We start from the raw sequence: 62387 nt of genomic DNA on the forward strand, positions 1-62387 counted from the left end.
CCAAGGAACTCAAAATGTAAGAACATAAAATAATTGTTTACAAGACTTCGAATCATCACGATTAGATTTTTTTTCTTTTACATGATCAAAACTCCTTATACCTTCATTTACATTGATTCAAACTCCTTTCCTGAACAACCACCAATTTATTTTGAAGGCCCAAAAATGAAACCCAAAAATGAAATTTCATTCAACCACCACTTAATCACAACTTTTCTCTTTTCTTTCACCAATTGTGTGATATATATATATATTTTTTTTCTTTCGAAATGTAACACCCATTCCCTATGAGTTCCTTAGAAAGGTAAATATTTGTTTTTCGGGCTAAGGCGAGGAAATATAATTGGTAAATGAAAGAAAAGGTTTACATGTAGGCTCAAAATGGTTAACAATGGAAAATCATGCTTAAGCATGCATAAGGTTAGCTTGAAAGGCACAAACGATCCAAAGAGGGCCTTAATATCACTTCTTAAATGTCGTGAAGTCAAATTGCATAAGAATAAATGACTTTTAAGTGTTCAACCAAATCAATGAATAATGAGATCAAACAACAACTTAGATGACAAGAAATTAAGAGTATGTGTATAACACTCATGAATTGAAGTACAAGGCTCAAAAGCTCACTTTATATGGTTGGTTATATAAGTCTAATTTATGCTTCATACAATTCTTTAGATCATGCAAATCCTTTAATTGGAAAATTATGAAACAAATGGCAAGTGTAAAGAAGGTTTCAAGCATATCATGCTAGAACAATGCCAATTTTTTATTTTTTTTTAATTATTTATTTATATGAAATCCAATTTTCATTTAAGTCATGCAAACATTTATCACAATCTCATCAAATGTGTTCGGAAAGTGACTAAACAAAACAAGATTCAAAACAAGAAAGAAATTTAAATTTTTTTTTTTTAATTTTTAATTTTAAGAAAAACCAAGTTTACTTGCTAAACTCCAATACCCCCAAACCTAGAAATGAGCATTGTCCTCAATGTTTAAAAATTAGCCACAAACAATGTCATAACAAGAAATGAAAGGTACTAAAGTAAATATAAATCACAAAACACACTTGAATTAAAATACACAAATAAAATAAAATAAAATAAATAAAAATAAAAATTACAAAACAAACAAACAAACAAATAAATAAATAACGAAACAGTAAAACACTCAAAACAGTAAGCCCTAAACAGACAGTCTTACGCAAACTAAAACCCAAACGTTTGAAAGCCCAACCCCAAAGAAAGTTAACTCACTTTGAAACCAAAACAATGGTGAAAACCCGACCCACAATGAAATCCAAAGGCCACACGTTTTAATTTTAATTTTTTCTTAAAAAGATAAAACGTGAATTATGAGCGCAAAGCGGGATTTCTAAAAAGAGGGAATGTGGTCCCTGATGTCGTCTCATGGATAGTCATGGGCAGACTGAGCGAGACACGTGTTGACAGATAGAAGCGCCGCAGATTTCACAAGCAGAAATTACGGGCTCATGGAAAGGCGCGAAGGCTTTACTGAACGCGTCCGTTCAGAAAAGACATGTCGTGATAAATGAGTTGGGTATGGTTGGAAAGTGAGAAGGTTGTGGGACTCGAGGAATGCTGGAGATTCAGAAATGCTTAGACGCTGCAATGGCTAGGGTTTGTCAAAGACTATGTATATAAGAAGGAAAAAGATGGGGATAAAAACAAAACCACAAACTCAGAAACACAAAAGAGAAAAGAAGAAAAAAAAAATCAGAAATCAAATGGCCTCATCCTACCCATTTTCGTTGGATCTCAACCTAGCTCCACCGACTCAGACATTGGGCCAAGCAGCGGCACCAGTATGGATGCCCTACTTTGGCTCCTCCCGGGGGCCTGTGTCTGTCAATGACTCAATACTCCTAGACAACGATGTTGCTATTGGAGTTGGCAGAAATTTAGTGACTCCCAAAGATATACGTGTGTTCGGGACAAGGGATGACAACCGGGTCACGAGTGATGCCCTGGCACTGAGCGTGCAGAGTACAGCATGTGTCGCAAGTTTGGGTCATCGCCTACTTGCGAAGTCCCATGAGGTGGAGGTGCTCAAAGCTCAGTTGGCGGCGGAGCGAAGTATGGTTGAAGATTGTCAGAGTGCTATAAAAAGCTTGAAAAGGGAAAGGTCAAGGATAGTGGAGGTGAATCGACACCAGCTAGAAGTATTGCGGGACGAGAATAAAAACCTATCAAAGATGGTAGAGTTGTATTCTCGCGACATGCGAAAGCAGCTGGAGGACCTAGACCGACCGGGTAAACGCAAGAAAGCAGATCACGAGAGTAGTTACGCTCAAGCTAAGATTGCGATCTTTGGGAGCTCAAGTGATGAGCCCCAAGAGGCTGTGCGTGAAGACCCAGAAGTGGACATCCAGACGGCCAAACTAAAAGCTCCTATGGTCGAGACACCGAGCGCCAAGAAGAAATGATTTCAGTTTTTATTTATTTATTTATTTTTAAAGTTTTTTATTTTATTTTATTTTATTTATATATAAAAATGTTATGCTATCTCAAAGAGACGATTGACCCTAAATTTAAAGAATGACAATCAAACAAAAACACGAAAACCCAAACATGAAATTTTTATTAGTTAAGTAAACACACAAATAGCTGCTTCTTCTTTTAAGAGAAAAACTTAAGGATGACCAGTTAAGGGCCTCAGAAAACACAGCCAGGGGTTCCGGGAAGGTTGGAGGGGTCACAATGGTCCCGCTTAAAACCCGAACTTCTTAGACACCGAAGGTGCCGCCTAAAGAACTCCTAGACACTGTATAGACTGCGGTTGCTCACTGGAGTTACCAAAAATTTAGCTCCTTCAAAGAATATCCTATGAGTTTTAAATTATAAAACCTAATAAAAACAAAATAAATAAATAAATAAATAAAAACTGAAATAAACACGCAATTCAAACAAGAATTTAAAAGAAGAGATGGGATTCTTGCACCAGGTGTCCAAGACGCATCTTTAATTTTGTCTCTTCTTCCAACTAAATTCTTGAGAAACCTGACAAACAAGAAGAAAACAATTGAAAAAAAATAAAATAAAATAACAATTGAAAAAAGCAAAAACACAAACATCAGAAAACAGGGAGGCAAAAGTAAGTGAAAGTGTAAGCATGCTCCCTTTTAAAAAAAAAAACGTGCTCGCAATTTGCGCCGGAAATGAAGGGATCCGAGAGAAAAGAGCACAGGATAGCACCCTCGAGATCCGAAGTGCTTTCGGCTCCCTCGTCTGTATAAGTCTATTTAAACTCATCTCGGTGAAGTAGAAGAGCACCCCGCATTTCTTCCTGCAAATTCAGAGAAAAACATCAAAAAATCCAAAAACAAAGCAATGGCATCCTCATGCACTCACCTTGATGATCTTAACCTTGAATTGTCCCTTGCGCCACCGAATGCGCAGATAAGGGTTCCTCCAAACCATGTCTTCCCAAACTCCACATATCATCACGGTACGGCCTCAAACTTTGCTGAGATAATACCGAACTTTTCTGAGGCAATGCCGAACAGAGCAGCGCTGCTGGGAGGCATGATTGGTAACAAGCTCACACCGACAGATCATCTGCATGTGGCACAGAGGTCTGACAAGGCAGCGGTGGAGGAGTCCCAGAATTTAACTGTACTCCACGCGGTCTCGGCTACCAATTTGGGCATGCGATTGCTGGCGAGAACACGGGAGTGTGCCGCGATGAGCGAGGAAATAGCTTCCTTGAAGGCTATGGTGGCGGACTTGCAGAAGCGGCTCTATTGTGCCAATCAGCACATGGAAGCACTGCAGAGAAAAAATGAGGACCATGTGGAGCTGCTGCAGATTCTGCAAGTAAGAGAAAACGGAGGCATGCCATGAAGATGAAGATGAAGATGAAGAAGTTGTTTTTATTTTTAATTTACTTGAATGTTTTTTTATTTTTTTGTTTTAAACTTTTTATCTTTTTGAATGCAATGTTTGAATAAAAATGTGTTTTTAACACTCAGAAATAAACTAACTAACCACACCACGTAAATAAATAAACTAACCTAATAAAACAAAAAAAACATAAAAGAAAACCAAGAAGTTCCAAATTGAATTTTTTTAAATTTTTGTTTTTGTTTTTTGTTTTTTTGTTATTATTATTTACAACTAACTGACCACACAAAGAAAAAAAACAACAAAGAAGTTCCAAATTGCAATTTACAAGGAAAAATAAAAACCCAAATTTCAAATTTCAAATTTTTATTTTATTTTATATTTATTATTATTGTTTTTAAAACACACAAATATACAAGCAACTCACGGATGACCAGTTAAGGGCCTCAGAAAACACAGCCAGGGGATCCGGGAAGGTTGGAGGGGTCACAATGGTCCCGCTTAAAACCCAAACTTCTTAGACACCGAAGGTGTCGCCTAAAGAACTCCTAGACACTGTATTAACGGAAGTGCTCACTGGGGTTACCATAAGTCGGCTCATATGAAAAATCTTTTTTTTTTATTTTAAAATTTTTAAGATAAGAAATAAAAACAAATTAAGATAAAATGAAACAACAAACTAAGTACTGTAAACAAATTCAAACAACAACATAAATTGTTGTACTAAAAGAAACAAACCAAGAAACCAAAGAAAAAAAAAAAAACAAACAGCACTTTCTATCACCCGTTTATCACCATTTGGACAGATTCGTTTCTATGTTTTTCAGCTTCGACCTCTGTTCAGTTTTTAGGCTATAACTTTCCAACCGTAAGTCCAAATTTTACGTTCTTTATATGGTTGGATTCAGCATAGAAAAACAAAGAACTCAAAGCGGACCAAAAGGCAAAAACAACTACGAAAATAAACAGAATTCAAAGAAGAGAAAGGATTGAAATGCTCCCCCTTGAAGCGATTAGGTCGAGCATGGATGCACTTGGAGGTCGCGACTTCTCCCACTACTCCACACTTCCTATCTTTGAAGTTGCCATCTCTCTCCATTTTTATTGAGCTATTTACATTGCTAAAACAAACACATACAAAAACTTGAAACGGAATTAAAGGATTACGAAATATATATAAAAAAACTAAAAATGAAAGGGAAAATCAACACAAGTCCAATTCCATGCTTCAAAGCAACAAGCACCAATGGGTTGTGTAAGCTGGGACTTAAACCCAATTCTCTTGCTTGTTGGGCAATTGTCCTTTTCTGTTGGACTACAAACACAACTTGTCCATTAACGTCATTAACTTTAAAACTTGAAATTGTCTAGTTAAGAAAAAAAAAAAATAAAGTAGGAAAGCCAAATAGAATCAAACAATGTTACCGATCCCCGGCAACGGCGCCAAAAACTTGTTGTGTGGATTTCAGCTGCACCAAAATGGATTCAGTTGCATCCTCAACTTGTGATACTCGCAAGTGCACGAGCCGTTCGGTAGTATAGCGTATGTAAGTGCGAGGTCGATCCCACGAGGATTGGTGATTGAATGATCCAATTCAGTTTCCCTACACAAAATAGAAATGAAAAAGAAAGGAAATAAATAAAACAAGGAAGAAAGAAAATAACTAACTCAAGCAGATAAGTTCCCAAGTTCAATTAGATTAACGGATTGATTCTAGCTAATGTATGATTAAGCCATGGTGTGTGGTCATAACCTTGTGTTCCTAATTCCCTAATTTGATCATTTGTTGTCTAACCTAAAATTAAGCATTAGGAACCCATTAAGCATAGAAGAACAATTTAAACAACCAAGCATGTATCTAATCCCTGTTGTCGAATGTCCATACATACTCTTCCTATTCATAGTTCAATTCGAATTAAAGCATGGTGTCTACTCTTAATTCAAACCAAGATAGCTAACATGCAAGCCTAAATGGTGATCAATCATTCAAACTAGCATATTAACTTATAAGCATAATGAATAAGAACATGAACCATAATTGAAACTTGGAAACTAATCAAACTTGAAAAACTAAAGAAAAGAATTTACATAATGAAAAGTAAAGTGGAACTAAGAAAAACTTAAGGAGAATTTCAGCACAAATATTTCATTACAATAATTGAAAACTAGAAAATGAAACTAAGAGAATTTGAGGGAGAGAAGGGAAGGGAGCTCTAGAGAAGTGTTTGAGAGCTCCCCCCCCTTGGGGTGTGTTTACAAGCTTGGGAAACCTCACTATATATAGGCCTAAAGAAGTTGAAAATCTGAATTAAGTATGGCTAATGCATACAACACTTGTTTTATAAAATCTGAAATGGTTGATGCACTTCACTAATGCATACAACACTTCCATTATAAAATCTGAAATGGTTGATGCACTTCACTAATAAATCCCACCAGCAGCCCTAGCTCATCTTCATGTCACCATGACCAAGCTTCCAACCAGAAATAATAGCTCATCCTGAGGTCAGCATGACCAGAAACTTCAAGGGCTTACGAATTGGGCTTCCCTTAAGCAAATTAAGACTTTAAGCACTCAAACTTGAAGTTCAGAATGTCTTCTTTCCAGCCATATATCATTTGGGCCAATCCAAGGTCGGAGGAGGAAGTTAAGGCCAAAACAAATTGCTAACTCATTTTGCGCGCTGATAAAATCCATCCTGAGCATGGCTCTGTGTTTGCTAGGTAACAGACTCCATATTTATCCAATGGGGCTGAATTTTGGATATGTTATATTACACACCCATTGGAACAACTTTCATGAAGAATGTGGCCTCATCCGAGCTATGTAGGTTGCTGAAACAAAGCTTGCAATATGACCTACGAAACTGGGCTGGCAGGGGACTGTAGCCAAAATTGAGTTTGTCTTTAAGCTCTTCATCCATTCATCCAAATTAGGCCCTAACATGCATGGATTGCATCATTTACTATCCAAAGCCCTCATTATTACCTAAAACTCAATGAACTGAAAGATAAACACAAAAAGGATTAAAAGCACAAGTTTAACTCAAAAACATAACCAAATCATAAGCTAGAAGGGTACAAAATGATATGTAAATATGCACCGATCAGCTATGCATGCATTATGCTTGTTAATGGATGATTTGATTCATAAGTGCTGCAGCAGGAAGAATAGAGATTGAGAAATAGCATTGGGGGTTAGGTATTTGAGTTAAAAAGATATTAGTGGGTTGTTGTTGTTGAGTATGTTGGCCTATAAATAGAGAAGTTCCCCAACCTTTCAAATACAACCACATTTGGGGGGGGGGGGGGGGGGGGGGGGGGGGGACGTGGAGGTGAGTAGGGAGAGCATGGTTGGAGGTGTTTTTCCAACTCATCCCTAAAATTTGTGTACTCATTTACCCGAGTTTTTGTTTGCTTTGGGATATTCACACTCAGGAGATTCTTGGTCGTGGTACTAAGAGAGGTGGGCCCTATTATGTAGATGACTTCAGTCCCGACATAGCTAACAGTGTGACGTATGTTGGAATTTGTGTAAGTATTTCAAAATACAAACAATTATTTTATTACTTATTTTATGTTGAACTTATATTTCCAGATTTTTGAGTGGTTTGATTACTTCTTTAAAACTGCAATTATTTTCTATATTTATAAAATCTATGACCTGATACTTTTATATTAATTGTTAGCGTTGTCGGTTTTGATATCTCCTCTTTGGTTTTAATTGAGTTATTACCGTTACTTTTTATATCAATTTATTTTATCATTTAAATAAGTTAAATGTATTTGGTTTACAATAGTTGGTGAAGGTTTTTTATTCCAATCTTTATTGCGTGAGTTAATTGCTTAGTTGGGATCAAATTTTGTTCTTAACGTGCAAGTGTTTTATGTGGTTTAATTGCTTGGTTAAAAACCCAACGTTCACTTGGAGTTGGTAATCTCCTATATAATAAACCATTCGAGCTATGTGTTAAAAAAAAAAAAAAAGAGAGAAATCAGATTGACATATTTCTTCATTATTTTCTTCTCTGCGTTCTTGAGTTTGTGTTCCAATTTGTTTTCTTTTATCAAGGGAAAGATTCAAGTGTTCATCTGACCCAAGTATTGTGAGTGTACGCTTATGAGAGTCATAGGTTGTTGTATCCTGGAGTGTAGAGCGTCATACAACCTTGCTACACCGAGACATTGTCTCCGAGGGGCGAAATCTACTCTTAAGGACAGTGACTACACGCCTCAACCTAAAACTATTAAGTATCAATGGAGACCAACTTCTACATCCCAAAAGATAAGTATTTTACTGTAATTTTCATTGATTTTATTTAATCTACTCTATCAATGTAAATTACAATTTTCTAATAATTATTTCATATAATGTTTTGCAGGAAAAGTAGCATCCATAAACCAAACTTTCCAACAACGTATCCCTTTGATAGCAAACAAAAGCAAATTTGGTTATGGCACCGTCGATTGGGACATCCGTCTTTTAGCTATTTTAAGCATCTTATACCGGATTTATTCTCAGGTTTCAAAGACTCCAACTTCCAATGTGATACTTGTATTTTGGCCAAGAGTCACCATGTGCTCTATCTGTTGAGTAAGAGCAAGTGTACTACTCCGTCTATGTTAATTCACTCTGATGTCTGGGGACCTTCACCTATCACTATTTATTCTGGCGTTCAGTGGTTTGTAACATTCATAGATGATTGTATACGGATGACATGGCTTTATTTGCTGAAGAATAAAAACGAAGTGTTTTCCCGTTTTCAGTTCTTTCACAAACATATGAAAACTCAGTTCAATGCTCACATACAGATTCTTCGCTCAAATAATGGTGGAGAATTTTGTCAATCATGACTTTCAGGTTTACTTCCAACAACATGGAATTATCCATGAAACGACCTGTCCTCAGACACCAACAAAATGACGTTGTTGAACAAAAGAATCGACATCTTCTTGATCAACTGCATGCCTTCTGGTGTATTGAACTTTAAAACTCTTTTACAAGTACTTGCGCATCACTGGCCCCTACCCTCTGTTTTGGTATTCACACCTCGAATCTTTGGATGTGTGGCCTTCATTCATCTCCACAAAAATCAACTTAGCAAACTTGATCCATGTGCGCTTTGTTGTGTTTTGGTGGGTTATGCCACTCATAAAAAAGGCTAATGCTGTTATCACCCTCCCACCCAATGTACTTATGTCACTTTGGATGTGACCTTTCTAGAATATGAGATGTTTTCCCATGACCCAGTCTCCAGCTCTATGCTTCATGGAGAGATACGAAGTGAAGAGCAAAATTAGAGCAACTTGGAAAACAAAGAAATTTGCCTATGTACAGAAACGATCGATCGTCCTACCTCTGACGATCGTTCGCCCCGAGGTCTGGAGCACGAAATTGCTCTCGGCCAAGAAATGATCAATCGTCCAACCTGACGATCGATCATCCCGAGTTTGGAGCACGAGATTGCTCTCTATCAAAAAGCAATCAATCGCCCATGCAATCGATTGCCTGACTCGCCTGATCCCTGCGAAGATATTTCTGATCTGAGTCTCATGCCTACAGATAATAGAGAACAACGAGATGAAGACCTTTATCTAACTTAATAGTACCAACGGACCAATCTCCTAAGGATATCCTTAAGTTAAATACTCCTACTACACTTGTGAATTTAGAGGATAAATCTACTGGATATCAATTACATTTCAAGCAGAATCGTGGGAAGCCACCAAACTGTTATTCACCTGATATTGGCAAGACATCGAAGTATCCAATTGCAAATCATGTATCCATTAAGAATTTGTATGAACCACTTAAGGGCTATGTACATCAATTGTCTGCTATTCATATCCCAACCAAAGTTGCTAAAGCATTGAAAGATCCTTGTTGAGGCCCAAAAAATCCAAAGCTATGCCCAAATATATTTTTAGCATAATACAACACTTAATCGGGAAAGAAGCCTGACTGGGGTATGCAAGAATTTGTCGTATGTGCTTGCAGAAGTTATGGGCCACATGTTGCACCAAGTGAACATGCAACCCGCCACGTAGAGAGGCTGAAACAAGCTCGTAAAACGTATTGGATCTATGAACCAGCGCTTACTGTCCTGTTAAGCGCCACTTGGCCCAACCATAGCCCATTACAATACGACTAGGTTCAAGCACAAACATGCCAAGAAAACATGCAACGCCAAGCGAAAAGTCTTTATTTTTGCACCAATCACGCTACAAGCTTAAGTGGGCCCAAGCCAAGCAAATGCCTGGGCTTGCTGAGTGGGTTGTGGTATGGATGGTCACGAGTATTCACGAGGCCCGTTGATGGACTAAGGAGTGGAAGTTCTGGGCAGCTTGGGAGCACCAAAACTCAGGCCCCATTTCTTGGGCTCAAACATATGAGTAAGCATGAGAGAGAAAACCCAATACCTTAGGAAAATATCCAATGGCCTACAACACTTGGAAATATCCCACATTAGTTAAAATATCCAGCACCTTGTCAAAACCAAAGCAAATCCATGCAGATAGGCTACTTCCAGCAGCTTGATGAAACCAAGGCAAACTTACAGGTCGCTGGAAATAAAACACCAACGACCCAACACCTTAGAAAATAGCCCTGCCCAGCACCTTATAAAATATCCAACATTGTGGAAAATATCCAGCACCCTTGAAAATATCTCAGTCAAATCAAAACCAAGTCAAAAACAAGCCATCGCAAAAACCAAAGAGAATCCATGTGTGCAGGCTACAAGAGGTGAAATACCCTTCAAACCAACGCCCCTACCCATTTTTCTTTCTTCTGCAAGCTCTAGTAGGAAAACCAGGAAGAAAAGTAAGGGGCGTCTCATCCACATGAAGGAGTCTAGCTGCGTGAAAGTCTTAGAACTCCAAAAATCTCCGCTCCTATGCGCTTGGATTAGGGAGGTTTCACTAAATAGGATTGAATGGAAGAAAGTGAAGGAAAAGGGAGAGGATGACTTAGTAAAATTAGGGGTTCTAGCGCCTATAAAAGGAGGCACCTTCTACTAGCAAAATAGCCATCTAGGAGCGCGACTAAGCTTTTGTCAAGCGGCTGGGAATTTACTCAAGCCACCCATCTGTTATTTCCATTTCTCCCTTTCTTCCCTCATCAAAATCTCCCCAAATTTCCCTTTCCCCTTGCTCTGAACCTTTGTTTTCTAAGAAATCTAAGCTCCTTCTCTATATTACTAAACTCATGAAGACTTAGTTCCCATGCCACAAGCTTCTAAAGCCAAGCCATGATACTAATCTGTCACGGTCATTTGATTTATTGGTGAAAGGAACCAAAGTGTTTTCTAAGGCTCCACGAACCCTTTGAAACACTCTTAGGGCCTAGTTCTTGAACTCAGGCATAGGGGCAACTTCATGTGTCTTCTCTTTACTGCAGCCCAAGCCCATTCGTCAAGTTGCTGGAACAACCCTTACAATCCGAAGTGGGTTCAAGCTATAAAGGAAGAGATGAAACCTCTTGAGAAGAATCACACTTTGACATTGGAAACTTTACCATAAGGAAAGACCTATGGCGAAAGGGTACATACATACTTATGGTGTATATTATGAAGAAACCTTTGCACCAGTTGAAAAATTGAACACAGTCAGAGTCTTACTTCCCATCGCATATAATTTGGACTGGCCACTACACCAGTTTGATGTAAAGAATGTTTTCCTACATGGAGAACTCACGGAGGAGGTGTATATGGACATTCCTCCTGGATATAATACTACTTAGACTAGAACAATATGCAAATTACGAAAGGCGTTGTATGGACTGAAATAGTTACCAAGTGTATGGTTTGGTTGGGCAGTTCACCATGGCAATGAAGAACAATGGTTTTAGACAGAGTAACTCAGATCATACTTTGTTATTGAAACATCAGAAAGGGAAATTAACAGCTTTAATAATCTATGTTGACGATATGATTATTACTGGGAATGATAAACATGAAATATCGCTGCTACAAGACTATTTGGCTACTAAATTTGAGATGAAGAATCTAGATGGACTCAAATATTTCTTGGGGATTGAGGTGGCCTGATCATAACAAGGCATATTTCTTTCTCAAAGGAAATATATCTTGGACTTGTTGATATACACAGGAATATTATATTGCAAACCTGTAGACACTCCTATTGTTCAGAATCATCATCTTTGAGAATACCTAGATCAAGTTTCAACTAACAAAGAAAGATACCAAATGTTAGTGGGAAGATTGATCTACTTGTCTCATACTCGACCAAACATTGCTTATGCGGTGAGCGTTGTTAATCAATTTATGCATTCTTCGATTGAAGACCACATGAATGCAAATCTTCGGATACTTAGATATTTGAAATCTGCACCCGGAAAAGGACTTATGTTCTTAAAACATGCTCATCTGAATATTGATGGTCATTCATATGCAGATTGGGCAGGCAATCTAATAGATAGAAGCTCCACATCGGGTTACTTCACATTCGTGGGAGGTAATTTGGTGACTTAGAGGAGCAAGAAACAAAAGGTGGTACATTTATTTAGTGCAGAAGCCAAGTTCAGAGGCATGACTAAAGGAATTTGCTTTGGTTAAGGAAGTTGCTTACTGAATTTGGGTATAAACCTACATCCACAATGAATCTCTTTTGTGACAACAAGGTTGCTATAGCTATTGAATAGAATCTGGTTCAACATGATCTCACTAAAATGTTGAGGTGGATCGACACTTCATCAAACAGAAGCTTGAGGCTAAGGCCATCTCCAGTCATATGGCTAAATGTAGTCCAGGGCTAAAAATTTAGCCCTTCAAAATATTAATTTTTTAAAGAATAGTGCAGAGCTAAATTTTTCCATCTCTAGCCATGCAAGGCTATATTTTAGGGTCCTTCATATTTTATTATTTTGAGAAAAACTATGGTACAACACTCATACATTCCACAACTATATATTGTTTAATTTAATTAAACTACTATTTAGAGACAATATTCCATACATGACAAGTATACGTTGATAAGAACAAGATTTTTATAATTTTTTTTTAAACAACACTTGAAAACATTTGAAAAGGTGACCACATTTATAAAAAAGAAAAAGAAAAAAAAAAGGGATGGGTTTCAATGGTCTGACCTCTAACGGTCATGACCAATAATTTTTTCTTAAATAACATGAATTGAAAACATTTAAAAAAGTGACCACATTTAAAAAAAAAAAAAAAAAAAGGATGGGTTTCAATGGTCTGACCTCCAACTGTCATGACCAATAAATTTTTATACTTTTTTCTTAAACAACACGATTTGAAACATTTAAAAAGGCTTATATATATATCCAACTGTGATGACGTCAACGTGCTTTAATGTTGACTGTTGAAAAGCACATGCATGGGGCCCACAAAAAATTTGGCCTAGGCCAAAGCTGGGCTAGATGTGGCCCGGTTGGAGGGCTAAAGGGCCAAATGCGGCCCTCCAAATTTGGCCAAATTTTTGTTTAGCCTATGGTTGGAGATGGATTTTGCATTATTTTAAGTCTATATTTGGGATAGAACCCATGGCTGGAGATAGCCTAGAGTGATTCAGTTTCTTTTCGTGAAGTCTGAGGATCAATTGGCGGATATTTTGACAAAAGCAATTTCCAGTAGAGCGTTTCACAATTGACTGAAATAGTTGAGCATTAGCAATATCTATGCACCAAGGGAGGGGGAGTGCTAGCGTGACTTGTGGACCATTGACTTTCTTTCCTTACATACCAAAGATTCCCATTATAATTGTATTTGATTTACTTTAATTTTTGATTTCCTACTATAAATAGAAATATGAATTTATTATTTACTTGGCCACTAAGGCTCTGTTGTATTATAAATATGACCTCCTACAATGAGAGGAATACACTGAAAATTTCCACAAACAAATATTCTCATATTAAATTTCATATTTTAACAGAATTTAGAAAGATACGGTGAGAAATTGTAGCTCGACAAACATTTCATGCACACATGCATGTGTATGTATGAAGAAAACGAACATAGTTTTTGTAAACTTTTTTACCAATTATGTTCTTTGTCTTGAGTCTTTTGTATAGTTGTGAAAGTCTTTCTCAGGTTTGGGTTTAATATTTCTGGTATTATGTTTTTGTTTTTTGGATTGTAATAGTACTTTGACATTTAACCTCGATGGGTCTATGCTAAATACTCATGAAAGTTTTTCTTACCTTGTATGTCAATAATGTGATGCACCCTCACCGCGCCAGTAAAAAAACTATAAATTAAAAAAGGGGCTTGTAACGCAAGTGGTTAAAAGGATTTTTTTCTCAGACTTTATATCCAAAGTTTGATACTCACCTCCCCCAATATCGCTTGTATATATATATAAAGTAAATTTAATTAACTAAGAGTTTTAAAAAGCTCTGAGTAGCCTTTCAAACTTTGACAAAAAAAAAGAAAAAAAGAAAAAGAAAAAGAAAGATAGACAGTAAATCCAAATTAAAATGACAATCTGGAGGCCAACAGGGTCTAGTCGAGTGGAAAATGACTTAGACTTGCAGACTAGAAGTTTTAGGTTCGAACTTCTGTGGCATCTTCATTGTGTGCGTGTGTGCGAGAAACACCTACCCTATAATTTAGACTATTGCTTGTACTTAAAAAAAGGGACAAGATGGAGTTGTGAAAGCTATAAGTTGAAAACCATGCACTGACAGTTTTCAAAGATGACATGATCCTTGAAATTCCATCTCGTCCAATAGGAGCTCACTATTTTTCCAAACCATGCACTCACTAACACTCCACTTTTTGTTAGTACAAGTGATAGTCTAAACTACAAGGCATGAAAGTTTCTCACACACACTCCATCACGGTGCCATGGGGGTTCGAACTTGGGACCACTAATTTGCAAGTCGAGTCCTTTTCCACTAACACTCCACTTTTAAAGATGACATGATACCCTCAATTCCATCTCTTTCGACAAGAATTTTTTTAGCCTTGCTAGGAGCCCACCACCAATTGTTGTATTAACGGGTCCAATAGGACCCCACTATTTGTCCAAACCATGTTCCGATATTGTCGGCATCTTAACCATCTAGGTCTAATACCTTGAGGCCTTATTTGGTGATATGGACTGAATTGGATAATTTCAATTAAAAGGGATATGGGTCCTAGCTATTGTTTGGTGAGCTCAAGTGTGTCTCGGACTGGATATGGGCATGGGATCCATATCCCAAATAGCTATGGCTCCAGAACCCAAGCCTAGATGTGGGTTTAGAATCCGAGTCTTTTCCAGAGAGCCAGCCCGCCTCTTCTCTCTTCTCTTGACGAGCACGCCTCTTCTCAGGCTCTTCTTTTCTCTCTCTTCTCCTCTCTCCTCTCTCTTCCTCTCTCCTCTCTCTTCCTCTCTTTGTCTTTGTGATTTTCTTCTTCTCTAATGCTCCCTCATATTTCAAGCAATCTTCTCACTTCAATCTCTCTCACTCTCTCTCTTGGAAATAGGAACAAGAAAAATAGAAGGAAAGGGTGGGTTTGAGTAGGAGGGGAAAGGAGATCTTGGACCATATTTTTATTTTTTTTCATTTTTTGGGTTTTGCACCTAAACTTGGAACAGGGGCCCTTTCCTTAAAAAGTGGAAGAACATATTTGTAGCATCATGCATGTTTACTGTTCTGTTGGATGCATTGTTTCTCTACGTTCCTATGATCAAGGATGATATCAAGTGCTTGCAATTTGACATAAACTTGAAGATATCCGCTCTTCTTTTAAGATCATTCACTGATCTTTTCTACATATTTGACTTATTTCAATTAATTGTGAGTTTTTTTTTCTTTTCATTTTCTAGGTTTTAAATTTTTTTTAAATATAAATATTGGTTCTGTAATTTGATGCATTTTTAATTAATTTTTTATGAAATTAAATAATTTAATAAACAGTAAATCAATTTTGGATTTTTTTTTAAAAAAAGAAGTCCAATGCTGTCCAGTGTGGCCTTGTACCAAACAATGGACTAGACTTAAGTCTAATCCAGTCTAGTGCTATACCAAACAACTCAATAGGACTTGAAGTCCAAGCTAGTCTAGTCCAACACTACAAGATCAATCCTAATCAGTCCAGTTCAGCCCACTAAAAGGGGCTTGAATGGAGTTAGGTTCACTGAACATCTAGGTAGATGGTTTTTAACTCCTCGGCGCATTTAATAGTACATCACCTATAATTTTTATTTAGTACAAGCGACAATTTAAACTAGAGGGGATGAGATTTCTCACACACATACAACTATGATGTTGTGGAAAGTCAAATGTCTTTTTCCACTAAGCTAGACCCTATTGACGTACACCACCTATATCAAGTTTTTTGGTTTTTTTGGGTTGGAACCACCTATATCAAGTTGAGCAGCTCAAATTAGTAAATGCAATTAGCCCAATAAAAGAAAAGGGTGAAGGTTGGGGCTATTGAGCGCGAGGTCAATTTCACATGAATGGCTGCTCTCCTCTCCCTTCAAACCATCTCCCAACTTCAAACCAACCTCTCTACTTCGAGGGTTACGGTAAAGCCCCGAGCTGCCCTCCATGGAGCTCAGAGAATGCGAGTCCCTTACGAGCTCAAGCAGGAACAGTCTCGTCTTTTCCACCAGCTCCCCTCTGGCCTCAACATGGAGGTAATTGTGCAGAAGGGAGTTGCAGAAAAAGAATCTGATGAGAAAAAGGAGAGAACAAGTGAAAATCCGCCTCTTGTTTTTGTTCATGGAAGCTACCATGCTGCTTGGTGCTGGGCTGAGCACTGGATGCCTTTCTTTTCAGCTTCTGGGTATGATTGTTATGCGATTAGCTTGTTGGGCCAGGTGGGTTCTCTCTTGCTCTCATCTGAAAATGTGCCATTTTTATGCTCGTTCTGTTGATTAATTGTGTTTTTTTTTCTTCTTCTTGTCCAATGTGGAAATGAGTTTACGATATTTATGTGGCAATATTGGTGTCTCACTATCTTGTTGTCGACTCTATATCTTCTTGAAGCTTATTTGATGAGAGCAGGGTAAGAATTTGATGTCATGGATTCTTCGTTAACTGGGTTGAAATTTATCAACAATTTTCTTATGGTATTATATTTTGGACATTAGAGCTGGCAGGTACTTTATGGGAACAGGGCAAGAAAAGAATTCGCCTCCTTTCTTCCATGTCGGAGAAGTACTTCTTCTGTCTTCTCTCTGTCTCACACAAACACATAATTAGTAAAGAAGATAGCGTTATTATAATTTAAGAATATAAAGAGAGAAAATTTCATTTCATTTCATTTTATTGCAAGTGACAATTTGGGCAGAAGGTCAGCATTTACTGCTCTTGTGCAAATGGTGAATTATGAGTCACTTGACTCTACAGTAGAATATGAGCTGAGATATTGAACGACTTGAAAACTTAAGTATGAGATGCACTTAGCTGTTGTTGTAATCTATATGTTTCCAGCAGACTAATGTTATTCATAGTTTCATTTGAGCTACAAATGAGGCGTAATCTCTCTCTCCCACTCTCTGCTTTTTCCCTTCTTTATTCCTCTCATAAAAAAATTGTACTTCACTCCGAAATGCAATCGGATATTCACTATGACTATCAGACGACGAACTTGTTGTATTAGTTTGCAGTTTGATATTTAACTCATGAAAATTGTTTCTACTAGCCTATCGGCTGATAACTGGAAGTACGGGATTATTATGGTTATGACTTATGAGTGTTAAAATGCTATTTTTAGGGAAGTGTTATTTTGTAACGCACCATTGACACATTAGCATATATCTGGAAGCTGCGTGTTCTGATTTTTCGTATCTCTTCCAATTGGTCAGGGTGAAAGTGATGTACCCAGTGCTTCTGTTGCTGGTACTCTCCAGGTATTGTAGCTGCCCACTAGTAAAGAACTTCTTTTGCAATTAACTTCACCAGCATCTGCTCTGTATTTGTTAGTTTCTGTACCTGGTAAAATGTTCTTATTCCTGTTAACTCTAAATTCTGCAGTAGACACATGCAAGTGATGTTGCTGATTTCATCTGCAAAACACTCACGTTTCCACCAGTGTTGATTGGCCACTCTTTTGGAGGTCTCATCATTCAGTACTATATTGCAAACGCTAAACCTGACCAATTTTTAGGTAACTTCTACTTCTATCATTTTAAATTTTTACTTGAAAGGGTAGACTAAAATCTTCAGATGGATGAGGAATGGGTCATAAGTTTTATGCGGTTTGGCTGAATCGTACCCACATCTAGTGCAAGAGGAGAGAAATAGCCCTGAATAAACATTGAAAGGTTAAAAGGATGAGTATTTAAACACCCAACCTTAACCTACAGCCCAAACCTTAAGTATTAGCAGGGATGTTTGCAATTTGCAAGCCGCAGGGTTTGTTTGCAACCTAAATGAAACTTGTATTGTTTAGATCTAAATATTGATTGAAAGAATAACTACTTGAAACTTTCGTACGAACTTCGTTTCTGTAAAAGTATTAAATGCAGTTTAGTTGACGTGGCTTGATATAATTAATTGAAAGATTAGTAATATGGCCTAGAGCCATGAGGGCTGTAACATGTTTTGGGTTTTGCTTTTCCTTGTGCCCAGCCAACTTACAAGTCGTATTAGTTTTCTCTTTATTTCTGTGTGGCCCAAGCCCAACAATATACTTCTTTGTTTTTATGAAAAAGGTTTGTTATGATTTCTTCTATTTTTGCTCAATTTGTTGCGAGTGAGAAATTTGCATGTATTTTGATTTTGGGTTTGGGAGAGATTCATGATTATCTTTGTGTCTCCTTTTGATTTTATAGTGAAATTGCTGTACCCCCTATGTGGGTGGATGTAGGCCTACAGGATGAGCTATGTAACTTGTTATGTTTTGTTTATTCCAAATTACTGTTTCTATTTTCTTGTTGTCTGTTTACTGTCATAGAGAAATAATGTTGTGTTCTGTCATAATAAGTTTTAATGTGAGTCTGAAACTGTGATGCACGCTCTTGATATTAAATATCAAACTTTAACTTCAAGCAAGATCAAGTTTCCTTCATGACCTGGCCTCAGGCATAGCTTCAAAAGCATCATATTTCATCTCAAGTACTATTTTTCTCAAGAGTAATTTTCTTATGTATATATTTCTGTGTTGATTGTGCTTATCGTAGACATGAAAGATTTTTTCCCTGAGCTTACGGGGGCTGCACTTGTCTGCTCTGTACCTCCTTCGGGCAATAGGTAACTAACATACTGTCTTTTGATTGTAATTAGTTTCAAACTGACATTTGCTATTTTTTTTTTCTCCAGTGGCTTAGTGTGGCGCTATCTCTTTTCCAAACCTATTGCTGCTTTTAAGGTTTCTAGTTTCACTCTTTTATATAGAATCTCATTCATAATGGAAAGTTGCTACAAGAAACTTTGGCCCATCTTCCTTTAATTTTGGTTGCATTTATCAATTAAAATGTCTTAAGTTGTGTCTTTTAATTTGTAAGTTGTACTCAGTCTGTTCAACCTATCATCCCTAACATTCTTTGGAAGGCTGTTAAACATTATTATTGCATGAATCTAATCTTAATAGAAAATGAGATACCCTTTTTCAGGAATATTTTTAGCTTCCTCATGTAAGCTTTACAGTATATATAGAAGTTAGTTCTTATGATGTTGTTCGTTGGAATTTTGAGTAGGTCACACGTAGCTTGGCAGCGAAAGGATTTCAAACTTCTCTTCCTCTTTGTAAGGAGACATTTTTTTCTGCAACAATGGAGGATCACCTAGTTTTACGGTTTGTTTCCCAGAAATTCTTTTCTAGTTCGTCAGACATTTGTTCAACTGACAGATGACATTCAACAATATATTTCAAGTTACTATTGAGCATATTGACACGCACACACGCACACACACACACACACATACACACACACACACACACACACACACACACTCTCTCTCTCTCTCTCTCTCTCTCTCTCTCTCTCTCTGCAAAAGAAAATTGAGTAATGCACTTTAAGTCAACATCTCCTGATACCACAGCTAAAATTAGATTCTGCTTGAAGTTTCCAGAGACGATGTGTCTAGACACTGAGCCTCACTGCAACAAAAACTTCCCAATTAAGAATAAGTATTTGCAGATATGTGGGATATTTCTTCACAGCATATAGTTACAAAAATCTGAAATCAACAAATATTTTTTGTATTAGTTTGCAACATATGGGGAAAATTTTGGATGTGATGTGTATGTGGTGTAGGATTTCTGGTATTGTAAAAGGTGATGGAAGGCAAACTTTAGGTGTAGAAGATAACTAAGAGACAAACTTTGTAAACTTATATGATTGCGTGAGTATTCTGAGTTCCAAAAGTTAGTTATTACCATGCATCATCTTCATTTGGTTTTATTTTGGATTGCATGTTATTTTGGTGCATGGTGGATAGGAGTAGATGAGCTAATATTTGGCATGCACACTTCTGTTTGATCAAATTGTTCTACCATAAGAAAAACTGTACTGGTTTAGTGGACAATAGATGGAATGAATTTTAAAATCTAAAATTCCTGGTCCCATATAGGGATTTGGTGGCCTTCTTCCAAATCAATTTAGGGTTCTCATACATAGAGAAAATGATTGTGAGCGTTTTCTAGGTCTGTTAAATGCACCACGACAGCATTTGTGTCAAAGATAAGTCGAAACCAAGAAAAGGTGGTTGAGTAAAAGAGGTCTAGAACTGCAAGGTGTTTGTACAAAGAAGGGCCAACACCAAAACTAGGTGATTGTGTCAAACAGGGTAGAACAATAGGGTACAAGGATAGGAAGAAGACACTAAATGGAGTGAAGAACTTGATAGTACATGGGTGTATTGGGGCACCAGATCGTGAGTTGTTGTATATCCTTATAATTGTTGGTCGATAGTGGAACTCATGGACATAGGCAAGTTTTCTGACCCATGTAAATTTGTTTGTTCTTATTATTTGTTAATTGCTTGTATACTTGTGTGGTTTGAGTATTTTTGTGGTCTTTTCACAACAATACAGATCTTTTATTCCCAAAATTTGTCCATTTGCAAAGAAAACCTTTAATTCTTTCTGTTTTCTTTCAGTTATCAAGAGCTAATGAAGAAAAGTTCAAGAATGCCATTATTTGATCTGCGGAAGCTCAATGCAGCGCTTCCAGTTCCTTCAGTGCCAAAATCGGCTATTGAACTCCTTGTCTTGGGTGCAAATGACGATTTCATCGTGGTAAACTCCGTATTCTATAATGACTCGGTTCTTTTCTCTAATGTTGCTGATGGAACATGCCATTCTCTAATTTCCGCTTCTTTGCCTTGCTGATTCTTGTTTCCACCTTTTTTCTTTCTATAAAAGGACGCTACGTAAGTTTGTAAAATTCTATGCTCAATTATATGATCCTTATTTTCAAATTGTTGTCTGTTGATTCATTTAAAGAAAAAAAAAAAAATAATAATAATTCTTGTCTTTTCATTAACAAGAAATTTGTTGACCAGGATGCTGAAGGTCTCAAAGAAACAGGCCGGTTTTATGGTGTCTCTCCGATCTGTGTTGAAGTGGTTGCCCATGACATGATGTTGGACTGTTTGTGGGATAAGGGTGCAAAAGTTATCCTATCATGGCTAAAAGATTTGAAGAAATAGGAATATTCAGTGTCATTTTGCTCGTGTTGATTTAGTTGGCACTTGTGCCTTGTAACTAGCAGGAGGAAAATTCATTTGTTCTGGCAGGGAAATTGAGAGAACTAAATTTGAATTTCACATATCATCCTGTAAACGCCTAATAGTGTGAGACAGACCACAGGAAATGAAGATCCTACGACTTTATTATTTCCAATGGTAAAAGGGCACTAGTTAATATTTCATTACAGAAGCCAGTAGTTTCTTCCTAAGAAAAAACCCCATCTAAGCATTGGAGGGTTCATTTGTTAGAGTTTTCCTTTTAATATTTTGTTTCAAATTTTAATTGAAGATGAAGAAGGAAGTAGAGAATATGAGAAGAGATGGATTGATGTAAAGGAGAAAGGAGCAAATATGTATTGAATTAATAGTTAAAAATCAAGAACTAAAACATTAAGTTCGAAGAGTTATGATACTGCCTGATATATAATAACATATAACTTGGGACGACAACTCTTCGGACTAGTGAGTGTTGTCGTCCCACTAATCCTTTTCTTATCTTTGTCTCTGCGATGATCCTTGTATGGTGACGACGAGAGGAGATTATGGGAAGCATGGCTTTTAGGCTTTGGATTTCTGTGTAGGAAATTTGGTGTTTTTGTTGTTGCAAAGCTTGAGGTTTGATCTCAGCTTCCCTGATAATGATGATGACCAATTGACCCTGTTAATGGCGTTGGAATTCGATTGTATATCTAGATAATAGGAACTAAAAGACTTGATGCAGACTTATTTTGAACGACTTGTAATGAGTCGAAGCAGTACCCTACTTCCCAAGCAACCCCATGCAAGGATAGGCACGTAGCAGTCGTATTCAAACAGAACCTTGTCGGCTGAGATTTTCATGCCACAGCAATTACAAAACCAACACTACCTTTCCATGATATATCATCAAAGAAAACTACATGGAATTGATTCTTTACATGTATTAATGTAAGGAAGCATAATTGTTCTTTTTCTCCGTCTAGCTTGCAGGTGAATGTTATTTTTCCTGTTTTTAATTTGTTTATGTAATAAACTTTTGGATGCACATTGTCACAAACACAAAGGGTTGATTCTATAGATCAATCAGACACTATTAATTTCGTTTGTGGTAGCTAGTAATTGTGAAACATATGTTTATAGAATTATTCGAAAATGAAAACAAATTTTTTCATTCCTCTTATATATAAAACTATTCACACAAACAAAAAAGTTGAAACTAGAACAGTAAAGGGAAAAATAACAAAACAATAAAACCTTTTTTTTCCCTTCGAATTTAGCTTCGTCTTTATGAACTAACTCTTAGTTTAATGGTATTTCTTTCCAATGTTAATAGCGATTCCAAGTTCCAATTCCCCTCTCCCCACTGATTTAAACAGAAAAGAAAAAGAAATACTTAGGTTCATCTTTTCCAAATTACCCATATAGTTCTTGCTAATTAAGTATCACGTTTTTCTCGTGCCAACTTATTCCCTAGTTAAGATATATACCAAAAATGTATTTGAATAATACAAGTACGTACAATGTGCATGAAGAACCCCTCATGATATGTGTGCATTGAAGAAACTGATGACATCTTCTAGGATAAGAAATAGTGTAGAAGAATATGTAGTGTAGGTGCAGCAAAGTGGATAAGTTCACCACCAAATAAAAGGTCAGAATCAAATAGATGATCTGCATTGCAATCCCATTATATATATCCAATTCCAAAACTAGTTAAAATATAATCATACATCAATACCACAAAAGCGATAACTAAAAGAGCAGATTAATGAAGCACATAACGTAATCCTTGATAAAAATATTGTGCATACGGTTTCAAACGGTCCAAAAAAGAGATATATATATATATATATATCTGACTCTTTACTAGATGATAACGCAAGTAAAGCTTTGAGCAAGTTATAGTTGTGGAACTTCAATTAATCTTGAACCTTACTAGTGGAAGTCGAACCATTCTCTATGTTAGGCAAAAAAAAAAATTGTACAAGTAATTCGTATGAACCTCCTCCCCACACAATTTCACTCTTGTCCCTGACAAACATGAGTTTTGTTTAAGTACAACCCATTCAAGACAAAGTGTCCCTTAATTACAATCTCTCATGAGTTTGTGTGTTTCTATAAGTTTGCGGCTGCACCTAGATTGCCTACTGTCACGGGATGACTTTTTCAGAGTCTTCCTTCCGTGCGGCCTTAGACTTGATCGCCTCTCGAACAAGCTAAGTCAGCCTCCCTTCCCACAATCTAATATCGAATCAAGCAAGAACATTATCGCAAGAGTAAGAACGATAAGAACACTCAAGAATGCTCAAGAGAGTTTGGGAGAATATATGCTTGTATTGCTACTCAAATGCTTTACAAGTTGTGAGGTGAGGATATACAATGAGACATCCTCCTTATATACTGTTCCTATCCCACCTACCACCACAATAGATGGCTAAGATACAATGTCACCAACCGAGACTCTACCTACCACTCTCACCAACCGACATCTACTTACTACTGTACATTGAATCTGGACATGTGGGCTAAGAGGTCTAGCGTGATCAATCCAACGGGGTGGGTCTTGAACATGCGGGCCGTGACACTACGTACCCCTTTTGAGGGATCAAACCATTCGTAGTTCATAGACATACTCTATGAAACCATAAGACTATCAGTCCCTTCCGAAAGGAATGCTTGTCGTTTAAAATAATAACAATAATAATAATGAGAGAGAGAGAGAGAGAGAGAGAGAGAGAGAGAGAGAGAGAGAGAGAGAGAGAGAGAGAGAGAGAGAGAGAGAGAGAGAGAGAGAGAGAGAGAGATTTTCGTTCAAAATATAAGCTTGACTTCTTTAGTTCTGGCCATATTAGCTAATCATGTTATTCAATTATGCAGCAGTTGACTTATATACGGATCAAACGATGATCTCTCTAGCTACCGTCTCTTTTCCATTCCAAGAAGTGAGAAGAAGAAGAAGAAGAAGAAGAAGCAGCTTAGCACAATCGAGAGACTAATGATTAGCCAAATTTAGAGATAGAAGTTTATATTGAGTGCATGGTTTTTCTTGTATTATAAGCACTCTTTTACGAAAACCTCATCATTATATATCTTGCAAAGTAAAGCATAGGGGTGTATTCAATTGAGATTTTAATAGATTGTAATTAGAGGATTTTAATGTAATGGATTTCAGCCGGATTTATAAATTTTACTTATGATTTTGATAGATTGTTTTGTAAAGTAACGCACAACAATGGCAATGCAGCAAGCACACCAAAGCATTTTTTTTCATCCTTCTAATTTTTATAGAGAGTAAATGAAATTACCTCAACAGCAGCCTTAACCCAACTTCCGCATCTAGGATGTGGTGTGGATAACTTGATGACTCATCATCAAACTTAGCAAATGCATTTATGTGAGAATCTGATTGACGAACTGTATGAATTGCGCCTGCATATTTCACCACAACCTCATCAAGGTAACCAGGTCCTAATTAAAAGAAATATAAGATATTATTAGCCAAATATTAATAGTAATTATACAGAGAGAAATAATTCTGCAAATCCCAAAGAAAATCAAAAATCATAATTAGAAAGGAAGATTAAAACCTTTTCCTCAATGCAGTGCTTCCCGTTCCTTCAGTGCCAAAATGGGCTATTGAACTCCTTGTGTTGGGGTGCAAATGACGATTTCATCATGGTAAACTCCGTATTGACCAATGTTTTCAAAGGCGAGGCGTATAGGCGAGGCGTTTTTAGTAGTGCTACGTGAGGCCTAAGCCTTGAAGCATTGAGGCGTAAGCCTTTTGAACATTAATTTATTTTAGTAAGAAAAATTTATGAATAATACAATACAATTAAATTGTACAACTAATTCTTATTGAACCATAACAATCTTTTAAATATAATTAAATATAAGTACTAATTGTCATTCAAAGCATAATAATCAATCCCAAAACATAAAATATTTGTTCAACATCAAAACAAAAACATAATTCACTCATCCCACTCCTCAACACTAATATCATTCAAACTAGCATCACTATCATATTGATCAACTGTATCAATATGAAAAGGATATTTCCCACTATCAAATGTTGAAGGATCTTTATCTATCTCATCATCTTCATCCATAAGCATCGCTCTTATGGACTTGCTTTTGACTTTCCTCTTACCTGTACATATGAACAATGAATTAAAATTATAAAATTTAGTTGTAATGAATTAAACACTAATTGTAACTTTCACTCCATAATTTACTTTCCATACTTACTTGAGGTTTCACCATCTTTTCTCTTTTTTGAAGCTAACGAGGAAAGAAGAACATCATCGTCAAGAATAAGATCATCATCAATAATAGGATCTTGAGTTCTAGAATGGATAATAGGTTCTTGAGTCCTAACATGAATATTCTCTCGCTCTTGAGTCCTAGGATCAACAATAGGCTCCACAGAAATAGGCACTCGAGTATGTAGATCAGTTTCATAATGTTCAGTGGGCATATTTCTGATGACATCAACATCATATAATTCTTGAGAATTAAGCCAAGTAAGATCAGTTGGTAGAATTGGTTCTTCAACCTCAGTTATCCATTCATCATCAGACTCAATTTCATTCACCAATATTGGATCAATCTTTGACCTCCTTCTAATACTTCTCTCTCTTAGCGCCGTATTATACTTCACATATACTAGAGCATTGAACTTTTGATGTTCAAGTCTATTTCTTTTCTTTGTATGAATCTAAAATGAATATAAACATATAAAATTAGATTTAGAAGCATCAAAATTTGAACAATAGAAGAACTTTACCTGTTCAAATGTGCTCCAATTCCTCTCACACCCAGATGCACTACAAGTAAGGCTAAGGACACGAATAGCAAACTTCGTCAACTCAGGTGTGTCCCTTCCAAAACGCTTCCACCAATTTGCTAAAAAAAAACAAAACAAATCCATCTAATTAAGTTTAACATTTATTTCAAGTGTTCATTATACTTGAATGAAAATGAAAAAGTAAAGATCATAACCTGGAGTTCGTAGTTTCCTTGAATTCACAGCAAGACGACCTCCAAACTCTCCTTTTGCCTCATCATACAAGTCCAACTGGATATCAGCAGCCATACGATCCTCAAAAGTTGTTGATGGAACATGCCATTATCTAATTTCTGCTTCTTTGCCTTGCTAATTCTTGCTTCCACCTTTGTTCTTTCTATACGAGGATGCTACATAAGTATGGAACATTCTATGCGAATTATCTTATCCTTATTTGCTGGCAAAAAAAGAAAAAGAAAAAAAAGATCCTTATTTGCAAATTGTTGTCCGTTGATTCATTTAAAGAAAAAAAAAATGTTGTCTGTTCATTGACAAGAAGTTTGTGGAGCAGGATGCTGAAGGTCTGAAAGAAACAAGCCCGTTTTATGGTGTTCCTCCTATCTGTGTAGAAGCGGTTGCCCATGACATGATGTTGGACTGTTTATGGGATAAGGGTGCAAAAGTTATCCTATCATGGTTGCCCATGACATGATTTGAAGTATTCAGTGTCATTTTGCCCGTGTCGATTCAGTGCCATCCAATGAATTGTGGAATGCTCTACTGAAAATCGCCTTTGTCAAAATATCCACCAATTGATCCTCGGATTTCACAAAAGGAAACTGAAACACTTTAGCCTCAAGCTTCTGTTTGATGGTGTCAATCCACCTCAACATGTTTAGTGATAATGTTGAACTGGATTATGTGCAATAACTATAATAGCCTTGTTGTCACAAAAGAGATTCATTGTGGATGTAGGTTTATACCCAAGTTCAGTAAACAACTTTCTTAACCAAATGAGCTCACAAATCCCTTTAGTCATGCCTCTAAACTCGGCTTTTGCACTAGATAAAGCTACTACATTCTATTTCGTGCCCGATGTGGATTTTCTATATATTACATTACCTGCTCAATCTGCATTTGAATAACCATCAATATTCAGATGGGATGCTTTGAGAACACAAGTCCTTTTCCAGTTGCAGACTTCAAATATCTAAGTATCCAAAGAACTACATTGCTTCACTTGGAGAGTGCATAAATTGACTAACAACACTCACCACATAAGCAATGTCTGGTAGAGTATGTGACAAATAGATCAACCTTCCCACTAACCTTTGGTATCTTTCTTTGTTAGTTGGAACTTGATCCGAATATTCTCCAAGATGATGATTCTGAACAATAAGAGTGTTCGCAAGTTTGCAATCTAGCATTCATGTGTCGGTCAACAAGTCCAAGACGTATTTACTTTGAGAGAGAAATATGCCTTGCTACCATCGAGCCACCTCAATCCCCAAGAAATACTTGAGTCCACCTAGATCCTTCATCTCAAACTCAGTAGCTAAATAGTTTTGTAGCTGTGATATTTCCTGTTTATCATTCTAAGTAATAATCATATCATTAACGTAGATGATTAATGTTGTTACCTTTCCTTTCTGATGTTTCAAGAACAAAGTATGATATGAGTTGCTCTGCTTGAAACTATTGTTCTTTATTGCCATGGTGAACCGTCCAAACCATGCATGTGGTGACTGTTTGAATCCATACAATGCTTTTTCGTAACCTACATATTATTCCAGTCTGAGTAGTATTATATCCAAGTGGAATGTCCATGTATATCTCCTCCGTGAGTTCGCCATGCAGAAAAGCATTATTTACATCAAACTGGTGTAGTGACCAATCCAAATTAGTTGCAAGGGGCAATAAGACTATGATAGTGTTCAACTTTGTAATTGGTACAAAGGTTTCTTCATAGTCTATACCATAGGTCTGCGTGTACCCTTTTGCCACAAGTTTTGCCTTGTATCGCTTGATAGATCCATCAATATTATGTTTTATAGTAAACACCCATCTACATCCGACAGTCTTTTTTCCTCGTGGTATAGTCTCCAGTGTCCAAGTCTGATTTTTCTCAAGAGCTTTCATCTCCTCTTTTATAACTTGAATCACTACTACAAAAAACACTTTGCGCAACGAAATAAGTTTGTTGCACAAAGTACAATTTCATCGTGCAAAACTTGCGCGACAAAATTTTGGTCACGCAAGATCCGTTGCGCAAAGCTCGTGACGAAAGGGTTTGTGCGACGAAAAATAATATTCGTCGCGCAGAGCTACTTTGCGCGACGAATCCTAACGTCGCGCAAAGTAGCTTTGCTCAACGAACTTTAACGTCTCGCAAGTATCTTTGCGCGACGAACCTTAACGTCACGCAAAGCTACTTTGCGCGACCAATACTAACATCGCACAAATATTTGAGCGATGAAATATTCAAATTTTTTTAATTTTTCTGTTTTTAATTTTTTTAATTAAAATAAACTAATTTAATAGTTTGCGCGACAAAATATTTTGTTGCGCAAAGTTTTTGACTTTTTGTTTTATTATTTCTCTTATATCAATTTAATTATATTAATTTTTTCAAATTTTTTCTTTTTTAATTTAATTTAATTGTATGATTTTATTTTTTAAAATTACTTTAATTTAAATTGACATATTCAAAATAATATTACATATGAAAAATAGTGGTCAAATTATCCAATATATATAATATTCAAAATGTACACATAAATTAACAAAGTACAATAATAAAATCCAAATACAAGCCTATTGTGGTGGTAGTGGCGGATGATATGTTTCGATAGCGTCCGGATCCTCAACTTTAGCCGTCAAAGTGTCGACGATTCCCTACAAAAAAACAAATATGGTCAAATAACAAAAAAAATAACAAAACATTGGCATAATCTCCCCTAAAATTGTTATACCCCAAATCCAACCCAAACTCCAATCCTCACCCTATACTCAACCCCAAACCCCGTGATCGGTGCATATTTATATATCATTTTGTACCCTTCTAACTTATGATTTGATTATGTTTTTGAGTTAAACTTGTGCTTTTAATAAATTTTGTGTTTGTTTCAGTGTAATAAGCTTGAGACTCATTAAATGCATTTTGGAGACAAGTTAGAAACGGTGTCTGCAGATCAATCAACTTCACGAATTGGACTGTACTTGCTCAAGATGAACCAGATGATGAGCCATATATCATTGGAAAGATACGGAAGTCTAGTTTCTGGAGCATTTTACGGTTCATGATTCTGAGTCTCCTAGAGGAAGTTATGCAAGTTTTGGCAGCTTAAGGTCAAATTCGGCAGCATCTGCGTTACTGGGCCAAAAATGACATTTGAAGGTCTTTCCGATTTTATGTTGAGTTGGGCTGCATATGCTTGGAAAGATAATTCAAAGGGTTTGAAGATCCAGATTTTTCCAGATTTTTTAGGAGGGAAGATCAGGCCCAAAAAGAAAGGAAAGGAAAGATATGACCCAATTCTTCTACTCTGTAGCAGTTTTCGTTGGCTTAGGCAATGGCCGATCTGAGTTAGTGTTATTGGCTTAGGGAAGATAATACTTACATATGTTGTGAAGCACTTCCAATACGGTCTGCCCATATTCCTTTCAGATTTGGAAATTAGCATAACCATCTCAGCATTGCAGTGCCGACACCTCTTTCCTTGAGTGTTTGTTGAAGAATTCGACATGGCTTTGCCCAGAAGGGAAAATGAAGATAACAGAAGATGACAACCCTGCCAAAAATTTGCTCAAAACCCCCAATTAATTTTCCTTAAAATCTGAAAAGGAATTGTAATTTATTTTTTGGGGAGAACTAATATGGAGTTTCAAGTTTGAATTGTCCTGTTTCGGTCGTAACAATCCGTGTCTGTGAGCGGCAAATTCAAAATTTGCAGGAATGTTTTTTTTTTTTGTTAACCCTAACCCATGAGCGGGAAAGAAAAGCATTGGTTTAATATTTTTTAACCCTAAGCACTCGACAGTAAACCCTAAACCGTAGGCGGCAAACCCCTACACCCTTGAAGTCTTTTAAAAATCGAATATTTCAGTACAAACGATCACAAAATAGTAAAACTGGTGAGTGGCGGCATGGGAATGCGCCGTGTGGCGGTCATGCATGCAGCTCCCCACTCCAGCGCCTCCACTTGGCATTTCTTGTATATTTTATTCAGTTTTTTTTCACAAAAATCATTAAAAATGCATGAAAATTATGGAAAAAATTGGAAAATTTCCTAACTCTGTGTGGGGATGAATACTTCGTTAGGAGTTTTGGGTTAATAGTTGGCAAAATGTTTTTTGTGGAAATTGATATGTAATTCTTGATGTTAGTGAATAGGGAGTTCCGTACTATGTGATTCAATATTTTTTTTGTTTGGTGCAGAAATCCTAAAATTTGCTAGACAAATCCGAAAATAATGGGGAAATGTCGTAGATGGTTATAATCAAAATTGGGAAAAACCATCCACTTAATTCGTAGATCCACATTGCGATATTTAAATAATTATGTTAGTGAAAAGGGATTACCGGATGACTTAATTACACTTCTGTTTTGTTGCAAATATAGTTTCAAATGCAGGACAAATCAGGAAATTAGGGGGATTTTTTTGGGGTATTTATGGGATCATCAGAGTATCTTAGAAAATCAAGGATGTGTCAGACATCCACTTGTCAACGAAGTGACTCAAAGGATAATCCCTTTTCGGGTTGACAACACGCAACCTCCTTGCCATATGCCTGTATGTCATCTTTAACGAATGACTGTTTGGGGGATATGAACTAGCAATTCCACATGTGAGACCACTTACTGAAACGATATAGGACCCAAAACCATAAACAGACTTCAAATAAAAACAATACAAAGTTCACACAGTTTCACCTTTACATAAAAACACTAAAAACCAAAACAACAATTTATTAATAAAACACCTATCATACCATGTACATAGACTTATATATCAAACGCGGTCATCAAATAGAGTTCGCGCTGGATGCAGAACAGCTCCCTCTTCCATTTGCAGGGTTCACAACAGTTCCAAGCATCTACGTTGCCCCAGTCTTCGGCACTGCGGTCCCCGAACTGATACCACTCCCGATTACCCTTACAGTCAATGCAGTCTTGAAAAAAATCTTCTTCTGCAGTAAACTTTTCAAGCAGAGGAGGAATTTTGGTGCCAGACATTGTATACCGACCCAGTCGCAAGCTTATTGAATCCCTTCAAGCTTGCATGTTCAGTTTCTTCGTTTTGTTGAGATGGCACAAAAACTCCATCGCATTCTCCTTGCCCTCGCTGGGGTTCAACAGCCCTAGCAAGCCAACAAGGTAGGAGGCTTCCTCATGCCCTGCCATAGCCGCCACCCGCAGGTTCTTCATGCCCTCATTATCTTTCAATAGGAAGAAGTCATGAATAGCTTCTTTGTAAATCATTACTGGATTGTTATGTTCTTTGCACTTTTGCAAGAACTCAACAATTTTGCCTTCCTCACTTGGGTACCAGTCCTGATGCCACTGGTACTTATCCACTGACACCGTTGTCCAAACCTCAGGATCGTTGAGTATTTGTTTAAATAACTTGCAGGTTGCCGCCATGTTGTACAGATCTTCAGAGGACTGCTTTGCAACCACGAGCAGCACCTTAAACCATGCCAAATGTGGAATATCCATCTTGGTTGTTGGAGAAGAGGGATTGAAAAGGGTCTGTGGAGAAGAGGACTGAAAAGGGTCTGTGCAGAAGAGGGACTAAAAAGGGTCTGTGGAGGTTTTAATAATCAAGGTGTCGTTTGGGGACGAAGAAGGAAGTGCCGCATATAAACCCAACCGGCGTGACCCACTTGACAACGGACGAAGACAAGGGTTTAGATCAGTTTAAATTATATTATTCGTTTCCCAAGCGGTGTGACTGAAACGACAATTGACAGTTATCGCTGAAGCTGGAGGAACTCAATTGGTTTCGCGCGCTCCCATATTGAGAGCATTTATGATACCACTTGTCACCGGCAGCAGTCACAAAATTATAAATGCTTTTCGTCATAATTATTATGCTAAAATCACATCACCACTTATGAAGCAAATGACTTAGTTACATTTGAACATGACCAAGTAATCAGTTTCATTTTGCCAACCTTGAAACTAAATATCAACGCACCATTAACAGTAAAGTAAATGATCACAGTGTATATGATACTAATAATGCAAAAATGACATCAGAACGAGTGAAGGTAACTTGCATTTTAACATTAACAACAAAGTAGTTGCTTCTTGCCAAATATGGAACTAAATATGAACGCGTATCACCAGTACATAAAAAGAAAACTGTGTTTATGATACTGATAATGCAAATATGACAGCACACGTTCTCAAGGTAACTTACATTTCAACCGCGCCGCGTGAACACTTAAATCTCTGCAAATATGATACTTAATTTGTCTGATTATCACCTGTAAAGAAAATGAAACTAGTGTATCTGATACTAATAATGCAAATATGACATCACCACGGAAAGTAGGTATCTAAAGTGGCCGCTCCCCAGTCAAAGTGAACAAATTAATTTTGGCGGGTAAAATTAGTAAGGGGATTGCTGTATAAATAACAAAGTGATATATTTAACCTCACATTGCACCACTAGTTGGTCCAAACAACCCTCAACTCACCATGGGGTCACCTACGAAAATCCCCCCCATACTGATGGGAATCAGGGTCCGGACATAGGTCACAAACCACACACACGACACGAGCACCGAAATCTAGGGCTAGTGCAAACTCACATATATCGTAGCAAATCCATGCCACAAATAAACTATTTCATTAATCATCAACATAAACTCCCCTACAACTATTACATTAGCCTTATTTATAGGCTTTACAAGACTTGGGCACCAACGCCACTTGGTCCAAAAGTAAACTCATTAATTATAAAATCACACATAAATAATAAAAGATATCCTAAAACTAACTAAATAAGAAAATAACAATATATCATGAAATAACTAATTAAATGGTACCTAAACCACATTTGAAAACACAGTGTGGCACCATTTACGGTTTATGGTTCAACATAGTATCAACAACATGTGTTGACGGTTGCGTACAGGTTGTATTTGAACCCACTAAAAATAACTTATTCTTTCATTTTAAGTCAAAAGGGGGAATTGCATCATAAACAAGAGTTTGTTCATTGGGAAAAATAACTTATGCTTCATATCTAAATATTGGGAAAAATTAGTCTTATTTTATCCTTTCAAATGACACACAAAATATTATTATTGTTATTTCCTTGGTCAAATTATATATTTCACATGAATAAGCAAACCTCATATTACCATTTTAGGAACAACAACTCCATATAAGAGATCCAATCAATGCTAAAAACTATCCCATTCCTTTTAGGCATTTTGTAAAGAGAAATTAAATATGTTGACAGAAAATAATGTAAACATACTTCAATTAAAGCATACCCATTTAGCTTTACAAAAGTACGCATAATAAACCAAAAGCAATTTCCCATATTTTTCACTCGCTCTTTCTTCACATCTTACAGCTTGGATACATATAAGATACCATCTGAAGTGTCCAAAGCAAAATGGTTATACCTTCAGGAGCGCACACAAAGTTGGAACAAACGCAGTCAAAATGAACTTTTAGGCATGTTTTCCAAACAAACTGACTGAAAATAACGAAAATGAACGTTGTCTAGCGACGGTTTACTCCATGGTGATTCCATCCCAGTTGTAGCTTGGGACAACACATTTTGCATACTGTCAGAACAGGTCAAACCCTTTACGTGCTTCTGCTTCCCTCATCTGCACTGCCTCATTCGACCCCCTAAACCTTCGACAACCTTTTCCTTTCGCAAGCCTAACCCTCAGTTTCATTAGTTTGACTGATCGAAGGTGTAATTTCGCTTGACTTTTCTCCTTCCCCAATGTTTCTTCATACCATCTTAGACGTATCTTCTGACGTTTTATTTCAGTCAACAACGCATCGTACCGCATCTAGCCGATACGACCTGCATCATCGTGGTCCTCAGATGAAAAGTTGATGGATTTCGCAGGTCCTACAGGAACATCTTCAGCGTTCTTATTCTTGTGTGAGATAGGGTCTGCATTTTTTGGTGGAGTTGTTATAAGTATGGGGGGGATTTTCGTAGGTGAAACCATGGTGAGTTGAGGGTTGTTTGGACCAACTGGTGGTGCAATGTGAGGTACAATATATAACTTTGTTATTTATAATGCAGTCCCCTTACTAATTTTCCCGCCAAAATTAATTTGTTCACTTGGACTGGGGAGCCGCCACTTGAGATACCTAATTTTCGTGGTTATGTCATATTTGCATTATTAGTATCAGACACAGTTGTTTCATTTTCTTTACAGGTTATTGTTGTTAATTATTATGTTAACTCGCAATTGTACGGGGCAATTAGTAATATAGCAAGACAAGTACGAGGTCGTACCCACGAAGACTGAGAAGTTCAAATTAGTTATGTACGTAGATTACCGAATTCAAGAAGTTAGGAAGTTAAGTCTAAAACAGAAATTAAAGTGAGAGTGATTGTGATTGTGAAAGGAAGTGAGCAAACTGAAATTGCAAATGAAAGCAAATAAACAAGTGTAACAAAGAGTGGTTTTAAGAGTTGGAAAACAGATTTGGAGACTAGGGCATTCGAATCACCATAACAATTCAATTCTGGGTTATATGGAGTCAAGTAACAAGTCTAATTCAGATTCAAAGATTGATTCTAGCTAAAGTATGATTAGGCCATGGTGTTTGGTCCTAACCTTGTGTTCCTAATTCCCTAATTTGATCATTTGTTGTCTAACCTAAAATTAAGCATTAGGAACCCATTAAGCATAGAAGAACAATTTAAACAACCAAGCATGTATCTAATCCCTGTTGTCGAATGTCCATACATACTCTTCCTATTCATAGTTCAATTCGAATTAAAGCATGGTGTCTACTCTTAATTCAAACCAAGATAGTTAACAAACAAGTTCTAATGGTGATCAATCATTCAAACAAACATGTTAACTTATAAGCATAATGAATAAGAACATGAATCATGAATCAAACTTGAAACTCCAAACTTATAAACCCAGAATATTCATGTTAGGTTACATCGAAGCCCTAGTTATGGATTTAGCTACTCATAATGGAAAAGAAACTAAAATAGAAATGGGAAAACATAATGAATGCCATAAGAGTAGAAAAACCCTTTTATGAAGTTCTTGTAGTGTCCAATGCTTCTCCAAGAGCTTCTCCACGTCTAGAAGGATGTATGAAGGATATGGAGGTGATTTGAGATGAGCTTGAGTGAGTGGTGATGGCTGAGAAAGAGGAAATTCGTAGGGAAATGGAAGGGAGGTTTTCTGGAGCTGTTTTGGTGATTTTGGGGCAGTTTAGAGTATTGGGTTGATTGCTTGAGTGTTTGGGGTTGTGGGAATGTATGAGGATGATTTCTGGATGATGGAAGTGTGGAGGATGGCTGAAGTGAATTTTGTAGCTTGAAGACTCCTCTATTTATAGGGCTAAGAGGGAGGAACATCATGATGAAATCCAACACCACCATTCCTCATTTAATACAACCCATAACTCCCACTTCATCTTGTCTATGTTAGTGTGGTTGGAATCAATCCCATCCCATACTTCTTTTGCTGCACCTCAAGCTTTCTTCACATGGGATCAAAGGTGATCAATTGTGGCTGCCTTTTGCTGCCAACCCATGTGGTCTTCTTTTGGTTGTTGAACAAAAACGAGTCTTCTGAACCAGACTTGGTGTAGGAAGGCCAGAGGTTTCAAAACTTATCCAATGGGGCTCAAATTTAGATATGTTATAGTAGACACCCATTGGAACAACTTCTATGAAGAAAGTATTCCCATCGGAGTAGTAGAAGTATGCGTTTTGGGCCTTGAAATTTGGCTGCCGAACAGAGACTGGAATTGACTTCATTTCATTTATGCTTTACATGCATGCACATGCTTTCTCTATAATAACTCCAGCATGTACCAACTTGATCCTTTAGACTTTCATAGCTGGAATGCCTCCCCACTTCACTCATTATGTTGGATCCAAAGTCAGTTGCAGCATGGGTGAGGCACATGGAGGCACATGACAAAGCTGGCAGCTGCAAATCCTCCTGAGCAGGGTTGAGTGTTGGGCGGGCTGAGCACTCCACAAATGTCCAATTGGGCTGAAATTTGGATATGTTGTACTAGACACCCATTGGAACAAGTTTCATGAAGATCTTCACCTCATCCAAGCCCCATAGCATGCTGATCCAAGGCCAAGAAGCTGACCTACGAAATTGGGCTGGAAAGGAGTTGTAGCCAAAATGTGTTTGTCTTTAAGCCCTTCTTCCATTCACCCAAATCAAGCCTTAACATGCATGGATTGCATCATTTCCTATCCAAAGTCATCATTGTTACCTAAATGTCAATTAACTGAAAGATAAACACAAAAAGGATTAAAAGCACAAGTTTAACTCAAAACATAACCAAATCATAAGTTAGAAGGGTACAAAATGATATACAATTATGAACCGATCAGTTATAAGCAGACAAATTAAGTATCACATTTGCTTCAAAAGTGGTGATGTGATTTTAGCATAATAATTATCACGAAAAGCATTTATAATTTTGTGACTACTGCCGGTGACAAATGGTATCATAAATGCTCTCAATATGGGAGCGCGCGAAACCAATTGAGTCCCTCCAGCTTCAGCGATAACTGTCAATTGTCATTTCAGTCACACCGCTTGGGAAAAGAATAATATAATTTAAACTGATCTAAACCCTTGTCTTCGTCCATTGTCAAGTGGGTCCTGCCGGTTGGGTTTATATGCGGCACTTCCTTCTTCATCCCCAAACGACACCTTGATTATTAAAACCTCCACAGACCCTTTTCAGTCCCTCTTCTCCACAGACCCTTTTCAGTCCCTCTTCTCCAACAACCAAGATGGATATTCCACATTTGGCATGGTTTAAGGTGCTGCTCATGGTTGCAAAGCAGTCCTCTGAAGATCTGTACAACATGGCGGCAACCTGCAAGTTATTTCAACAAATGCTGAATGATCCTGAGGTTTGGACAACCGTGTCAGTAGATAAGTACCAGTGGCATGAGGACTGGTACGGTGAAGATGAAGGCAAAATTGTTGAGTTCTTGCAAAAGTGCAAAGAACATAACAATCCAGAAATCATTTATAGAGACGCTATTCAGGACTTCTTCTTGAAGAATGATGATGAGGCGCTGAAGAACTTGCGGGTGGCGGCTATGGCAGGGCATAAGGAAGCCTCCTACCTTGTTGGCTTGCTAGGGCTGTTGAACCCTAGCGAGGGCAAGGAGAATGCGATGGAGTTTTTGTGCCATCTTAGCAAAACGAAGAAACTAAACATGCAAGCTTGCAGGGATTCAATAAGCAATCGACTGCGTCAGTATACAATGTGTGGCACCGTGACTCCTCCTATGCTTCAAAGGTTTACTGCAGACGAATGATTTTTACAAGACTGCATTCACTGTGAGGGTAATCGGGAGTGGTATCAGTTATGGGACCTGATCGGTTCATAATTGTATATCATTTTGTACCCTTCTAGCTTATGATTTGGTTATGTTTTTGAGTTAAACTTGTGCTTTTAATCCTTTTTGTGTTTATCTTTCAGTTCATTGAGCTTTAGGTAATAATGATGGCTTTGGATAGTAAATGATGCAATCCATGCATGTTAGGGCCTAATTTGGATGAATGGATGAAGAGCTTAAAGACAAACTCAATTTTGGCTACAGTCCCCTGCTAGCCCAGTTTCGTAGGTCATATTGCAAGCTTTGTTTCAGCAACCTACATAGCTCGGATGAGGCCACATTCTTCATGAAAGTTGTTCCAATGGGTGTATACTATAACATATCCGAAATTCAGCCCCATTGGATAATTGTGGAGTCTGTTACCTAGCAAACACAGAGCCATGCTCAGGATGGATTTTATCAGCGCGCAAAATGAGTTAGCAATTTGTTTCGGCCTTAACTTCTTCCTCCGACCTTGGATTGGCCCAAATAACATATGGCTGGAAAGAAGACATTCTGAACTTCAATTTAGAGTGCTTAAAGTCCTAATTTGATTAAGAGAAGCCCAAGTTGTAAGCCCTTGAAGTTGCTGGTCATGCTGACCTCAGCATGTGCTGGTTGGATGCTTGGTCATGGTGAGCTAGGTATGAGCTATCATTTCTGGTTGGAAGCTTGGTCATGGTAACATGAAGATGAGCTAGGGCTGCTGGTGGGATCTATTGGTGAAGTGCATAAACCAATTCAAGATTTTCTAATACAAGTGCATCACCCAATTTAGATTTTCTAATACAAGTGCATCAACCATTTCAGATTTTATAAAACAAGTGTTGTATGCATTAGCCATATTGAATTCAGATTTTCACTTCCCCTAGGCCTATAAATAGGGAAGTTCTCTAAGCTTGTAAACACACCCCAAGGGGGGGAGCTCTCAAACACTTCTCTAGAGCTCCCCTCCCTTCTCTCCCTCAAATTCTCTTAGTTTTGCTTTCTAGTTCTCAATTCTAGCTTTCTTTAATGTTTTCTTAGTTGTAATTTATTTTTCTTGTAATGTACATTCTTTCTTAAGTATTCAAGTTTAATTAGTTTCCAAGTTTCAATTATGGTTTTTGTTCTTATTCATTATGCTTATAAGTTAATATGCTAGTTTGAATGATTGATCACCATTTAGGCTTGCATGTTAGCTATCTTGGTTTGAATTAAGAGTATACACCATGCTTTAATTCAAATTGAACTATGAATAGGAAGAGTATGTATGGACATTCGACAACAAGGATTAGATACATACTTGGTTGTTTAAAATGTTCTTCTATGCTTAATGGGTTCCTAATGCTTAATTTTAGGTTAGACAACAAATGATCAAATTAGGGAATTAGGAACACAAGGTTATGACCACACACCATGGCTTAATCATACTTTAGCTAGAATCAATCCATTAATCTAAATTGAACTTGGGAACTTATTTGCTTGAGTTACTTATTTCTTTCTTCCTTGTTTTATGTTCTTTGTTTTTGTTTCTATTTTGTGTAGGGAAACTAAATTGGATCATTCAATCACCAATCCCTGTGGAATCGACCTCGCACTTACATATACTAAACTACCAACGGTTCGTGCACTTGCGAGTATCACAAGTTGAGGATGCAACTGAATCCATTTTGGTGCAGCTGTATCGACACAACAGGACCGATGGGGTGAAGACTGGCACAACGTAGATGCTTGGAACTGCTGTGAACCCTGCAAATGGAAGAGGGAGCTGTTCTGCATCCAGCGCGAACTCCAGTTGATCACTGGGTGGATTTAAGGTCTATATACATGGTATAATAGGTGTTTTATTAATAAATTGTGCTTTTGGTTTTTAGTGTTTTTATGTAAAGGTGAAACTGTGTGAGCTTTGTAATGTTTTTATTTGAAGTCTGTTTATGGTTTTGGGTCCTATATCGTTTCAGTAAGTAGTCTCAAATGGGGAATTGCTGGTTCATATCCCCCAAACAGTCATTCGTTAAAGATGACAGACAGGCATATGGCAGGGAGGTTGCGTGTTGTCAACCCGAAAAGGGATTATCCTTTGAGTCACTTCATTGACAAGTGGATGTCTGACACATCCTTGATCTTCTAAGATACTCTGATGATCCCATAAATACCCCAAAAAAATCCCCCTAATTTCTTGATTTGTCCTACATCTGAAACTATATTTGCAACAAAACAGAAGTGTAATTAAGTCATCCGGTAATCCCTTTTCACTAACATAATTATTTAAATATCGCAATGTGGATTAGGGTTTTTCCCAATTTGATTATAACCATCTACGACATTTCCCCATTATTTTCGGATTTGTCTAGCAAATTTTAGAGGCGCTGGATTGGGGAGCTGAAAGCCTGACCTCCATGCAGCGCTTTCCCATGCCGCCACACGCTAGTTTTTATATTTTTTAATCGTTTCCACTAAAATATTCAATTAAAAATCGAAATTGAAGGTGAAAAAATCCCGAAAAATTCCTCAGCGATCGGGACGAGATTTCCTTCGATGACATATCCGGAAGAAGGGCAGGACAAACAAATTTGGATGCGGGATTAATGTGATCGAACATATGAGAGTGTGGGGTTTACAAAGTGTATTAGGGTTTTCATTTGCATCATCCGAATGTAGGGTTGGTTCCCAAATTTTATTTTTCACTCGCTCCTAAACCAGGGTTTGTACTTTCCGTATGAAGTATTCATCCCCACACAGAGTTAGGAAATTTCCCAATTTTTTCCTTAATTTTCCTGCATTTTTAACGATTTTTGGAAAGAAAAAAAAAACTGAATAAAATATACAAGAAATGCCAAGTGGAGGAGCTGGAGTAGGGAGCTGCAAGCCTAACTGCCACGCGGCGCATTTCCATGCCGCCACTCGCCAGTTTTTCTATTTTCTAATCGTTTCCACTTAAATATTCAATTTTTAAATGACTTTAAGGGTGTAGGGGCTTGCCGCCTACGGTTTAGGGTTTACTGTCGAATGCTTAGGGTTAAAAAATATTAAACCAATGCTTTTCTTTCCCGCTCATGGGTTAGGGTTAACAAAAAAAAACACATTCCTGCAAATTTTGAATTTGCCGCTCACAGTCACGGATTGTTACGACCAAAACAGGACAATTCAAACTTGAAACTCCATATTAGTTCTCCCCAAAAAATAAAATACCATTCCTTTTCAGATTTTAAGGAAAATTATTTGGGGGTTTTGAGCAAATTTTTGGAAGGGTTGCCATTTTCTGTTATCTTCATTTTCCCTTCTGGGCAAAGCCATGTCGAATTCTTCAACAAACACTCAAGGAAAGAGGTGTCGGCACTGCAATGCTGAGATGGTTATGCTAATTTCCAAATCTGAAAGGAATATGGGCAGACCGTATTGGAAGTGCTTCTTATGTTTTTTTAGGGAGCTACAAGGCGTAGTGGCTATGAACAGGTGACTGGAGGCAACATGCCAACTGAACCTCAAATTGAAAACCAACTGGATGTGAAGGAACTTAATGCATATGCTAAAGTCATCCGTATAGTGAAGGGCATTAAAAATATTCTCCTACTGTTGTTAGTTCTATCATTTCTGAATTTGGCAGTTCAAGTGATGAAGAAGTAAGAAACTTTTTGCGTCTGGAAATCTTCAAGCAATTTCAAGTATATATTTTTAAATTGTGTTCTGTTTTGGCTTTTCAAGTATATATTTTGTAATTTTCTAATCCGGACAGCTATGAAATATGAAGAAGTGTTTGCAAATCTACTATTATGAATTAATCATTTAGCATAATTAGGAAATGAATTTTTGAACGTTTGATATGCCTGCATCTTGACCTTCACAATCTTGTTTGCCGTAAACAAGAAACATTCCTATTTATTCCACATTTGAAAACACAGTGTGGCACCATTTACGGTTTATGGTTCAGCATAGTATCAACAACATGTGTTGACGGTTTCGTACAGGTTGTATTTGAACCCAATAAAAATAACTTATTCTTTCATTTTAAGTCAAAAGGGGTAGTTGGATCATAAAGAAGAGTTTGTTCATTAACAAGTAAGACTCAAAACTACCTTTTCAAAACCTTCGTACAAACGGGAAGGATGCCCTCAAGCATGCAAAGGAAGCTCTTCGAGCTTCCCTTATATGATAGAAAGGTTAGTTCTCTATCTCGCGAATTGAGCCAATACCAAGCTATATGAATTTCTTCAGTTCAACTACTGTTAGCTACATAATTACAAACCGCCCACCCAGTGAAATGAAGTTTGCAAGTTCGTATACTACACCCACCCAGTTATGTCATATTGCCTCTCCTAATTAAGCACACGAGTTAATATCCCTGCAACAATTGCACAACGAGCTTCAACCGATACAAGGGCATGGCATGATGGGAAATATTGGCTAGTTCTACATTGGAGGTCAGAAACTCGCAGTATTTGAAAATGTACATCCCACAGTCACCCCTGAAACATAGCGAAGCAGCTGTCATTCATTGTACATCAAAAGCGCACTTTCATAACACAATGTGTTTAGGTCGAATATGACTCACCCGCCTACTTGTTGGGGTGCATCCAAAACGCGACTAATTGGCCACTCAGTTTTAAGAAGTAGACCGTCGCCAATATATCCAGCTTCGTGTAACAACCGGGGTAGTATTTTGGACACCAGCTGCACAGCCCGTTGGATGGCTTGAGTTCTGCACAGATCTACTTTTGAATCATATGCCCTTATCTCACACTCTTTTAAATCGATAACAAGTAAGATCCAGTGCTTCTGCCTTTCTAGGTTGACGGGCAAAAAAACTTGATTCACAGACCCCCATGATTTAGCCAACTTATGCCCTTCGCCCTTCGCCCTTCGCCCTTCACCATTCCCACTAGACCGTTGCTGTGCTTCTTCTCCTCCTTTCTAATATACGACTTCATTTGCGTGTAATCTAAGGCAGCACATTTCTGCATAGTGGCACACGAGTTATGCATCATAACGGATACGGAATTTCAAAACAAACAATGCTTATGAAATAATACAGACCTGAAAAGTGGTGTCCAGTATCGTCCAGTCAGAACCCGCCCACTTGCCAGACCTGTTGTGCCGTTCCCGTAGCAAATGCAAGGCCATGTCAATGTTCTACATAAAAGGGTTGTTTCCATTATTAAATCAATCAATTACTACATAGCATGGGCTTATCGACAAAATCCCAAATCAATCAATGCTTACCGAGTCATCCAACCAACCATCCTTGGTCAGCAACCGAACAAAGAAGTTATGCGAACCTTCCATAGCTTCGTCTCCACATAACCGCACATTTGAACTATATTTGTCAATCATAGTTATTATCAATTCCGTTTCACCAGTGACTCAATAGGTAATCATAATAAACCATTTACATTTCACTAAGGACGGGCAAAGGGAACTTACTTTACTTCTTGTCCCCATTCCCAGCAGAATTTTGCCACCTCCAGAAGGGAATCACGAGGAACAGGCCTTAGAGGGTCAGCAATTGGGTCCTTCGAAATATTGGGAATCTCCCGACCTTGCCATGGAGTTTCCCTTACCACTGCCCTTGGCCTTTTCGTCACAGGACCAACCGTCCGACTCCTTCCCCAACCCCTCTTTCGCCCCACCCCAACTATAACATCTTCACCACATTCACCCTCCGCAGTGGACATGTCAATCTTTCGAGGAGGATTCGTAAGGAATTTAACAAGGGTGACACATACCACATCTGGATCATCCCAATTTATATCCGGGGTTGTATATTGTACCTCTTCTTTCGCATTTTGTACACACTCCTCTCTCGATTCGGCTACTCCACCTTCCTCGGTTTTATCACTCTCCTCTCCAGCATCCTCATCTCATGTCTCTCCTCTCCAGCATCCTCAGTCTTAAGTCTCTCCTCTCCATCATCCTCACTCTTCCTGGCGTCTGCATGACTGGTATACTTTTCCAAGCGTAAAACTCTCTCCTCCAGCTCACCCTTCTCACGGTGCAATAGTGCAACCTCATTTATCAACTGTTGCACAACAGAGTTTAATTCATCAAGATCCTTACATACCCGCGGGCCTGCACTAGGTGCATCACATTCAGGAACAATTGATCCCCAACTCCAATATGGTTGCCTCATCTCCAATTCACGTGGTCGTAAGAGCCGCAGTATAACAGGCTGTCAAACATATACAATAGTAAACAGCTTTCCTCATGAAACCAACATACTATTGAAATCAATTATTAACTACACACCTGTTTGCTTTGAAATATATAAGCGTTCAGCTTTCTAAACTCAGGCACTTTATCTGTGGATTCCCACCGGCAAATTTGAGAGACTAATGCAGTTTCCTCGATCCGCCTACAATATCTAAAGGGGGGAATTCCCAATTCAGCAATTAATTCATACGCCCAAATCTACAACAAATAGATTATCAAAGTCAGTACTTAGTTACAAACTTAAATTTTACAAACACTAATTTTGAACTAAATCATACCTGGAAAGCATAGCTCAATCCCTTTATATTCCATGCAAGTCTGTTAATTCTTTTAGGCTTCTCATCCTCCACGTTTTTCTTCCCTTTTCTCACTGAACTCCGCACCGCCTTTTTTTGCTTTTTCTCCCCTTTCCCCTGCCCATCCTTGTCTTCATCTCTCTCTTTCTTCCCGGGAACAAACAACAGAGAATCTTGCAGACACTCAAACAATATAGATCCCCACGGATATTTGTTGAATTCATCCATTTTATGAACCAAATGTAAGTAGTCCTCATTTATCTTTAAATTTTGGGGTCTACCCATTATCACAGACTCCACAAAATACAGCAGTCCCAATTTGAACGAGTCCTCGCTTCCTCTTTCGGACTTTAGGAATGCATTTTCTAAGTCCTGGCCAGTAATGTGACTCCTGTTGGTAAAATGCGCTGTCATAAATCGCTTATGATCTTCCCCGGCAGACGTTATGTCAGGCTCACTTCCACATTTTAGACCACTTATCAAACAAAAATCCTTTACACTGAATTGAGCAACGTTGGACCCTATTGCATAACTAAGGCCCATCATGTCCTTCACACCAAGTCCTCCGACTCGCCGGAGTGCCAGACCATGCACAATTTGACCACTAAATGCAATTTTATGGAGTCCCAACAGGTGCCCAAAACAGCTCTCTCTAAATCTTTCCATAAGCGACTCACTGAAATGCGCCCCAAAATTACACAGGACTGTTTGCGCCACACACAGATTATTCACCCGCGTAGAATAGACCTCTGACTCCGGGAAACAAAGCTCAAACCCACAATCCATTTTATACCTGCAAAAGACACCTTTTACTTAAGAAACAGAACTGATACGTGCTGACAATATTATGACCACATTAACATACAGAAGTGATACCTACTCACAATATTATCTACACATTTTTAAACCTACAAACACTATTTTCAACACATTACATAATTGATACCTACTAACACAATCTTCAACATATCAAGTTACAAAACTGATACACTATTTTCAACACATTAAGATACATAATTTCACCTACAAACACTAATTTCAACAAATTCAGATACAAAATTGATACCTACTACAAGATGCATTGCTCCTTATGCATCCCAAATCATCTCATATTCAGAGTTAAGATTCAATTTTCTCTTATGCGTTCTACTTCAACTGGTACTTATTATTATTTGTTTGCCAAGCCCCATTAAATCCCTAAAATTATGCCCAACACTCACACCACTACATGCCCAAAGCAGGATTACAATGAGGAACAGATGAAGATTCCTCGAATTTTACGAAAACACAACAAACAACCAGAATGCAAACAAAAATACGAAGTACAACACACAACACAAATTACTCAGGCCAATATATATTTTTGCAAACACTCCGTATAGAGACAGACTACTCTTACCCAGAAAATCAAAGCCCTCAAATCCTCCCTAAAGTCCTAAAGCAATTTCAATTAAGTGAATGCAGTATAACATGCAAACTTTAATATCAAAGAGAGGGAGGAAATTCGACAGAAACGTACCGATTCAGACGTTCAGATGAGAATTACTCGATCACGGAGGTTCTGCCACAACAGAAGAGCAAGTCAAAAAGAAACAGTACACCAAGGAGTTTCTGTGAGAAGAGATGAGGAATAGAGAACTTGATGTCTGGTAGGTATTTGGGTGTTATGACTAGGGTTCATTCATAACTCCATTGACAAGAAAGGCGCCACTGTCAGGAATAAGAAAGGCGCGATTTTTTCGAACCAGGCGCGACCTGACACCTCTGCTAAGGGGAAACTGCAGTCTACTCTAATGCACCGTAAGCTCGCTTTTTCTCTTCAACAGTTCAGATGCATTTCAATGGCTGCGATTTATTCTTATATAATGTTCTCACATAAGCGTTCTCACCTGATCCGAGTTTCTAAAACCAGCCTTCACTTATGTCACCCAGGCCTAAACAAGGTAATGAAAGGCCGCCCAAGCCCAAACAGCATTAATAAAATTGTGGCCTAGAGGGCTATTCGAGGCATCTCACCCCAAGAGCCTTGCACTTATGAACCAAAAGTGCCAGAATGGGGGCCCACATCATATCCCACTATTGTGCTTTGTTCCCAAGAAAGGAAGGGACGCGCGCTAGGCTCCCAGCATCTACCCAATCCGAGGACACCACATCACCAAGACTCAACAACCCCACATAAAAAGGACAGAAAAGAGTTCCCATCTTCCCAATATAAGAGGAACTTTCCACCTAAAAAAGGTAATCTGAACTTTCTCCATACTTAAGTTTCAGTGCTTTTTCGAACCTCATTTGAGGGAGAAGACTGACTTATGCATCGGAGGGTGGTTGGAGGACCCGCCACCACCTCTTTCGTGACCACTCCCTGTTTCCATTTTAGGGGATTGGAGACATTGTTTGCCACGCTTGGTTGCCCTAAGTGCAATAGAAAACATACAGAAATGCGACCTCAAAAAGTTCACCGTTGAGGAAGGGTTGATCAGGTTTTGACGCACTTTGATTGGTGGTGCGAAAAGCACGCATCAACAATTGTTATTTTAGTGTTTTCTTGAAGCATCATGGTCGTTGATTTTGTTGAGCACAATTAAATGTCTAAACGGTTTCTAATTTATCCAATTTTTATTAAAGGATGATCCATAAATAAAGACTTGAAAAATAGACGGTTCGAATCATTTAAAAAAAATTTGTAGTGGGCTCCTACGAGTTTCCTTATTTGAGGAATCGTTTAATAAAATAGGACTGTATTTTAATGGTTTTTTATTTTACCAAAAATTTATATTGATGAATTCTTATTCGTATTTTTTTTTTTTCACTATATTTCATTGCACAGCATTTACATGGCAGTGCTAATATTACAGAATAACAGAAATACATTTATTGTGAAAAAAATGCAAAAAATAATAAATTATTTGCTTGCACTAAAGCTAAGATGTGCAGCTGTAATGAAATTTATGAGGCTTGAAAGAACATGCTGTTCACTCCCGCTCTGTATATTTGCAACTGAGATGCACTTGTTATGCTAATCTGAGTGTTAGCAGGTGCAAAGAGAACATCTCCTTCTGTAATTACATCCCCTTTAAGATCACTTGTATATATGATTCCCTCCCCAAAAGTGACCACAAAAATGGAAGGACCTGGGACTGCAGGGAACTCTGCTGATTCTCCCTGGGGAAGCTGACAGCGATCGACCTCAAATTCATCAAAAGGCGGAAGGTACCTTGTTACATAAGGACTTAAGGCAACTCCTTGCAGGATTTTAGGATAGCCCTGCAAAAGAAGAGATATCAAATAGTGATGTTTAACAAATCCTCATTAAGAATCAGGCGAAGTTCCAAACAATGCCTAATCAGTGACTCATTTGACCTGTCCTCCATTTACATTTCTGTAGCTTTGAATTTTGAAATTTTTTCGCAATGCATCAATAGATATAGAATCTGTCTTATCTTAGTAGTCTCCACATGTATATCAAATGCAGTGAAATTTCCACCAAAGAAGTAGAAGATCCAGTCAAGAAAGACTGTTGAATACTTTTACCTGCTTGTATGTGAGCATAGAACAAAGGGTTTTAACATCCATATGCTTAGGAGTTAGGCCAGCCCTCACTACATTGTCTGAGGTTGCCATACACTCAACGCACTCGCCGAAAATATAGGCATGAGGTTCATTTGCTCCAATGTATAGTGCTTCTCCAGGCTTAAGATTCACATGGTTCAAAAAGAAAGCAGATATAACACCCACGTCAGCTGGATATTGCCTTTCCAACTGCAACACCAGCTGTTCCTTTTCTGTCAAGAGTCTCACCTGACAAAAGAGTGAAAGTAGTCATTGACAATTCTGAATGAACATAACAAGGTTTTCAATCTGAATTACCAAATTTTATATATAAAAAAAAAAAGACAAAAAACCATACAATCTAACATAAGAAATTTAATAGATCATAAACATGTAGTCAAATGTCTATTAATGCAAAGGTCCATTTGCTTTTAGATGTTAGAGTATATGCATCAATAAAAGTCCTATAAAATGCCAAAGCACTTTGAAATCAGATCGTCCTCCAGGCGAAGAGCTTTGAGAAAGAACTTGCCCTTGAAAACATAATTTGACAGTTGAAAATCATCAAATTACCTGACTTTCGACGTGTAAACGATTTTTCATTTTAGCAATTATTGTAGTTATCATCTCTTTGCTAGCTGACATGAGGTGGGTGAAAATCGAACGCAGAACAGACATTACTTTATTCTCATCATCTCGATCAGTAATATCAAAGACTTTGTTTGCATCTTCACTACCAACCAGTTCCTCAATCTCAGGAACATTATCAAGCACAACTTTAAGCTCCTGGAAAGAAAATAGCAAATAGATCCAAGTAAATGACAGTGAGGACTAATAAGATTTGACTTACAGAAAGATCTTACTTGCCATTAGTACCGAAAAACTTATAATTAAACTTTTCATTAAGATTTATATAGTACTATTGAAGGCACAATGTCCCACTATAGGTCAATCCAGATATTTGGCAAGGCATAGTAGTAAGCTGTTATTGCCATGGAGATCTCTGCAGAGAAGGCAATATTTGTTTATATTACAGCTTTAGGAAAGAAAGAAAATTAAGGGGAAAGAAAAAAGGTGTCTTAGGTAGAGTCTCTGAATAACAGAAAGTAACACTACACCTGCCTTGACCTCAATTCTTCAATGTAGTTTGAAGTTCAAATAAAAAATAACTTCCACCAATGATGACTATTAAAAGTAATTTTTTTGGTATTATATCAACTTCTGCCATAGTTCTTAGACAGGGATAGCACTATTTCTCTATCATCGGTCAATCACGGTATGTCACGCGTGATCGCTTTTACACATGGCAATCTGTGATTCGATAAAAATAGCAAAAAAGTGTTATTCCCATTTCATACAAATTTTTCTGCCAGTAATGGCAAATGATTCAGTTGGGCCCCAAACTAGATTACAACTCAATTATTTAATGACCAAATTAAAACAAGAAAGGGAGCATGTAAACAGTCAAAACTAATGATTGTTTTAAAAAGACTCAGCAACCAAACAATTCAAAAGCAAACCCAGTTCTCAGTCACACACTATCTTATGATTCTTATCATTTACAAGATTAAATGACACAAATTGAAGAGTAAATCAATTGAAATTTCCAATATAAGAACAAAACATGAAAACCAGCAGTGTCTTACCTCAAGACTGATAAAACCACAAAGAGCCTCAAAATGTGTAACAGCCAAGGCCATCTCAGGCTTGTGATTGGCATCCTTGTAAAGATTTGGCATAAACTTATGCAAAACCTTAGCCAATTCCTTATCTGGGTGTGCCTGTATTGACAATACCTTTGCCACAGAAAGCACCTAAAAACACAAAACAAAAAACTCCACTGTCCACAACCCCAACATTGAAAACCCAAAAAAATTTAGAATAAATATGACAAATGGAATCTTTCATATTGACAAACAATAGTACCTTAAACAAGAAAGGCAAGTCAGAGCCCCATTTTTGAACCACCTTCTCACCAAGCACCTTTGGGTTTTCCAAAACCCAATCTTTGAGACTCAAACTCTCAGACCCAATTGACAGAAACCCATTATTCTCATCCCCATTTTGAATCAAAAAAGAAGGTCCAGACTCATGGGTTCCCATCCAAATTTCAGCATAAGGCTTTTCTGGGTCAATTTCAGAGGAAGAATTGAGAGCAGATAGCCTAGCCACCAGAGAGTCTGTGCCTCTCTTCCCCCAGTCATAGTTCTGAACAGAGCATCTCAGCCTCTGAAGACTGCTCCTTTGATTGTGGTGCTTCATTGATTTGCCAATGGACTCCATCAATGGCTAAGCAAGCTTAAAAGAAAAAGAAGAAAAAGGGAAACAACAGAGTGCAATGAAGGCTATGGAAAATGAAGGGAATGAGAATGAGAATGAGAATGAGATGCGCATAACAGGGTGGTCATGGGGAAGTTGCTGCTTTTGAAAGCGTTTGAAAGGGAACAGTAAGTTGTGAGAGAGGGAAATTACTTTGAGAGAGAGAGAGAGAATGAAAGGGAGAGTGAAGACGAAGTTAAGAGAAAGAGATAGAGGAAAGTGGCAGTGGGGTCTTCCCTGTCCTGAGTCTGATGACTTTATCCATAAAATTCAGTTCCCATCCCTTCTCATTCTTTCCCCATGCTTGCCTTTTAGCAGTTGCAGGAAACTTCCTTCACAATATTTTCAGGGTTTTAACCGTCACTTGGTTGTTTTAGATCAAGGAATAAATATTGTCTTTGGCTTTTGTCAATTGCATTTTTTTGACGGCAAAGATTGTTCTTTACAACAATAACACAGCCTAGCGAAGAAGTTTCCAAATTTAATCGTCATTGGTAGGCACGGAAAAATCTTACCTTATCATCTGAAATAAATGAGATTCACAATGAATCGAAGTATTTATTTATGAATTTTTATATCAGAAATAAACATTGTCACTTGTGTGTTTTGGAAGGAGACAATGATAAGTTAGTTGGATTCAAAATTCTAGCATTTGATCCACTATTTCTTGTTATAGTGGTATTTCTCCGTGAAGAGTTTCTAAATTTGAACCCTCTTCTTATCACATTGATAAAATAAATAAATAAAACAATTAGATTTTTGTTCTTGTATTTTAGTACGTTATTTTGTTCGTACATGAGCGTATAATGTCCAAAATTTCGATTATTTCCAAAAGAATTTCTTGTTTTTATTAAATAATTCATAATTCATGGCTATCAATAGTAAGACATGGTAATGGTTCTTGTTATAGTAAAGAGTGACCTCGATATTTCCATTGGCATAGTTAAAATGTTATTGTCCTTGTAAGTAACTAAATGGCATCCTTTAGAAGAAGAAGAAAGCTAACGTCTTAAGATTGATGCAGACGTGAGGTAGGTCAGTTGGTCAAGGCAGTGAGCTTGCCCTCCTTACACTCAAGTCGAATCTCCTTCTCGGTAGATTAGATTAATTTAGAATAAATTATTGTTACTTGTATTTTTTTAAAAAAGTTCTTAAGATTGATACCAAAACATCAATGCCAAATAGATTCTCTCTTGAATTGACAATACCAAATAGATACCTTCAATACAACCAACAAATTTTTTTTTTGTAGTTGTCTACAATAAAACCTTGCTTTTTGTTACAACAAATATAAAACTTTCTAATTAAGTCAATTTTTATATATATAAAAATACTAATAAAAGTCAAGTCAATTAGCCCAACTTGCAAAATTATATGTTCCAATTTGCTGGCATGTTCTCTTTATCGTAGTCACAAGAAATTTATTAGGTCGAAATCTATCATGTGAATTGATGGAGAAATAATAGTGTAAGAGGTTGGTAAGAGAAAAAGGGGTGGGGAGAAAGCCACGTTAGATACGGTGACGTATTGTGTGAGTTGGACTTTTGGCAAGAATAAGAATCGACGACAACGAGAAACAAACGGACAAAACAATGGCTTCGCATTTCTCGCAGATACGATGCGCATGGAATAACGCCGTTAGAGACTCCCAATCGTCGGTGGATGTGTCCTGTTGACATACGCGTGGACCCCACGCTATTCAAGTATGCCGTATCATTACACGTGGCGTTTGGATATCCATTATACTAAATTAAAAGTTTGACTTATACCTGCATGCCACTTTTTAAGATTTTTTTTAAATTGCACTTGACTTTTCCGTTTTTGTTTTTTCAGATTTTTTTTTAAATGAAAACGTGATCTCTGTCATGTATTGTCACGTGGTGAGCCTTCACGTTTCCTACGTTTCTCTCCTAAACTTTCTCGGTGTCCAAGCAGTTGGGCACTTTGCTTTTTTTTTTTGTTTTCTTTTCTTTTAGGTAAAAAGTACGACTCCAGTCAGGGCCGTCCCTGAGATTTTGAGGGCCCTGTGCAAAACTTAAATTGGGACCTCAAATTTATTTTGAGGGCCGTCCTTGAAAAATTTGCCATAACTTAATGTCATAAACAATTTTTTTTATAACTTAAAGTCACCATCGATAAATATGTAATGACAATCAGAAATCAAATTTATAAAAATTTAAATGTTTCTATTTGATAAAATTAAATGTTTGGTACAAAAATAAGCTCCTTGTGCCCCTACAAGTTCCCTTGCTACCTCCAATAAGTAATCCGTGTTTCATAGGAAAAAAAATTGGCAATCACAATTAAAGAGTAGTTGCACACAAATATCAATAACAATTTAGTTACATATCTGAATTTGAATTGAGATTTGAATCTGACTATTTGATTTTGAGTGGTTTTTTATAAAAAGGGTTTTCTCTTTTTGGTATTGAAATTCCTAAAATTGAAAGAATAACAAAAATTGTCAAAGGATTGAAAAAAGAACCAAAGAGAGATTGATAAATGATGATGATTACTTACCAGAAAATTAGAGTTTAAGAGAAAGAAGAAGCCATGAAGTTTTTTTTGTTTTGTTTTGAATGAAGAAAGTAATTTTTTTTTTTTTTAAAGAACGATAGGTAAGGAGTATAAAGTGTTTGGGGGATATATATATGTGTTTAGCGTTTCTTTTCTTTTCTTTTCTTTTTTTTAGGCCTCCTATGAAACAGACAAATAGACTGACTTCAGTAAGAATCGAACTCTGGCTCTTTCTTAAATGGACAAGCGCTGAAGCCAACTCCACTGGACACGCCGTTGGGTAAACGTCTCGCACGCTATACTATATATAGAATTCCTATATTATTAATATATATATATAAAATATAAAGAAATTTTTTTCGGGGGCCCTGTGCGGTGGCGCCACTTGCACCACCCCAGGGCCGCCCCTGACTCCAGTTATTGCGTTTTGAACCGAATGGCATGCATAATGCCTTCTACAAATTACAAACTTTTTTTTAAAGAACTTGTAGGCAATGGCGGACCCAGGAATTTTTATAGGGGTAGGCTAAATATATATATATATATTTTTTTTTATAGAGGAGATATATTATAAGCCTTTTTTTTCTCTTGAAACAAAAATGTACATAAAATTTTATAAATCAAACATGGCCACATTACAAGCAAATATAACATAAAGAAGTACAAAATATAAATAAATACCAAATCAAATACATTGTCCAACTTAAAAAAATCATATATGCTAATTAATAATTCAAGTTGCAAAAATAAAATATATATCAATAGTCTCCAAAAGTTTTCACCCTAACCCTAAATCATAAAAACTTAACAACAACAATTAAAATTGGAAATTGAATATATATAAAATAAAAAAACTTACCAAGATTGAAGAACCTACTGAAGATAGGTTGGTAAATTTTTTAGAGGAGGAGAGCTATTTCCTCTTGGCTCTCAAGATTCAAATATGGTGTTTTGGGTGGCTAGAAGAAATTTTTTTTATGTTTGCTCTCTGTGGGTGTAGCCACTGGCGAATCCAAAATTTTTTTAGCGGAGGTGCAATATTGACTAAGTATGAAAAATGGTTTTTTGGAATAATCATTTTCTCAAGATAATTTTTTGCGGCTTTTATTCCTTACACATCATATAAGAAAACTTGATTTTATGGGATTTTAATATGAAGTACATATTGACTTAATGAGCCATCATTTTTAGCCTAAATCGTATTTTGCACTAAAACCGATTTTTCATATTTTGATTTGGTGAGAATTTGATTTTCTAGTATTTTTATTTGAATCCAAATGGGGGGTACTTCCTTATTTACATTGTAAACTTAAGTAAATGGAGTAATATAAAAATAAATGAAAGTAAAAGGACAAAGACATTTACTTAAATGTTGAAAATGGAAATAAGGTAATATGCACACCAGTTGAGCAAAGGGGCAATTTGAAGCACTTACCCTAGGCTGGAGCCCACTCCAGCCTAAGCTTAGGTCCGCCCTTGCTTGTAGGTATACCAAAACTATTTTTTTTTTTTTTCAAAGTGACTATTCATTAGGAATAGGAAGCATTATAAAAGTTGGAAAGCCCAAGCAAAGTAGCAAATCCCAACAAGTAGAACAAATGGGCCCAACACCAGGACACAACACAGAATTTTAAACAGTTGAGGCTCAAGTACTGTACATTATAGATTGTCATGGCCCGATCTGAAAATAAGGAATATTCTTGAATTAAGGTGTGTAAATTGAACAAAATAAGATAAAAAGACTGAAAATTTAGTTAAAATGCAGTTCCCTTATAAAAATAATAATAATATTACAAGTGTACAAGATATAAATAAAACTTTATCAATCTGAACTAATCCAACTTCTCCGATTTAGTCTTTGTCTTACCCACTAATTGATCTAAAAAACAAAATAAGTGAAGGATGAGCAAACCACCACCCAGTGAGTAGATTATGTAATATGCCAGTTAAACAATGTCATTTTACACACTCTAGAAAATATAATAAAAAGATACACAATCCAAATCATATCACATCATTACTTCATATCTTGGTTATCCTTCAAAAATTGTACCAAGCAAGTGACCCATATCGGCCTCACTGCCCTATGTCCCCGTTTGTGACATTTATCCTTCCATCACTGAAGTTCTCATGTTCCTTGAATAGTATGTACTTCGCAAAAAATATATATTGCGTGAAATATTGCACAAATTAGACATGCTTGACTTGAAAATAGAGAGAGATTTGTAAATTGAATAAATCTATGATAATCCATAATTTTCACATTTACCACAAAATAAGAACTTTTAGAACGCATCACATAATCCACTCACCATGATAATTATAATTATAAAATCTTGCAAGAAAAACCCACACGTTTTCCAACTTGTTTCTCTCTCTCTCTCTCTCTCTCTCTCTCTCTCTCTCTCAAAACACTACTACATAATTATATTCTACAGAGTTGGAATGAATGATTGAAAGCAAGGAAGGATGATACTTATAGGAGAATCTTAAGGGAATAAATGACTCAGTCCTTTCCACTGATATCATAAGGGAATATGTGACTCATTCATTTCCACCAATAATATCTTAACACAACTTGTATGCTATAATATCTTTACCCAGAAAACCACCACTAGGAAAAACTGGGGGTCATCACTCCAACTAGGCAATCCACTAACAAGTGTTTGTGCCTGATAAATCACGGCCATAAGCTGGCCGAAGGAGCCCCTTCTCTCGGCCCTGGCACTTGTTCGTAAAAACTGAAACGCAGCGTTTCGCCAGGGTACTTCGCCTTCCTAAAGACAAAAGAAGAAATGCTAAGGCATGATCATCTCGGCCTCAAGCACAAGCCGAGGCCGAGGCCGAACAAAATCACGGCCAAGGCATTAAAGGCAAATCATCACGTGACAGCAGGGTCCCAGGCTTCATTTAATGAAGTAGTGCCTGTTTAATGCAGCAAACCCACTGGCCACAAAGAAGCATTTAATGCATGAGGGAAGGTGGGAAGTGACTGAAGTCAGGATTTGGTGATGAGGATCAAAATGATTAGACGTGGACATTCTCACAAGAATTCTGACAGCTTGAGATATTGGTTCACCAGCTATCCAGGCCATAAATGCGTCTCCACGGCCAGAAGCTCAAAACCCACGATCAAGAGCGGCGGCCGAGATTCACCGGGATTTCTGGGGTCACACCACCATACTTCACGATCCCAAATGTCGATTGGACTGCCCACTTGCTCCAATCAGGCTCCACCATGCAGATTTTTAGCCTCGATTACTCCTCCAGGGACTCTTCCTATAAATACAAGACTCGAGCTACATTCAAAGGGTTCAACACCAAAACAAAGCCTCCCATGGAGCAACTTATTTTTTCCTGTAATGCACTTTCAATATCTTTACTTGCTTTCCTAGGAGTAGTGTTAGATTGTAAGGAAAATCCATTCATCAATATATCATACGACCCTTGATTTTCAAGGCGCCGGAGCACCATCCTTGTTGTTCGTTCACTCACCCCATATATCACACGACTGTCGCTCCCTGAGCAGCGCGCCGGAGCACCGCCCAAAACCCACCACCAACACCATCACTCAACGGCCTTGTAGTTCAGGCCGTGAACCTAACAGCCGAGACCAGTTCCTCTCTCGGCTACAATCGTTTGATTAGGAAGACGAGTTCAAACAGGCGCACCACTTATCCATCCAACACTCATCAACACATCGACGCACGGTAGACCGTGCTGGCACGCCCGCGCACAACCGCACCGCACCCAAAAGCAGGAAACCGCGTGTTAACGCATATCCCCTCGGCCCGGAACTCCAGGCCGTGAGATTTGCGCGGCAGACAACAAGAAAAAATAGTTACAGAGATTAAGATATATATCTCAAGTTTCCTAATTCTATAAAGGAGCAGCTATACCTCTCCAAGCTCTTTTTCTTCTTAGCAATGTTGCTTGCAACTAGTCTGTCATGACAATGGCAACTTCATCCTTCAGCTCAATCATATCATGGCACTAGTAGCACATCACTACTCAAACAAATGCAGTGATGAAATGCTGATTTAAGAAAGGATTAATTTTCTCAAGAAACCATTCTTAGAGAAAATCAATCTTAAAATTTGAACTCTAGATCTAGAATGATATATATGATTTAGGACATCTGGATGCAAATATAGTGATCACAAGCAGATTTTATGAAAAATAGGTTTTTCTAAGGTAAGCACGTAGAAAAGCACAAAGAAAATATTGAGCCTTCAAACTTTCCAAAAGTGCAAGGTATTTTTTGTGAAGTGACAACACCTTAAAAATTTGCCTCATTATACCAAGGAGAGTGAAAGGTTGCCCTAGAATAAAAACTACAATTGTCAGCAATGTATTGGCTATCAAATAAGACAAAAAGAATTTTCTAGATAAAGGAGCAAAAGCTAGCAGAAACGGTAAAATTGTACCATCATGATGAGAAGTCATCCAAGTGGACCAGCAACCAAAGATGCAATGCAATGCATGATTTTACCTTTATTGAAAAAATGTCATTGCCGCCTTGTTGAAGGAGAAACCAACATGACAATCTTTATGTGAGGTCTACAATAAGCCATCAACCTTAAACTAATCTAAATCCTTTTGAGCAAGCTTATTACAAGAAATTATACACATGTCAAGGAAAGCTAAAAACCAATTGATTAATTACAACCTTACAAACTCCCCATTTTTGGCCTTCCTTGACAAAAAAAAAACTTTAACTCACACTCTCAGCACACAACCCAAACATTGAGACATGACATCAAAAGGTACCTGCACAAACACAATCTTGACAAACATCAAGTGCAAATAGTTCATAGAATATGAAACAGGTTGGGTTGACAAAAAAAAAAGAAAAAAAAGAAATTGGGTATATAGAAAGTGCATCACATAATACAAGGAGAGAATCAAAATTTTCAGAAGAGTTTAAGTACAGTCCAGAGCATGCAAAAGACAATACTCCTCCATACAAAAACATGCAACACTCCCTCATATGAACATAAATCTCTCCCCCATAACAAAACATAAATCACTCCCCCATGACAGAACCGAAATCACTCCCCCATGACAAAACATAAATCACTCCCCCATAACGAAACATAAATCATTCACAAGCGGTGCAACCTAATGACCAAAGAACTCATTAGAACTCCTCTGAACCATTAGAAGCTTCGGAATGAGAGTCAGAATCATCTGAAACTGGTATAGCAGTATCCATTGTAGGACCATCACGAAGTAAACTCTTCAAATATTGAATCTTGCGCTCATAATGCCGAATTTTCTTCTGTAGAACAAAAGACAAGGAAGAGGAATCACCCTGAATCTAGATTAACGAGTGAGATGAAAGTTTGTCACTCAAGGAGATAGAGGAACGAGAGTAGGGAACATGGGCTTCATTCTAGATATTAGCACCAAGAACAAGAACAGAGTTGTGTTCGCAGAGCGAGGTGATGAGAGAATGGAATATCATAGATCCCTTATAAGCCTTGCCATGACTACGGGATTTGGAGCAGATGGCATGAAATATGATTTCACCAAAAGGAATATGATCATTATTGATGAGAGACAACATTAATTGACAACCAAACAAAGTAGGATTGGAGTTGTTTGCAGTAGGAAAGATGTTACGGCGAACAAAATCCCAGAGAAACTTATACATTGGCTTCAAGTAAGACTTAAGAGGAAGCTGTTTGGTAGTTAACGGCAGAAAAGGATCCACATAGGCGACATACCGAAACTAAGAGATATTTAGAGGCAGTAGAGGCAAATGCATCAAAATTAACGTTTGGACATGGCAAAAACTCTAGGAACCTGTCTGTGATAGACCATGACATGTCTAATAGAGACACGATTGTTGGTGTTTGTAGGGGTGCATAGGAAATTTGACTAAAACTGATAATGAGTAAATAGAGCATCATCACATGACATGTCACTTCAGTAAAGATCATCCAAAATATATATGCACTCTAAAATTTCATAACCTAATTTCCACAAAAAAAATAATAAAAGAAGAAATATATAGAGAAGAGAGAAGAAGCAAGAAGAAGCATATTTGAGAGAGTATGAAAAATAGAGAGAGTGAGAGATGGATACCTGGAGAAGAGTGATGAGAATAACTTATGTAGAAGATTGCAGAGAAGAACCTTAGGGAGAAGAATGAAAAGAGCGTTTGATTTTTCACGGTAGAACGCGTGTTCTTTATCCCTAGTCGTATAATTAAGCGTGTATTATCTAAACCGGGGTGTGTGGGTTGTATTAGTTAGTCAGGTAAGGAGAGTATTAAAAGCCCAACCCGTATAAAATAGTCATGTAATTAAATAATACAAGTTGACACCAAACACATGACATAGACTATTTACTCCTATCCAGAGTCTGATACGGTGTACCAAACGAGCCAAGGGTTCAATTTTTCTTAAATCATAATATGACAAAAAAGAATAAATTGCCTTAAAATTGAGAGAAATAAGAAGCAAAAGCCTGTTACAACGTAAAATCGCATGAAAAGAAAATCAATTGCACACCGACATTATCAAGTTTGAGTTAAACAAAATTTAGAATCTAAAATTTGAGAGGCAAGTTGTGCTGGAAAAGATGTAGGAAATCTTGTGGTATTCAATTGAGATTTTAAAAGACTATTTTAGAATAAAAAAGTCTTGTGGTATTCAATTAAGAATTTTAAATAATTTAAACAAGTCTTGTGGTATTCCATTAAGACTATTAGGATTTTTAAACGAGGGTGTCGAAAACACATGGTATTCAATCAAGACTTTAAACAAGTAACAAAAAGTCTTATGGTATTCAAAAACTTACTAACTTCGAAGGATTTTTTAAAATGTGAAATTGTGTGGGACTTTTTAGTGGGAGGTGTAAATATCAAACCCTATCTCAAATCCCACCCTAACCCATGAGATTTTTCACGTGGGATTTTTTTTTTTCTCTGGAAAAGATGAACCCTAAGCTCTGCCGAAGGACCTGCCAAAACCCATCGATCCAGATCACAAAACCACCCTCTCCAGCGATCCCCAGGAGCGCACTAATCAAGAGACAAAGTAAGGAGGCTACCTAATACGCTAGTACTCCCCTCCCAACTCAGTAGTCAAGAGAGGGCGAGTTTGGAGTGCAAAAGCACATAGTAGTGCATGTGAATCCCTTTAGTCGAGAAATTGATAGTCTGATATACACGCTGGACAGATTGACTGACATAGAGTACATGCTCACATTAATAAAGTGATAATCATGCTCAATGAAGTTAGGCAAACATGTAATATAGGATTGGAAGTCAATCCGTAGTTCCTTTGCAATACTGCAGAATGCGCTTAATAGGGCCAAGATGTGGAGTTCGAGGTGCCCATAAGTTGAGCAACATCTTGAATAGTAAAGGCAATGAGTCAACTAGGTGACAATACTCAATTGCATCTAAAAGTGGATCACGCTCTAGTGAGGAAAGCTGTTATCACTCAAAGGTATTCTGGATGTTTGTTTTCACTCAATCATAGAATTGCGACACAAGAAGTCAACAATATACAAGATTGGAGATGTAAAAGACAAAACTTAGGCAATGCACCTCTAGTCCCAGAAGATAATGAAGAGGGCCAAGATCATTTTATCAAAAACTGGAGGTAAATGAGGAGAGTGAACAGGGTGTCTCCATGTACATAGTGATCCTAATGTCATCGTCAAACAAGAAAAGGACCATTTATTATGGATGTCAAAACACAAAGTCTGGGTATTGTTGCAGGATCTGTTTAATTCCTCTCAGCTGGTTCCCACCATCTGTTCAACAAAATGCCTCAAAGAGGCTTTGCTGTAGCAACTGGGAACCAATATGCGATTGTCCAAGGATGTTAACTTACCTGATAACATGCCTTCTGCTGTGGAAGGAGAGAATTATCCAAATTCTCAGCTCACTAGCTCAGGTGGAATATACTCCAGTGGGGTTGCAGCTCAAGACTCTGTTAGTAAAGGAGATAATGTTTTTGACAATCTGATTGCAACTGAAAACAAAATGGTAAATTATCCTGATGATGGGATAATTAGTGACAATATGACAAGTAGTGATGTAGTCGAGGATCAAAAAGTTGAGATGCGACAGAACTTGATTGAACTTGAAGGTAGTGTTCAAGCAGTAGGGGACAATGGTTTTACCATTGATTCTGTCGAATGAGAGGTAGAGAATTCAGCTGAAAATGTAGCAACCCAAATCTAAACTTGTTCAATGTTGAGGAGACTATATGCGGTTTTCTCTTTCTTAATATGAAGTAGAAATTATTTCAGCTTTTTTTTTTGGTGTGGAATTTTGCTCAATGTGCATGGTAGAAAGAATTAACCCAACTTTGTGTTTTTATTATCTTTGATTCTCGCCACCATTCAAGAGGGGCTAAGGGTTTCCAGCATAATTGCAGTTAGCATTGTCAGTTTCATAAAAATAAAACCAAAACTTATTTAGATGATGTGGTATATTCTAAGCCATTGGATTTTTTAAACTCATAATTTGTTAAATCCATGTGGTCCTTTTAAATCTTATAAATCTTGATATAAATATTTTAAAATACATAAGTAAAAAATCTTGATTGTAAAAAATCCATAAATAAAATCCCATAAGTCATTACATTCTGCTTAAATCCACTAGACTTTTTTTTATCCCTAAATAGTCTTTTAAAATCCTAATTGAATACACCCCCTTAAGAGTTTATTCAATCTAGAGTTAGGTGGAATATAAAAGACTTTGGTAGAATTTGAAAATTCAGGTGTACTTAATGTAGACTATTGAAAATCAGTACTAGTCTTATTAATGGTTATTTACCTAAAGGACAAGCCCATGGCTTGTGAGATGAGGAGAGTGATCTGGAGAAGTTAGGTCCAGAAGACCTTTTCTTATAGCTCACACCATAAACAGTTCCTAGTCATAGAATTATTTAATTGGGTGTTCACGATCTGAAAAAACTGGGATGCATTATATCTTCGCAATTAGAGGGATGACTTGTCTTAAGTCATTCGTGTGGGGACACTAAGATAAGTATATAGGTGCTCACTAGAGAGTGAGTACAACACATTCCATAAATAGATGTTGTATGAAAGTCTACCTACATGTCAATCCTTAGACTTGAGGCACTATGGTTGCCTTGTGGATACGCCGTTGATGTTAGACTTTGTTGTATAATCAAACTCAATCCAGGACTTGACTTAAGACATTGTCAAGGTCCTTGATTGACTCATGATGGCATGTGAATGTACAACAAGACATCTTTTAGTAAAGAAAGAATAATCTAAGATGTGATTCGAGAATCTCTGGACATAGAATTGAGTTTGATTGAGAAATATGTTCCTAATCACGCCCAAGTGAATCCTATAAGTCATAGAAATTTACATTATGGATTTGACATGAATTCCTTATCATATTAATGTGATTAAAGACTATTGGGAAAAGAGATAAGGATTGTATTGCATTGTCATTATAACTGAATATGTTGTCCATCTTATTTTAGCTTGAGTAGCTTTGATATACTGTTAGGTATCACTCATGATTTTGTGAAAATATACTGTAATTAGGTCATCATAAAGGCGAGAATTAAAAAGAGTTTTAATTCACAAATTAGTTTAATAACCATTTTTGTTGTAAGTCCTCATTTTAATCCTCAAATTCTCAAATTAATCAATGTGATCTTTTGGTC

The 62387-nt window shown here is 37.3% G+C and overlaps 7 protein-coding genes across 7 annotated transcripts; 2 read left to right on the forward strand and 5 right to left on the reverse strand.

Annotated features, from left to right (window-relative positions):
* The first annotated feature begins 16218 nt into the window (after positions 1 to 16218).
* Positions 16219 to 21663, forward strand: LOC110768339 (alpha/beta-Hydrolases superfamily protein). The gene is made up of 8 exons (XM_021972065.2): positions 16219 to 16662; positions 17653 to 17697; positions 17825 to 17954; positions 18970 to 19039; positions 19109 to 19157; positions 19486 to 19583; positions 20891 to 21029; positions 21296 to 21663. The coding sequence occupies exons 1-8, from the start codon at positions 16300 to 16302 to the stop codon at positions 21440 to 21442; spliced, it is 1041 nt and encodes a 346-aa protein (XP_021827757.2). The 5' UTR covers positions 16219 to 16299; the 3' UTR covers positions 21443 to 21663.
* Positions 21664 to 25434: 3771 nt separating this feature from the next.
* Positions 25435 to 25940, reverse strand: LOC148295848 (uncharacterized). Its single transcript, XM_088250112.1, has 2 exons — positions 25712 to 25940; positions 25435 to 25613 (listed from the first exon to the last, which is right to left on the reverse strand). Exons 1-2 carry the CDS (start codon positions 25938 to 25940, stop codon positions 25435 to 25437), a joined length of 408 nt encoding a protein of 135 aa, XP_088106238.1.
* Positions 25941 to 26558, reverse strand: LOC110768320 (uncharacterized; the record flags this gene model as incomplete). The annotated part of the gene is made up of 3 exons (XM_088250610.1): positions 26465 to 26558; positions 26250 to 26368; positions 25941 to 26180 (listed from the first exon to the last, which is right to left on the reverse strand). Coding segments are annotated over exons 1-3 (453 nt in total), but the record flags the coding sequence as incomplete, so codon positions are not given.
* Positions 26559 to 31521: 4963 nt separating this feature from the next.
* On the reverse strand, positions 31522 to 31968 carry LOC148295849 (uncharacterized). Its single transcript, XM_088250611.1, has one exon. The coding sequence runs from the start codon at positions 31966 to 31968 to the stop codon at positions 31522 to 31524; it is 447 nt and encodes a 148-aa protein (XP_088106737.1).
* Positions 31969 to 37252: 5284 nt separating this feature from the next.
* On the forward strand, positions 37253 to 37789 carry LOC148295850 (putative F-box protein At1g67623). The gene has a single exon (XM_088250612.1). It carries the CDS (start codon positions 37253 to 37255, stop codon positions 37787 to 37789), a length of 537 nt encoding a protein of 178 aa, XP_088106738.1.
* A 4375-nt stretch (positions 37790 to 42164) lies between these two features.
* On the reverse strand, positions 42165 to 43503 carry LOC148295851 (ubiquitin-like-specific protease ESD4). Its single transcript, XM_088250613.1, has 5 exons — positions 43253 to 43503; positions 43052 to 43145; positions 42866 to 42961; positions 42384 to 42742; positions 42165 to 42297 (listed from the first exon to the last, which is right to left on the reverse strand). The coding sequence occupies exons 1-5, from the start codon at positions 43501 to 43503 to the stop codon at positions 42165 to 42167; spliced, it is 933 nt and encodes a 310-aa protein (XP_088106739.1).
* Positions 43504 to 47103: 3600 nt separating this feature from the next.
* On the reverse strand, positions 47104 to 50563 carry LOC110768341 (mannose-6-phosphate isomerase 1). The gene is made up of 5 exons (XM_021972067.2): positions 49810 to 50563; positions 49530 to 49697; positions 48457 to 48669; positions 47866 to 48132; positions 47104 to 47598 (listed from the first exon to the last, which is right to left on the reverse strand). The coding sequence occupies exons 1-5, from the start codon at positions 50164 to 50166 to the stop codon at positions 47281 to 47283; spliced, it is 1323 nt and encodes a 440-aa protein (XP_021827759.1). The 5' UTR covers positions 50167 to 50563; the 3' UTR covers positions 47104 to 47280.
* Between the last annotated feature and the right edge of the window lie 11824 nt (positions 50564 to 62387).

This window comes from Prunus avium, chromosome 3 (genome assembly GCF_965620075.1).
Source record: "Prunus avium chromosome 3, drPruAviu1.hap1.1, whole genome shotgun sequence".
Classification (NCBI taxonomy): Eukaryota; Viridiplantae; Streptophyta; class Magnoliopsida; order Rosales; family Rosaceae; genus Prunus; species Prunus avium.

Bases quoted from the DNA above. Each gene is read 5' to 3' on its own strand.
- LOC110768339 (XM_021972065.2), top strand. From the start codon at position 16,300: ATGGCTGCTCTCCTCTCCCTTCAAACCATCTCCCAACTTCAAACCAAC. The intron at 16,663-17,652 runs GTGGGTTCTCTC...CCAATTGGTCAG, and splicing joins CGATTAGCTTGTTGGGCCAG to GGTGAAAGTGATGTACCCAG. The intron at 17,955-18,969 runs GTAACTTCTACT...TGCTTATCGTAG, and splicing joins TAAACCTGACCAATTTTTAG to ACATGAAAGATTTTTTCCCT.
- LOC148295848 (XM_088250112.1), bottom strand. From the start codon at position 25,940: ATGCCCACTGAACATTATGAAACTGATCTACATACTCGAGTGCCTATT. The intron at 25,614-25,711 runs GTAAGTATGGAA...TCATATGTACAG, and splicing joins AAAAGATGGTGAAACCTCAA to GTAAGAGGAAAGTCAAAAGC.
- LOC148295849 (XM_088250611.1), bottom strand. From the start codon at position 31,968: ATGGATATTCCACATTTGGCATGGTTTAAGGTGCTGCTCGTGGTTGCA.
- LOC148295850 (XM_088250612.1), top strand. From the start codon at position 37,253: ATGGATATTCCACATTTGGCATGGTTTAAGGTGCTGCTCATGGTTGCA.
- LOC148295851 (XM_088250613.1), bottom strand. From the start codon at position 43,503: ATGTCCACTGCGGAGGGTGAATGTGGTGAAGATGTTATAGTTGGGGTG. The intron at 42,743-42,865 runs GTCTGTATTATT...GTCGTATATTAG, and splicing joins TACTGGACACCACTTTTCAG to AAAGGAGGAGAAGAAGCACA. The intron at 42,298-42,383 runs GTGAGTCATATT...GCTATGTTTCAG, and splicing joins GCACCCCAACAAGTAGGCGG to GGGTGACTGTGGGATGTACA.
- LOC110768341 (XM_021972067.2), bottom strand. From the start codon at position 50,166: ATGGAGTCCATTGGCAAATCAATGAAGCACCACAATCAAAGGAGCAGT. The intron at 49,698-49,809 runs GTACTATTGTTT...TTGTGTTTTTAG, and splicing joins ACTTGCCTTTCTTGTTTAAG to GTGCTTTCTGTGGCAAAGGT. The intron at 48,133-48,456 runs GTAATTTGATGA...CTCTTTTGTCAG, and splicing joins GTTTACACGTCGAAAGTCAG to GTGAGACTCTTGACAGAAAA.